At 39.9% G+C, this 55513-nt stretch overlaps 1 protein-coding gene across 4 annotated transcripts; it reads left to right on the top strand.

Annotated features, from left to right (window-relative positions):
• The first annotated feature begins 553 nt into the window (after positions 1 to 553).
• On the top strand, positions 554 to 49788 carry EPSTI1 (epithelial stromal interaction 1). Of its 4 annotated transcripts, none has more exons than XR_015771867.1 (14): positions 554 to 625; positions 718 to 836; positions 10925 to 10983; positions 12929 to 13012; positions 16845 to 16918; positions 17547 to 17630; positions 23196 to 23269; positions 34391 to 34484; positions 37728 to 37811; positions 40528 to 40601; positions 42544 to 42641; positions 47707 to 47739; positions 48053 to 48105; positions 49224 to 49788. XR_015771867.1 is itself a non-coding variant. In XM_088051490.1 (13 exons), exons 2-11 carry the CDS (start codon positions 745 to 747, stop codon positions 42629 to 42631), a joined length of 807 nt encoding a protein of 268 aa, XP_087907616.1. In that variant the 5' UTR covers positions 554 to 625; positions 718 to 744; the 3' UTR covers positions 42632 to 42641; positions 47707 to 47739; positions 49224 to 49788. The 4 variants fall into 4 exon arrangements, 2 of the variants coding, with proteins under 2 accessions (XP_087907616.1, XP_014118826.1); XR_015771866.1 differs by having other exon boundaries at positions 47958 to 48105; XM_088051490.1 differs by lacking the exon at positions 48053 to 48105.
• Positions 49789 to 55513: the final 5725 nt, after the last annotated feature.

The following is a 55513-nucleotide window of genomic DNA, read 5'->3' as shown; positions in this document are numbered from 1 at the left end:
AGCTGCATTCCATTGCAACCAAATTGTTCATATATATATACATGTATACATATATATATACATGTATACATATATACATATATATATATATATTTACAAACACTGATCATTCAGTGTGTTTTTTAACTCAAACCTGCCCCAAGAGATCTATTAGCAAAAACCTGGGTTACCTTCACCTTCAGGGATGGGTAATAATAATAATAATAATAATAATAATAATAATAATAATAATAATAATAATAACTCCTGGGTCACCCCCAGGAGTTATTCCCTCTGTCACAGGGAAGGGCTGGGTTAAAAAAAAAACTCAGAAATATATCAGAAATGTATGTCAGAAATATATCAGAAAAATGTCAGACCTCCCCTTGCTTCTGTTGGCACCTGGTTTATTAGTACAGATCAGCTTTGCTGTCACCTTCTGACTCCCTTTCTGCCTGGGTGCTGTGATTGAGATGATGAAACTTCAGCTTCAGCTGGAGGATCCTCAGAAAGCAGTACATGTATTGGCATGCCTGCCAGTCAAAAGTTCAGGAAGGGGAGGTGCTTACCAGGAATTGAAACTGATTTGTGGTAACTCCAAATGTCTCCCGAGCTGTAGCAGCAATACGGTTTCTATCAAGGGAAGGTACTTGTAAAACCACGTCTGGGGTTGGGGGATGGAAGGAAGGCAGCAGGTACAGGACAGCTACTGCCTCTTATACTCCATCTTCCTCTCAGGGTAACCCCTGGCACGGCAACAGTGAAATGGAGAAAGGTGAAAATGCCCAGAAGCTGACAGCATCTGAAGAGAAACGAAGAGGCCAAGCATCAGCCCACCCACAGCAGCAACATCGGTAGTAAGTAACAAGGACTAAGATGGTTCACCTGTACTGGGTGTCTGCTCTCCAGCTTACTCAAAGTGTACACCTTTAAGAGTGTAAATACTTTATAGAGAACATAAATGTGGCTGAGCACGCAAGCAGCATGTCGTCATCTTCTTGAAGCCTCCTACATGAGACCTGAATTGTTCTGGCAGGCTTCTTGAAGGCATGGCTTACACCCTGTGCTGTGTGGCCAGCTCTGTACCTTGGATACTGGAATATGTGGTGTCTGCTTCTTGGCATCTTTTTTCAAAGTGAAATTTCAAATCTGGTTCTAGCTCCTTGATTTCTGTTTCTCCTAATATTTCATCTTGGAAAGTCTAAAAATACTTACTTTAGCTTAAGAGATGGATATAGGCTGCATTCCAGCACTGCTCGGAATGCAGTCAAGGACACAGAACAGCTTCCAGAAACTTCATGCTGACAAAACTAAAACCAAAGATTCAGCTCTTGATTTTATTTTATGCTTTATTGGAATCTATGCTTAGTCCATCTCTGGATTTCCAGTGGCAATCCTGCAATAGCTTGCATAAACTGTGTCTTGCAGATATAATACAGAATAGAAACTGAAAGCTCAGTGTGTGTGTGTGTTTGTGTATTTTATGCACATGTGTTTAATCTAAATATGCTTAGATGACCATAGCTAAGTGTTTAGTCTTTTTCCCCAAATGTGCTTTTTCTGAGTTCTCAGTAACAGTGCATATAATGCTAAGATTGTCATTATTGTTACGTGCTGACTTTGCTTAGCTTGCTTATTTTTTTTCCGGTTTTCAAAGCGCAGCTGGCAAAACTGCAAACTGTTTCAGTTTCCTTTCCCTTCTTTCTGGGTGAAGAAGGTGGAGCCACCTGTGAAGGAGGTGGCAGGCAGCTTATGGTGAGCAGAGATCAGCAGCTTTCCATTGAAATCCATGAATGCTTGCCTGTTAGGTAGTAATGACACAGGGACTATTAAGAGCTGAGCCCCTTTAAAATCCATCAGTGCTTTAATGTCTGACTTTCAGGAGAGCAAACAGCAATTCCTTAGTTACAGTCTGTTTATTTTCTGCCACTTCTAAATGTGAAAAATGCTGTCTTGCCTACTCTCACAGTGCCAGGTATCCACAGTAGAGCAAGGACAGCCCCAGTTTGTTTATGTAGTTGTGATGTATGCATTTTGTTGCTGTTTAGGTTTTCTTCAGGGGAGGAGGGGGCAGCAGGGCTAGTGGGAGTTTTTCAATTGGCATGACTGCCTTTACCCAGTTTTTGTCTGGCATACAAACCCCTGGTATAGGTTAGGTGAATAATTAATCAATTGGTTTGCCAGAGCTCCCTGCAGAATTTAAGGCCAGGGCACGTATAATTACTGTTCCCTCTTTCATCTTGCACGATTCTTGCAGACATAAAGCTGGTGTGCATCCACTGCAAAGGCTAAGTAGTATTTTTTGCATGTGAAAAGATTCTCTCTGTGAGTTCATAAAGTTCTAACAAAGAATTAGTTCCTAAATCTTAGATGTACAAATTAAAATCTGCATTAGTATTCAGTTAGTGAGAAGAGGGATAGGGGAAAGGCAGGTTGAAACAGAAACCATGTAGTATGTACTCAAAAAATGTAGTGAAAGAGAGTGGGGTTTGCATCTGTCCCTTGAGAAGGGGGATGCTACCAGGCATTTGAATGGGATGAAGCCACTTAAACTGCAATTTCCTTAACTAACACAGATCAAAGGAGAAGACAGCATCTGAAATACTGAAACAGAAGAGCGGAGATCTTTATTCTTAAGAAAAAAAAAATTGTTTCATTCATTTTTACTTTGTTTATTTGCTCAAGTTACATTTCAAGAAAGATTTCAGATTAAAATATCATTTTGGCAGTGATAAAGCTGACTCACCTTTTTAGCCACCAACCCATTTTAATATGACCTTTAAAACTAAAATACTGGGACACCTTCAAAGTGGTCCATGTTTTCAGGCTCTGGGATAACAAGAGCAGTTGGAGAGCTCAAGTCATGGGGTGACATAGGAGAAAAAAAAAGCTCAGACTAGCGTTACTGAAGGATTTCTGGAATATGCATAGCAGAGGGAACATGAGGGGTCCAAATAGGATGCCTCTGTGCCAAGTAGTGTCTCTATTCCAGCTTCTGCTTGCTATTTTTTGGAAACAGACAGGCATATGGTTTTGCTGCCAGCAAAGCAGGAGTTGGAGTCTCTTTTAAAGGCTCTGTGTAAATTGTTTCCATGCAAACTCTCTGTCTCAGGCTGTGAGAGAAATTGGCAGTGGGAAAACATCTCAGGAGCATCTTAGGGGTGGATCAGGGGACCTTTTGTTTAGATTGGATACAAGAAATATGTGTGGGATGTAGCCTGTTGCAGTCCTGTTCAGTGCTCAATATTCAAACTGGATTATTAAAAATGCAAGGTGGAAAGCTGATATTACAGGGTAGTTTTGCTTTGGAAAAACCCTTCTATGATATATCGAGGATGAGACGTGACAATAAAATGGTCCATATTAAGAAAAATATTTGTTCAAATGCAAAATTGAAGTCACATTTTGCAGATCCCCATCCAGTTACACGTAGAATGTGGTTTCAGGCCATGCATGGACAAAAAAGTCACCAGGATGACAAGAACTTGAAACTGCATATAATAAGCTTGCATTTAAATGGCTTCACTTTGTCTGCTAAGTGCCATGAAATTAACTTGAGGAAAGCAAATTCCCAAATTGCCCCCGTTCATACCTATTCAGAAACAAAAGTCTGTACAGAAGAAAGGTGGAGGAAAGTGGGGAAATTAGAGGGTGAACTATAGCTAGTGCCTGAAAAAGAAACTGCTGCCCCCATTCAGCAATCTGCCTTTAGCGCCTTTAAAGCTGCCAGGAATAATACTGGTTCTGGTAAAATCCATTAAAAACTGAAATTCAAAATAATAAAGCCTGAAGATATATTGCTGCACAGCTGGTAACAGTCCCTCATCATTTTGTTTGAAAGGAGAGTGAACTTGGTAGAGTGCTTGACTCGAGAAATTGTATTCTTTGATTGCTGGAGCCAAATCTATGAGAGCTTTCTTTCCTTCCTTTTCCAATCTTAACCCTGAATTTAAAACAAAACAAAACAAAAAACCCCCAAAATATCTATGTTGTTATAAGACCCCTCATCCTTTTGCTGACAGACTATACTTAGCAGTTCTGATTTTCTTTTTTCTTTAATGAAGTTTCTTTAAAATAAAAAAAAAAGTCTACAGCACTGTAGGTACATTTTTAGCAAAATGATTGTTTTGCCCACTGCCCAGGCACTGGTGGGAGTGCAAGACAGGTAATTTGAATTATAGAAAATCTGTTCAGAGTTTAGCTTTCCACTTGCTGCACAGGAGAAATCTCCCAACTCTGTCTTTCAGGCTGATGTACTATTGTTTACAACCCAGTAGAGCAATTCAGAGATGCCTGGCTTTCCTGTGGTCAGTAGCCAGCCTTTCTCCAGGCACAGGATTGGTGGCAGGGTCTATGTAAGACAATAACTATTCTGTTAGTCTGGACTGTGGGGGTTGCTGTTCTGTATAGTGCCTGGGGGAGGGAAGTCCTTCCAAATTCTGTATTAGAAGATTTTTTTGGAAGAGATTGTTTTGCACAAGCCCTGATATGTTCTTTTGATACATAGCTTGATGAGGAGCAGTGGTGAGATGATGAATAAGGAATGTATTGGAGGATGCTGCGTTTGGGCAGGGGCGATGTAAGGACAAATTCTCTGATGCTAAGACAGCAGAGGAGGAAATACATTGTTGAAAAGAAAAGGGAGGAAGCAGAGATGAACATGCCACTAGCTCAAATCTCAGTGTTCGCGTGACATGGCATCTGACCTGTGGAGCTCTCCAGGCATGCTGGCAAGCCTGACATGCAACACTTGCACACCTCTGCAGGGGATAGCTCAGCTCAGCCCTTGGTGTTGCCAAGCCCAGCGCCTGGCCTGCCCACATATGATGAGCCATGCTTCTCACAGCTAGGGATTACCCGGGGCTCCAGCTGGCTCTGGCATGCTCCCTACATCCCTGACACGGTGCTGGACTGAGGGAACAGAGGGTGCTGGACTGCCCTAGGACAGCATGAGCCTGGCCATGTCTGGCTTTTCTAGACTTTGCTGGGTCTGATGCTGATCTACAACACTGCCACAGTGAAATCTGCCCCTTTGGTCTAATCTGACCACAAGCACAGGCTGACTAATAGCACATTACTGTTTTCAGAGGAGGGAAAGCTGTGCTGTGGGCCAAGTGTGGGCTGACAGCATTTGATCCCTCAGGGTGGCAATTTCCTTGGATCATTAGAAGCTGGTTGAGATTGTCCAAAACAGAGTACTGGCTGAAGCACCTGCCCTTCTTTCTGATGTGCCAAGACCACAACAAGCTGCTGAGTCTGAGCCTCATCTAAACTGTTAGAAATTCAGTTCCAAGTTTAAGTTTTAGTCTTTGGACCAAATTTTAACTTCAGGAATTTCTCTACAAGAGTGTGGGTAACAGCAGAACCTCAGGTCTGTTTCTTTCCTGCAGATTTCTGACTCTTGCTTTCTCCTGGGCTGCTCTCTGCTGCTCTTTCCCTTCTCACTCTTCCCCCTTGCAAATTCACTTCTTCAGGATTTAAGTATTTTCTTTAACCAAAAGCCTCACAAGGCCAAAAATATTGTCTGTTCTTAATGAAAGGGACCAGACACAGAAGTGAGTTATCCTGGTTTAATAATCTTCCAGGCATAATTTGAACTGTGGTAATTAAGTTCATTCCTGGCCTGTGGAAAACACAGGATAAAATCCATGGAGGTAGATTTTTGGTGATAAACATTTTCTGCTAATGTATTTCATTTTCTGCCTCTTGTGTTAAGAGCACACACACAGTGAGGATGAATCAGACAGTGTGTAATGCTATGCCCCAGTAAATCACTTTTGCCTCTGAGCTGCAAACTGGTAAGATGCTGCCACTGATAAAGATGGAAAGCCAGAGCTCCAAGCCTGCATGCAAGGTTTGCACACTCTCCTCAAGCTCTGCTTATGGCACTGCTGGGACACAGAGCATATTGCTCAGCTGGGGTCTAGAACTGTGGCTGTCAATTATCATTAGCATCTGGCTGTGTGTGCATTGCAAAATAGCGATACCTACAGGACAGTTGTCTGCTTGCTGGATTTTGGCATCTTGTAGCCCTTTAATTTGGCAGCTTCTGCACTGCTCAGCAGCATATGGCTGCTCCATCAGGCACACGAGCCTTGGTGAAAACAATACTTTGTGGTGGTCTGGATTTGACCGCTCTTAAAGCAATTCCTGATAAAGGAACACAAAGTTCAGGTTATTGCATCTTCAAAGGAAATTCAAGAGTTGACTTTGGCAGTTTGGTCTCTTTTATCTTTTAAATTCAGTCTTAACATACTATCTAATGCAGTATCTCACTCGTATCTTTCCCTAGGTCCCTCCTCAGACTGAATCTACCCATGTCTCCCTCCCAAGCTTTAGTCATTTGTGTTGCTCTCCAACTTCATTCTACTTAGTTTCTGTCTGTTATGCAGAGCACTCTGCCCAGCAGAGCAAGATATTTGGCTTTCAGCTCCGTGATATTCATGTGCCAATGCACCCACGGTATAAAACGCAATGGAACTGGAAATAGTTTGTAACACCCATTCCTTTTGTAACTCTTTAAACTATTTCACACTTCATTTGAAAATCTCTCCTGTGGCAGATGGCTAGAGTGGACTTGAGGAAAAACTGAAGAGCAGAGCTCTGAAAAACTATTACCAGTGAAGAGCAGTCCTCAGATGTTTTTTTCAGTTTTAGAAATAAACCATTTTATACAAACCTGAAAGAAAGTAGAACAAAAGTTGCTATGGTCAATGCCTTGAAAGCACTGAAAAGGTGTCCTTGAGCTAGTTAGAAGAGTAGACTTACACATACGTATCAGAATTTAAGTGTTCAGACGTGGTATTCCTAATGTTACTGATCAGGCAAAGTATAAACGATCATTACAGATTATCTATGACTGAATTGCATGTTTCTCCTGACTGTTATATATCTCTCTCTGTATGTGCTGGTTTTGACTGGAGTAGAGCTTATTTTCTTCATAGTAGTCACTCTGGGGGCTACGGTTTGGATTTGTGACCAAAACAGTGTTGATAACACAGAGATGTTTTTGTTACAGCTGAGCAGGGCTGACACTGAGCCAGGACCTTTTCTGCCTCTCACCCCACCAGAGAGAGGGCTGGGGGTGCACAGGAAGTTGTGAGAGTTGTGGGACAGCTGACCCCCAACTGGCAGAGGTGTACCCCACAACATATGGCATCGTGCTCAGCATACACAGCTGGGGGAAGAGGAAGGGTGAGATGCACAAAGTGATGGTGTTTGTCTTCCCAAGTCAGCACTACATGTGATGGAGCTTTCCTGAGGATGGTGGAACGCCTGCCTGCCCATGGGAAGTGGTGAATCCATTCTGTGCCCTGCTTTGTTTTTGTGTGCAGCTTTTGCTTTACCTGTATTTATCTCAACCCATGAGTTTTCTCACTTTAAACCTTCTAACTCTCCCTCCCATCCCATGAGGGACGGAGTGAGTGAGCAGCCATGTGGTGCCTAGTTACTGACTGGGGTTAAACCACAATGATAGATTGTTACCTAGCTATTTATATACAAGGGTATATATTATGTGTATCTGCTTGAAAAATCATAGGAGGTTACTTTTTTTTAAATTTCAATATAGATACATTTTCTTATTGGGTTATAACTTTCTTACTCTCATTAATATCTGTTCAGTCTGTGTAATGAGTCAATACATTCACATTTTCTGCAGAGAAAATAAAACAAAAAACACTCATCAAGATTAATATGATCCATAAAGGCAGAAGATGATTTTTCTTTTTTGAAGGGCTGTAACTGGGGTAAGATGTTCTTTCTCCCCTTTCCAGTGATTTCTGCACTTGTATTTATAAAACAACCCTACCTCAAAGATACGCTTAAGTCTTGTAACAATTAGAATCATTATTAGGGAAACTGTAAAGTTAAATTCTTCATAATCTTTTCTGTCTGTGGATTTTGAAGCACTTCATATATTGGTATAAAGCACAAAATTCTGCATACCGCTGATAGCTTAAAATCTTCACATTTCCTTAATTTCTCCTCAGGTAAGTAGGATAATTTGCTCCAGACTTATGGCTACTGTGGCAACTTAGAAACTGACTGGAATATTAAATTGACAGTCTGTAGTGGGTTTTATAGGCTTAACTGGATCATAGGTTTTTCCTGAACAAAGAAATGACTTACAATATCCTGCAAACTGAATAAAAACACAAGGTGAAAGCTGGTGGTGGGATTTTGTATTATCTTTTCTCCCTTCAAAAACAGAATCTCAAGAAAATAAGGGATATTAGGTGCGGGTTTTAGAACTGGTAGGGCAGAGTTCCTCAGGCAACAGCTCATCTGGCTCTTCTCCTGTAGGGTTAAAAGGCAAGAAGCCAGTTTGTACCCTGACTTTCACCCCTACCACAGGAAACTTACCATGTACGTGCTCCATGTGGTGTACTCCATCCACCTAAGCCAGTGCTTCACCACCCTCACATGAAGGAATGTCTTCCTACTATCTTACCCAAATCTGCCCTCCTTCAGCATAGGGCCATTTCTGATACCAGTACCCAAATCCACACTCTGACATATCTTTCCAGAGACCAAGGTGAATGCCATAAAGTTAGGTAAACTCAATAATGCTTCCCCACCACCTTTTTTTTTTTTTTCCTCATAATTTCTAATAACTAAAAGCATTAGATAAAAGGCAAAGAAAACCTGGTGTTCTGTTCTCCCCTTCCCTCCCCCATTGGAGACTTGACATCCTCACTTTATTTGCCTTTTTTTCAATAAAATGGAAACCAGCCTGGCTTTTAGATAAGCACTGTTTTAAACACACTGACTCTTAATCTGCTCTCTGGATGGTAAATGTACTGTCACCTCTACCTCTTTTGTAAACTGATTGATCTTTGCTGTATTTCATGCACAGTCCTTCTGAGGTGCTGATGATGAGGCCACTGTCAGGTACCACAAGAATGGGCCCCACCTGGCCTCCTGGGGTCTGAGCCTTTCAGCCAAAAAGCAGAAGCATATAAAGGAAATGATTAATGCCCAAAGGGCTAGATTTGATACCATGATTTCTCATATACGTTCAGACAAGCTGAGGTCTTTTCTAAAAAAAATTGATTATAACTTAAATCAACCTGCAAATGCTGTTTGAAATCATCAAAGTACATGGTATAAAAACTCTTCTGCCCTCTAGTGCTGTGAAGCAGTGTGATATCTTAGCTATACTGATCGGTTTTTGGGAGGGGAAGATATGTAGCATCGCAACCCACAATTTCATCCACTTTTATCACTGCCAAAGGGAAGGGAGGGGAGTTTAAAAGGTACTTAATAATTTTTTGTGTATGAACTTGAGAGAAATATGATCTTAATTTCTGAAGCAAAAACAAAAGCTACTAAAAAAGTCTTGAAACAGATAAATTGTGCAGCAGCTTGTTAAGGGCACTTTGGGATAAATTGGAAATGCTACTACTCAATCAAACAGAGAAAAATCTGAAACAACATCTCTGATAGGGAATGTTATGCCATAAGTGAGATGTGTTGTCAAAGCTCCTTTTAAGTAATATTTGCAGTTGTGTGGTGAATGCCAGCGGGGCATTGCTGTGCTCTTCACTCCTGCCTTTGAGGGTCTGGGATTCAGTGGAGACATGCAGAACAGTCTCACCATCTCGGGGGCACCAGAGTATGCTGGCAGAAAGGGAAAAGATCATATTAAATGGCACTGTTAAAGCTCACGGCTCTATCTTTACTAGTTTAATCTCATAAATTAATCCACATCTTCCTAGAATAAGTCTTCAAAGAGAAAGAGGTAATTGGATATAAATACTCTCTTACTAAATGCTGAATTACACTGATATGGCAGCAGGCAGCTTTGGGCGCTTTGATCTTTTTGCATGATTTTCATTCCCCTTTTAAGCCTTAGTCTTGGGCCTTATTGTTCCATTACTTTTCCACTGCCAACTTCAATCTCTGCTAACTAGTTTGTCCTCTAGCCACTCCCTATGGCCCTTCCTGAAGAGGTTCAGCCTTCACCCCTAATTATTCTTTGCTAGCTGTTCTCCTTGTGCTTTCCCTGCAATGCAGCCAGATGAAATATTTGTGTCCACATGTGCATATAAAACCCAGCCAAGACTCTGATGTGTGGGGCCAACTTCTACTTAGTGCATTTCTGGTAAACCTGCACCCCCATGGCACAGCTTTTGCTGAGTGGGAGCCATGTAAACTCCTACTCACACAATACACCATGGAGATAAAACCCTTTGTCTTCTCCAAGTGGAACTGACATGTTTTCATCACTCTTTTGATCACCTCGAGTCTCTTAATACACTGTGAACCCTGTCTTGTCTCTTTGCTGTCACATTAGATCGATAGCTCCTTGAGACAGCAACTGCATTTTGAATTAACTCTGGCAAAACAGGCCCTTGTCCTGATTCAGTGAGTCACACAGCAAGATGAATATGCTCAAGGAATTCCCGGTGCCTGAAAATGAAAGGCTGACAAGGAAACTGAGGCTCAGGCAGAGAATAAGTCCTCTGGGTCCATCACAAACAGTGTGACTTTGCACACTCCTTGGGCAGCTTCTGGGCAGACTGCTTAAGCCCACAAGGTGCTTGGTGCCCACAAGGTAAGGGGTGGGCCTGCCAGCACCGGTGCTCTTCCCAGTAGACAGTGGTCTTCCACATGGAACATTTTGATTCAAGGAAGAGATTTGATTTGAAATGCATGAGATCTGAGGTCAGCAGTCTAGAGTAAGTCTTGAATAAGAACAGCAAAGGCTATGCTATAAGTTCCTGGAAATATTTTCTTTGGTATCTGCTGCGAATTCTAAATATAACAAGTATTTCTAGAGTACTTACCAAAAATTCCTAAAGGGCTGAATCAGAATAAATACTAGTTTTCATATGAAGTTGTTTGCTACAAGAGGAGAAAACTGACTCTGCTGATGAAGGAACTCTTTCTAGTCCTGATTTTATGTAAACAGGAAAAATAAGAGTGTATTCTTTCATTTTAGTGTTGGCCCATATGTCTTGGTAACTCCAAATGAAACCAGAAGAAAACAGTTGCAACAAAGTAAGTTCAGTTGTGTAATCTTGTAATACATTATTTCTACTTGAATAACTTCAGGGCTTTAGCATTTTATTGCTCTTGCGATTTTTATCCTCATTTTTACAACTGTGTTATATGTACAGCTATGACAGTAATGCCAGTGCTCTGAGCATTTTCCATGATCATGTAGCTTTTCTTAAGATTGACTCATCATCTGGCTTCACTTCACGCAGAATAAATCTTGTTTGGAAGGGTTTTGGTAATTTCAGTGCAAGAGCTGTTCACGATGGCTTCTACAAGATTATACTGGAATTAGCTCTATCCAACTTTTACAGGGTTGAATTAATATTGGGTAACTTTGAACAGTCTCAGGGTTAGGAGGAGGAAGAACAAAAATATAAATAAATTTTTTTTAAGATACTCCCATGTGGAAACAAAAGCAACTGCAGACGCTGTTGGTCCTTGAACATGCATTTAAGGATTGCAGGTGAATCTTTTACTGAATCTGGTAAAAGTCATTGTAGATGGAAAGTATTTGTGGATATATGTTCACTTTTGCTTGGCTTTGAGTCTTGCTGGTGAAAGTAGCTAAGCAGGAACGAACACACTAAGCCTCTACCAGAAAGATCAGGCATATGTTGAAATCTTTTATTGGCAAAGTTACAGCAAGGGTCAGTTGTGAAATAAATTCTATATTCAGAGATGACTGACTGAGCAGAGCAGTCCTACACACCTGAGCATTGATTTATGCAAGACATGAAAGCTGAAGGAATGTGAATCAACATTTCTCAGGTGTTGAGTCCTCAAGGAAACAGTGCAATTAAATCCTTTCTTCTCAAACATTGTGAGTTTGCCTGAAATGCTTTACCAGCAGGCTGGTATGGGCTGGGTTTCCCTTTGGTTGCAAGAAAGAAAATGGACTTAAAATCTTTTTGAAGGAAGAATAGCAGCAGATCATCTTTGACCTGACTGTAATGTTAACAGCAAAGGTGCTGCTGCTGTGATAAAGATCTGTTTTCACTTTGTGGCACCAGTGTGAAAGGTCTGAAGTATGTCAAGCATTTCTGTCTCAGACACTGGCGGAAACAGGACCTCACTGAATGCATTCTCTACTTAAATGCTTGTTTTAAAGGTGAAATAAAAAGCTGTTATTTGTCTTTTGGGTCTCTTTAGAAGCTTACCCAAATACTGGCTTTATCCTCTTAGAGGAGGGCTGGTGTTAGCCAGCCATTAGGATATACAGTCAGTAAGACTGAAATAAGCTCCCTAGAGCAACTCAAGTGCTGGTGTAAAACACAGCACCTCTTTCCATAGGCTTCATTTGCCTTGCTATTGAAAGTAATTGTTTTTTTTCCTCTGCCAGTCAGCAAATAGAGAAGTGAAATCAGCCATCCTAGAGCATATGGCTGCACCCCAGCTCTATTGACTTCCACTGACTACCCTGGGAGCTTGCTGCCCATCTCACATGTGGGTGCCTATGTTGAAGTGTCTCAATTTGAAGCTGATTCATGCATTCTGCCTGTTTTTATTTGGGGAGCATGTGGTTGGGAGGGAAAATTACTTTTCATTTCCCTGCTGGGGAGCATTACACCTCAAGGATTTTTCTCTATGCAGCAATAACATCTTCATCGTAACAACTTCTGCTTTACCTGCAGGAGTAAATACTGTGGCACTTACCTGTAGGTTCCCAGAGGTTAAAAAGCAGTCTGTTATCACCCTCCTAGCTGGTTTCAGCTTTGTTTTTGGGGTTGTGTCCTAGGGTTGCTCACCATTACAGTCTCAAGTTAGGGAAAATGTTTGCCTTATTAGCTGATCATTGCAGTGACTGTGTAACCTCTTGTGGGGGTGTCTGCATCCCTTGAGACCAAGTTCCTGGATGGTCTTCAGGATTACATGCAATTAGCAGTAATGTCTTCTTTTTAGTATTCCTCTAACTTCTGTATATTTATTTCTTTTTATACCTGCCCAGTTGCTAAGAAAGAGCTTGATGACCTGGAGCAATGGAAGAAAGAACACAGGCCAGGGCCTATTATGTTGGTGCCACAGAGACTGGGTAAGACATGTAAATCAGCAATTGAGAAATGCAGAATTTAATTTTCCAAGACATGGGACATTTTTCACTTTTTCTTGCTACTTATTATGAAGAGATTCAGTGTCAATAAAGGCTGACATGAGCCCATTGTATGTGCTCTGTACTTCTTGATCATGGCAAGGAAGATGTTTCTGAACAAAACAGCACAGATTGTCACTCACGAAATCTGTCAAGATCAGAGTAGAAAATCTGTACTAACATTTGGGGAAAACAGGTGGATTAACCCTCCTGCTGTTTACACTGTCTGTGGTTGATGTCTCGGAGGGGGGCACACACTTGTCATTAGTGTGCAGATGGACAGCATGTTGGAGACCCTCCAGTTACCCATAAAGAAACTCCTCTGTTTCACTATGCGTGCTTCTCTGGCTGCTGGCTCTTGAAGAGGCAAAAGTGATCCCTGCAGCTTCAGCATTTGCAGGCTAAATGTGCATGAAGCCCTGTATGACCAATTTTATAAAGACAAAAACAGACAAGTAAATGAAAAACAGGGTAAAAAGCTGCAAGAACTTAAGACACCCTGAACATAACTGATGTGTTTGCCAAGATAACCAAGATGTTTTCTAGATGGGTGAGGGAAAGTGTAGGAGATATCTTGAATTGCAACCACTATAAAGTATTGAATTCAGTGACATTTCAGACTTAGTTAAAAAAAGTTTTAGAAAAGAAGAGCTGCCCTTCCTTACTGTGGCTGTTGTAGGAGAATTTGGGGTACACAGGGCAGGATGTGGTCTGCTTTGACCTGCAAATTAAGTTCTTTCTCTGCCAGGCTACACAAGTTTGTGGTGGTGTACAGTGCATAAAAATAGACAGCAGTGGAATTTGAACTGACTCCAACCCAGAGGTGATTTTTGGGTCAAGGTGATCCTGGTCCCACCTGTTCTGCCCTGCAGCTGACTCACAGTTGTTTGCAGTGGTGGCAATGCCCTGTATTCCTGCCATCATGTGCAGTTGTATGGTCACAGTCTTTGTGAGTTCAGGTGGAACATCTGCCTTTTGCTTGTGAGTAGCTCCTGGAAGACGTCTGTCACAAGAAGACCACAGAGCTTTTTGCTGAAGAAAGTGACATCTGGAAAAAAAAAAGAGTGGTTTGTGTGTGCTGGGTGCGTGACTGAGGGTGTCCCTTAAAGCTTCAGTGACTGAGTGCTGGGAGACTTAACTTCTGGCCCCACATCCATCTTGACAAAGAAGCAACTTAAGGGGAAAAAAAAAAAGTAAGAAAATATGATGTCATTAGTCATTCTCTAGCTGCCACCTAGACTCCTGAGACTGAGACACAGGCACCTGTGTTCAATGCTTCTGAAAAGAACTGAGGTGCAAAGATTATTAGAACATATCATTCACACGGGGACAAATTTGGAGCTAAAACAGCATCTCTAATTTCACCGCTGTAGGTACTCATTAAAGGAAAAAAGTATTGTGTTATTTTCTCAGAGTCATTTTAAGGGATTACACATCTAGTTCAAATCTCTAAATAAAGTTGAAGTTCCTTAAAGTTGAAGTTTTTTAAAGTTGAAGTTTTTTAACACTTGTGCTTTCCATAGGGAAATAAGTATTCTGGGTTTCAACTCTGTAATAAACTTTCAGGCATCATGGAGAGGTGAGAGCAATGAAGGGTGTAAGTTCTGCTCTCCTCTGTGGAGAGGACAAGTGGAGCAACAAATCATGCCTGATAAATGCAACAGTCTCTTTTCTGGCATTATTTATACGATCACAACACCCTTTGGCTTCAGTGAAGTGTTTGACGCGTTATAGCCAAGCCACCTTGAATGAATTAAACCTGGCTGAAAGGCTATAGACAATTTCTAATAATGATTGGAAAAATGTTTGTTCCAAGACAATGTCCACCAGTACCAGCAAAAACACTACAATGCATAAAAGAAATGTTGTCAATAAGAGGCTAAAAGTAGAGAAAGATTAGACATCCAAGAGGTTTCAAAACCTGTTTAGCAGCAGTTTTATTTTCTGGACCTGGGGAAGAGACACTCTACAATGCCAGCTATGTGCTTATTACTACTCTAAGCTTATTGCTTGTATACTGCATGGCCACCCTCTCTTGAGATCTTACCTTAGGGAATTATTTGTGTCCATAGAAATGTTGCCACACTTAGGGAATTGATCTCCCATTCACTGAATGTCACAAAAGCTCCTAAAGATTAGTTACCTTCCATTAGTAAAAGGAGAGAGCTACCTTTGGACAGAGTCATCCCTCCTGAAAAGCCTAGTATAGTTGTCTTACATTTCATAGAATGGTTTGGGTCTGAAGGAAACCTTAATATAATTTAATTTTATCCTCCCTGCCAGGGATAGGGACACCTTCCACTAGACCAGGTTGCTCAAAACGCAATCGAACCTGGCCTTGAGCATTTCCAGAGATGGGACATCCACAGCTTCTCTGGGCAATCTTTGCCAGTACCTCAGCACCTCGTAGTGAAACATTTCTTTATTATATTCAATCTAAATCTCTCCTCTTTCAGTTTAAAGCCATTCCTCCTTGTCTTACTACTGTGTGCTCTTGCATAAATTTTCTCTCCAGCTCTCTTGTAGGCCCCTTCAGGTACTGAAAGGCTGCCAGGAGGTCTCCCCTGAAGCCTTCTCCTCTCCTGGGGGAACAATCCTGGCTCTCTCAGCCTGTCTTCACAGGAGAGGTGTTCCAGCCCTGTGATCATCTTTGGGGCCCTCCTATGGACTCAGTCCAGCAGGTCCACGTCCTTCTTAGATTGAGGACTCCAGAGCTGGATGCAGCACTGCAGGTGGGGTCTCACCAGAGCAGAACAGTAGGGCAGAAGACATTCCCTTGACTGGCTGCCCATGCTGCTTTTGGTACAGCCCAGGATATCAGGATACCTAAGGTAGCACAGATTGGTCCAGCCACTTCTATGGAATTAGGAGTCACATAGAGGGGAATTTCTCATGAGAACAATAAATTGGGAAAATAGAGCCCCCATCCTCAGAATGGAGTGAAGGCTGCTGTTATTTTTTGCAACAACAGAAGGGAATAAGTTATTTCCTTTTCTATGGCAATAAAATACTTTGGAAAATAGAGCAGAATAATAGAATCAAAGTCACTCCCTCCATCCCTTAAGACCGAGTATCACTTTCTTTGTGTGGTTGTGTGGTTTTTTTGTTTCTGGGGGTTTTGTTTCTTTTTATTGAAGGCTGAACATTATGGCTAGAGCTTTAGATATTCACAAAAGAGAGTCCATGGCTTTGGAAAAGGACACCTTCTACCACCTGGATATGAATGTGAGGTCTGTGGAAAAAGGCTTTTACTTCCATTTCAGAAAGGGGATTCTTCCTTCAGCCCCAAGACATTACTTAGAAAATATTAAAATGATAGCATCCCATTAGAGCTGGCAGAGTCTCAAATCCTAAGTTTGATAAAAGAGAAACTTTTGAGCAATAAACTAGCTGACTGTATGTGTGTGACAAACTGAGCAAAGGTGGGATAGCTGGATGTAAAAATGAAAACTTACCTGCAAAGCATGACTGATTTTCTGAAAATTGAATAGTTCCTCAGTAAACTGATCATATATTGTAGGAACATATTTGTTGGTAGAGTGGATGATACAATGGGTGCTCTGTAAATAAGAGGCAAGTGCTTTTGATGGATGAAAAAAATTATCAAAAAGGTCTCCTATCTGTTCTCTCTAATGTCAGGCAGCTACTGTAATTATGAAAAATTTCCTGTATATACATACATCCAATCCGTTATATTGCTGTATTCTGAAATGACCGGCATTTGTACTTAAAATGTGCATACAAAGTGCCATTTATATTTTTTGCTTTTTTTAAGGTGGAAACGAATCAGAGACTCAAGTAAGACAAAACCAGCAAATGATTCTCATGCAATCTAAATACCAGAAAAAGGTCAGTAAGAATAAATGTGTTTGTTTATTTTTAGAACTCAAAAGAAATTTTTTCCTACAGTGTTTTGTATGACTGTAAAATGAACTCACAGCTGCTTGACAGGAGAAAGTCACAAAACTTGAAAGAAGCAGCAGAAAATCAGCAACTAATGTTCTGCACCAAAGAAAATGAGAAATCTTTCCATAAATATGTAGCAATCTGTATCACAGATGATATCTCAAATAACAACCAGAACAGTTGTAAAGCGACTTAAATGCTGTGCTGTATCTTCCGGCATGCTGCTTACGCTTGGACTAATTGATCAATGTACCACCCTGTCCCGTGCTTATGTGGAAATGTTCTTGCTACAAGAGGTATAAATGCTTGTAAGTTATCAGTCAGCTGTGTGAGTCCTTGCATGGATGCCCATTTATCAGTCCTAGATTTCTCAGCCTTCTTAAAGCCAATACTGGAGTAGCTGTTGTGCAGCCTGCATTATTCAGTTTCTTATTCTAGGGGGAAAAAATCCAGAAACTTTCCCCTAACACACTTTAGATTTGAAAGACGTACATTATAGCAATCAAGTTCCCTTATATGTTCCTGGTACACATAAATATGTAAAATAACTTCCCATGTTTATGTCACGCAGCACAAGAGAGAAGAGTATATAAAAGCAAAAAAGGCAGCTGAAGAAGCTGAAATCCTGAAAAAGAAAGCAATTCAGAGAGAAAAGGTAAATCTGGTTACTGCAGATTTGAAGACATATACCAGTTCATGTCTTGATGACTGATTTTGCAGAACTATATGGAGCTGGCTAAATAAATTAAACAGTGGCCCTGGGTGATATTGAGGAATTAGGAAAAGTAGTCCTCCTCTTCCTCCTCCTCCTCTTTGTAGCTGACTGAAGAATGCCTGCCTGGGGTTTTCGGGGGCTTGAGTGTTCCTTTGGCTCATCAGAAACTCCAGCCTTTCAGTTGTATCAATCTGGCAGAGTTAGCAGAAGGGGAGAACACAAAGGTCAGGAGTAACATTGTGTGTAGGTTATATGGTTCACTTTGGCATGAGCTCCCTCTCTAAGATTGGATTGTAGCAGTTGGCACAAAGACCTTATAGAAATCCATAACTGCCTGTGCACATGGGAATACTAGAAAATCTAGCCTGTCAGGTTGGAAAAGATATCCAGATCATGGAAAGGTCAGTGTAGTCTACCTGCTTTGTACTAAGAGCACCCTGAAATTCAACTGCCCCTCCAGCCCTTCTACAGCCTGCAAACACAAGTGTCTTGCTAATAGGTCAGATCACTCTTCCTTCTAATATTCTCCATATGATTGACACTAATAATAGCTCAGTTTCAAAATTTCTTTTTTTATTTTGAATTTGTTTGCTTTCCCTAGTTATTCTCACAAAGCATCTTCTTGTCCTTTGTGCTGCACACCCTTTGTAAAAGTTCATTTGTGTCTCCTTGGTGGCAAGCAAGTAATACTTGCTTGAGAATGCAGTGTGGAATTTAAATGAAAAATTAAAGGGGAGGGAGCATAATACTGATGTGCTCATTAACAAGGAGAGGAAGGGAGATTTCAGGTTTGCAAATTTTGTCTCCGCAACAGTAAAAATTACTTTCTGTGCAGAGGCTGAATGTTGAGAGTTAATTAAAAAGCCATCGATACTGATTGGCATACAAAGGCATGCATAAACAAAAACAACTGTAATTGCCTCTAGGTAAGGGTTAGTCTGTTCCTGGTCTCTCAGTGGTTAGTATTATACCTTGGGCATGAGCCCATACATAACAGCTCACAGGGGCAATAAATATTATTACCTGAAAATAGCTTAACGTTACTATCTCATGTATAGCTCAAGATGCAGTGATGATAGCAGTGGAAGAGAGTGCATTAATTATTTAATATATGTTGTTTGCCCATGGCCATTGGACAAGAAAAATGTTACAAGACTGCTATAATTTCTAGTTATACCTGGAAAATATATTGATGTATCAAGTTTGTTTTCATGCTCTTTAATTTCCTTACCTTCACTTCCACAGATTATAAAATCTTTATAGATGTTGTAGATAGTAAAACTGTAAGTATCCATTTTTTTCTGAAGGAGGATGCAACATCACAGCAAACATCTTTGCCAAACAGACTGTCTAATTTGACTAAATAAACATATACCCACAAAGCAATTGAACAAAACAGAGGTGCATGAAAGGGAACTCTTAGTTTGAATTTGTTTATTCAGATTGTCTTCCAAAACAATGATTGAGCTGATGGAAATTTCTTCGTGGAAGATGATTAGGTATTAAAAATTCAACCTTGCGTTTAAGAAGAGCATGCTGAGAAGCCACCAGAAGTCAATTTGGCTATCTCACCCTGTCTACAGATGAAAGGCTCCTAAGACCTGAGAATGACACTGATCCTATTGGTGCTGTACAACCAGTGCTGGGCTCTGTTTACCAAAGGAAAGGAGCTTTTTATTTGAAGTGATAGATTTGTATTCAACTACACCTGTAGGGCACTGGCTGAGAGCATGTCTTTCTGCAAGTTCACAGGCCGTCTTTCCTTGCTGGCTAGCCCTTCTTTTGCTTAAGGTTATTATTCATTCAATAAAAACCAAATTGTGTGACAGTCTGAGAGGAGATAATAGCTAGCCAGCTTTATCAGCAGGAGCCCTGGAACTTTCACAGCTGTAAGGCTTCTTTGCCAATAGACTGAATGGTGAAGCCCTACAGACTAATGTGCGATGACTAGAACGGGTGCTGACACTCAGCTCAGTTCTTCCTTGATTGTAAGGATAATGTACTGTAAGCCAGTGCTGCTTGTGAACTTAGGATCTGTCGATGTTACTGTTTTAATGCTGGTTTTGCAGAGAAAAGCAGCATCCCCTTTCCCATTATCTTTGTGAACAAGTGAAAACTGTGTCTGCCAAAGCATTACCCAAATACAGAAGGTCTGCTTTACTATCTGTACGAGTCCACCTGCCTGTCTTAATTAACCATGGGCTTATTAGCTGCTGGAAGACCAGCTTGGCATCTACCTTGTCTCTCTCCAGCTTCCAGAGAGAGGAAAGATTCTTCATTCTATGCTCCACAGGGCCACCTTGTGCAAACAAATACTCAGGTCTCCCGCGCACTTCCTGACAGGTAGTTTGTCCTGGGGTTGTTGGGGTTTGTTCATGGGGTAAGCATGGGCTGCCTAAGGTTGGGTATTCAAAGCTAATGATCTGAGTGCTGAGTGAAATAATTTGGAAAAGGCTTTGTAACATGAGCAGGGAATTCCCTTTTTCTGTATTTTTCCCTGATTCTGAGATGCGAGTCTAATCCACAGAAAGTATTGAGACATGAGAGGTAGGTTTTTTTTATTATTTGCTCATTAGTAGTAGATATTTTTTTATTATTTGCTCATTAGTAGTAGATATCTGGAGTTGGTATCTTTTATGCAGCCCTTCACATCACAGTGTTTGACCAGATTGGATCATAATTTCCTTTGTGTCTATTGGGTGAAAGGACTGTCAAAGTTCCCCAAAAAATAAGCAAGCAGCTGATACTGGCCTTCTTATTTTTTAAACTTTTATAATTTGTGTTGTATGTAAAATTGGATGACTCCAGTGCAACAGATATTTCTGTTTCCTGTCACTGAATTTCTATTGCTGTTACCCTGCCTTTAGTCTTCCCTTGTATAGTTTAAGTCTTGACTAAGTATTAGGAGATTCAAACAATATGAAGTAAAAAAGCTCAGAGTAATTCCACTGCATGCAATGTTTTTTTCTCTTACATTATATAGTAAACAGTATCCTGCCATCTTCAGAAACTGTCTTATTTAGGATAAGCTGTAATTTAGTTTTATTTTTATCAAATTATGTGCTCTTTAATTTGACTGTGTTAATCAGCATGAGCGGCCTTTTTTCAGGAATTTGTTAAAACCAGGCACTTTACAGACCTTCTGCTAACATTTTTCAGCATGTTTACCTTCAATATCACAGCTGTTCCACACTTGGCTTTTTGAACATGGTGCCAAATGTGGAGTGCTTTGGCAATGTCTATTGATACATTGTCATTAGTTAGAGAATGCCCCCGTCCTGTTGCCTGTCACTTGTGTGCATCCTTAAGCAGGTGTCCTAGAGTAAACTTCCAGAGTGAAAAATAGCCATGCCAGCCACAAGTGAGTAATTTTAATATGCTGGAGTTTTCTTCAGGTACCATTCTGGTGGTAGAGCAGCTGCAGGATATTCTTTTATTTTTTCATCTAGTGGGAGACAGGGTTGCTACTGAAGGTTTGTATTTATCAAAGTTAATATCACCATTCTCTAGATATCACTAGCTAGGAGCTAGACCACAACAAGCCCCATGAGCTTTGGACTTTTTTGGAACTTTTTGAATTTCTTTTTTTTAACTTTCATGAGCCTTGCAATATGATGGTGGATCCCACATCCAATGCTTTTTCAGAGGTGAAGGCATTAGCTTGCAGTATTGGGCAGTATTGGGGAAAATCCTGGGAGCTATGGCTAGTGCCTCAAGGGTACCAGCATCACCTTTGCCAATAACACAAGCCATAAGATTTCTTTTCTGCCTCTTTCCTTTCTTTTCCTTTAAGCTGTGAAGCTGCACAAATGAGTGGGAGTTTTTTTGCCTAAAACATTAACTGTGTCTAGGTTAAGAGCAAACAATGTATCCCCTGAACACTAAAATCACCCATACTGTCTAGTGATGCTCCTTACTACAGTTTGGTTAAATTGTTGAATTGTGTCAGTATGTGATATGTTCTGTCACTGTCTCTGCATGTCAAATGAGTGAACAACAGGAGATCTTTTTCAGAGATTCGCCTTCCTCCTTTGTTTATTTCTCACTGCCTTTTTCCAAATAACAGCTTCAAAGTCTTTCGCCTTCCAGCAGTTTATATCATCGCACAACATAGTGGCTCTTTTCCTATCTGCAGACATCTGAAAGGATTTTTTTTTCTTAATCCAATGCATGCAAAGGAGGAATTTGCACTTGTTTTGCAAATCTCTTTCAGACAGTCATTCTTTATCCAATTAAAAAATACGCATCCTGAAATTGCTAAAGGCAAAATAATTGAGTAATTGCCAGTAGAATTGTAATTTTTCTGAAATGTTTTTCATTGCAGGACAGGAAGAAGATTATGGAAATGGGAGTTTCAGCTCTATTCTTAACACCCCCTTACCCCCTTACACGTTTCTCCCTCCCTGTTCTCCCTCTCCTTGCAAAGTATCTCTGGTCAGGCAGTGTTCTCTCCCTGATTTGGGGCTCTAGCCACAGGGGCCATTTTCACCTACATTTCCCTCCTCATCTCTGCAAGGTATTGTCTGAAATTTCCAGGGAACTTTGTTCAGAGCAATGTCTGGTTGCTGGGTTACCAAGCAATTGCCTTTTTTCATTTTGAGGGTGGGCAACAAGCAGAGTGACAGTCCGAGGCTGTATTTTGCTCCACATGCGAATTGTTATGATCATTTCCTGGGAGCTCTTACTGGAGCATCCCCCCCACCAACTGCAGTGTGGGAGTTGAAATATAGCAGGCTGAAATCTCAGGTTGCCACTTCTAATTTCTGCTTTTCATACACTGAACTGCCTTTTAACTGCTCTTCCCTCTGGACCTAACTGCATCCTATGGCCAAAACAAAAATTTGGCTGGCCTCCTTTTCATGGGAATTTAGCTTGAACTGCATGTTGGAAATTATGCGCAATTTTGTATTAAAAGACTTAATCATTTGTGTGGTATCCAGATTTACAGAAGAGTTTTATGTATCAAGGATTTGGTTGGCTCTTGCACCAGATATGGTATCTGAGGCAGAAGAATGTTGGTGAAGTACAAATGTCTTCCACTTTCATCAGCCTTAGCATGTATTCAACTATCCAGTACCTAATGCTCCTGCAGGTCAGGTCTGTGGGCTACATGTACTCACATCACTGCACTGTCAGTGCCACAGGACTATCATCTGCTTTGGTGCAGTGGTTTAGGCCTTCTACCTTCTTGCAAGGACCAAGGTTGCATCAGTTGCTCCCCGAGATGTCAGGGCTGTGACATGACAGCTGTGAAGGCTCACTAGGCCTTTTGGGTACATGGGTACTAGGAGCACCAGGTCATTTTCTAATTTAAACAGGTCTCTTGACTAGGAGATGTTTGTTCATGAGTGAATACTTTTAAACTTGAGATTGTGTCACTTCTGTACGTATCTGCTATAGATCTTTTAAAAACCAGAATATTGAAATATTGGAATTGAAATAAATGATGTTTGTTTTTGGCTTTTTGTAAACCTCAAGTATTTTTTCCTGGTTTTAATGCTCTAGGCAGAAAGACTTGAAGTTAAAAAAAGACAAGAAGAAATGCAAAGAAGAGAGATGCTTCTTGAAGATCAAAAGTAGTAAGTATAATCTGAAACCTATTACCTAAAATTCCTTATCTACTTGTCCTTCTGTTTTGTTTGTTTGGGTTTTTAACTATTATTTAATATTATCTTATTTGTTTGATTTTTTTTTTTCCTGGTTTGGGGCTCAGAAAATATTTGGTTTCTGTTGCTATTTTTTTCAGTTTTTGACTTGATTGACTTCAAGACAATGGGCAAAAATTGAACAACAAGAGGTTCCAACTGAACACTTTTTTACCCTGAGAGTGGCTGAACATGAGAACAGGTTACCCGGGCAGGTTGTGGATTGTCCATCCTTGGACATATACAAAAGTTTTGGGCAGCTGTCTCAAGGTGGCTCCGCTTGAGTAGAGGGTAGGACAAGATGACACCCAGAGATCCCTTCCAAACTCAATGATTTTATGATTCTGTGAAATATTCAAACCTCCTCCACACCTTTCTGTGAGAAATTTTGTCCTGTAGACCTCTCTTAGCTTCCTAAAACATACACTTTGAAATGAAAGTTGTGAATTATAAAATTACCTTGTGCTTTCGTTTTCTAACAGAATCGATACATAATCATTCAATCCAAGACTAATTATCAAAACAGAATCTAAATTAAGTCTCCACCCATTTATTTTGTTGATTAATAAAGATGTCTAACCCACATGTAAATAATGAGGACTTCCTCTATTTAGTTTAGCATAGTCCTACTTAAATATGGAGATCTGTTGTAAAGACTTATTTTCCAAGAATCCCTCCTTAATGTCAGATTTAGCTGCGGCCTAAGTCCTGGTATAATTAATTCCATTGGCAGTGAAGTTCCTGCCTTGCCCATTCACTCTACACCCATTTATTTGTTTTTAACTGTTCTAAACTGATTCTATCACATAATTAACACACAATGTTGTTTAGTTACCTTTATCTTTTTTATCTTTGGCTTCTGAAATTACTCACCAGTATTCTTAGCTGGATTGATTGCTTTTTCCTCCTCTGTGACCTTTAAAGAAATCCTTTCTGTCCCATGCTAGTTCCAGTTCCTTCATCATTTGCCCAGACTATGTTCTCTAAGCTACAGACATTTTAGTGCTTTGTCACTGATTCCAGCTTTTCTTGTATTTTTCCTTTTGTTTCTTCCCATTCCCATTTTGTTTCTTTGGCTTTAGGCATAGCTCTTTCCCTTAATATGTTGCCAGTATTTGTCTCTAGATATTGGTGTTTGGCTTGCTGTTTATCCTGGTGTGGATGCCTACACACACACACCCACACCCACACACACACCTTGATTCCTCAGGAATTCTGAAGACCTCACAACTTTAGATCTCTACTTGCTTCTGACAGACTAGACATTTTGATTCTCTTTGAGCCTAAATCAACAACAGACACATCAGATCTTTGCAGTGCCAGGTCCTCAGTTATGGGCCTTGCTTTTCCTCAGGGGGTTGTCAGGGTTCTTGGCGTCCCATTTAATCTGATTTCTTATCTTAAAGCATATTCAGTTATGAATGACACATACCTCCTCCCTTCCTTCATCTTCCCTGTCTTTATTTTTTTTTGCTTAGGGTGAAATGAATTCTGCTGTTGAGTGTTCTTGTCCATTAAAAGTAAATTTGGTTTTGCAAAAGCAGGCCCAAAGCCTCTGAAACACAGGAAAACAGGAAACAGCCACATATGAAAAATTCCTTCACCCAAAGAGTGGCCAAGCATCGGAACAGGCAGCCCAGGGAAGTGGCTGATTCACCATCCCTGGTGGTATTTGAAAACCTGTACGTGTGATGCTTAGGGAAATGGTTGTGTGCTGGACTTGGCAGTGCTGCATTAATGGTTGGACCTGATGATTGTAGAGCACAAATGATTCTATGTGGGCAGTCAGGTAGTCCCCAGGTGGTACAGGAGCTCTGGCTGCCCGGGCACCTGGTGCCGTTCTGTCATCTCTGATGCAACTGAAAGTGAAGAGGGACTCATCACTAGAGTGTCTCAAGCTTCATTGCTTGAGTTCAACTATCAGAACTTTATTTGTATGTGCTATGTATTGAACATACACCAGGAGGGCCCTGTAGATGCTTCCCCTGGAGGAAGCAAGCTGAAAACCTACCTCCAGTGAATGCAATTTTGGTTAAGCAAAGCCCTCCCATGCTTCAATGCTCAGGAAACTTTCCTGTCTGGCCATCCAGGACCCACTCTGTCGGTCGCCCTCATGCCACCTGAGCTGGGACTGAGGCCCCTTTGCAGCCACACCCCCACATTCACACAGTCACACCAGGTTCAAGCCAGGTTTCCTGTTGCATTGTCTCAGATGTCCAGATACTTAAAATAATTTAATCATGGTGCAATAACTAAATAATAAAATAGCAGCTTGAGCTTGTGCATCCAAGGAGGAACTCTGAACAAAGGAACCCATGGGCTTTTATTGCCTCACCAGTCTAAGCACAGGGAAGTCTGGGGGTTGTCAGCTCCTGTTGTTTCTCCCAGTATCCATTCCCCTGGCCATGTGACAGGTCCTCAGGCCCTTGGTTATGCAAAAGGTTGGCAGTTCATGGCCTTTTGCCTGGGGCTCAGGTTCCAGCCCCTCAGAGCTTAACCTGCAGCTGGACAGTGAGCTACCTTCATAGAATATATTTCTCAGCAGACACAGTGACACTAGTGCCTTCCTTGGTCTGAAGGAATTCTCTGGTGAGCACAGGAAGAGGATGGTGTAGCACTGGAGGTTGTTGAGGATGCATTGCTAAGAGACGTTGGCTTTAAGGCGCGCAGCACCCAAGAGTAATGAAAAGTGTCTGTGTGAGATTTCAGATTTTGTGAAGTTACTCCATTGAAGTACTGCTGGTTATTAGTGACACGTTCACATAGAAGTGCTTGGTATTTAGAGATGTGCTTTTGCCTACCATGTGAAAATGAGTGACTCATTACTTCCTTCCTCTAAGACCCTTCGTCTAGAGGCAAAGAGAACAAATATGAGGTTGTGCCCCTTTCCTCACTGTCTCTGCTGGAGTATTTTGATCTCCACTGCCTGCTGGGAATGGGAGAAGGAAGGTCATGTGCTGCATATAAAGCAGTGACCTCTGCAAAGTCATGGCCTATAGAGCCATTTCAAAAGATAAGCTCCCTTGTTAGTCTGTCCTCTGTAAGGTCTGTAGCTGCAACATCACAATTTTCCTGAGGAGATCAATGCCTACCAGCAGTCTCATTAACTGGGAAACCTTTTAAAATTGATCACCACCTCCAGCTGTATCAGCCTCCAAGGGGTACAGCCCAATCAGTACCTCTCCTGCATGAAGTGTCCCTTTTATTTGATAAGGAAAGGCACTTAAGATTCTCATGTCATTAACATGCTGACAATAAAGTATGATGCTGCCCAGAATTTAGTTTTTCTGATTAAATTCCTTTCACTATTAAAAACAAGAACTTCTCACTGAAATCCCTTTTCAAAGGGTCTAACATGAAGTGAGTGCTAAAAAGAAAGATTGTCTGTAACCTTGTGTGCTGTCTACAGAATATAGTTTTCTCCTATCTCTTGAAAGCCTTGTTATCTTTGTGTACAACAGGTCCTTGAAAGTTAGCTGTATCTGTTACCACAGCTGCTTGAATATGTGTTTGTGCCTTGTGAGAATGTAGTCTAGACAGGCATGCAGATTGCCATGAAGAAGTCTGCAAGCCTCACAATTTTGGGATCACTTCCTCCTCTGACCCCAGTGGACTCAGGCTTTGTTCAGTGACTAAAACAGAAAAAACGCACAAGGTGTCTCCTGAAGTTGCTGTGTATTAAAAGCCTTAAGGGCTCACAGGAGCAGACTTTGGGGTGGAGAAGTTGCTGCACAGCAGGATGACTGTAGTTTATGCTAACAGAGGAGAAGCACATGAGGGATTTGTTGGTGACTACTTTGCTGTAGTTCTGCCCCTGCAGATGCCAGATTTAGAAAATGGGAAGTATGTGTTGACTTTTTACCAGAAACTGCTTACACATGAAATGGAGTCCTTCCTTCTAAGTCATGGTACCCTGGATGCATTTTGCATTATAAGCCTGATTGTGTTTCTGTCAGAGAGCATTAGAAGGTAACGGAGACTCGTGTAGTCTGTACTTTGCAATTGCTAATCCATGTGAGGGAAGAACTGAGTGCCCATCTTTCCAAAAGCAAACAAGGAACAGGACTTTTCAGGACATCCCTCTGTAGTTAGCACACCACAGTTGTCATTTAAACAGTAATGAGGATGGATATGTCATGACTGTGTGTTTACAGAGGCTTGCTGTGCAGGCTGTGTGAGTCTGTGTCTGAACTGTAGGGTGTCTTACCAGGCGGTTTTAGCTCAGGTCTCTAGTTAGATGCTTTTATTATATTTGTGTTCAACTTTCCAGAAATTGTAGTGTTGGATGGAGTCCACTGTTTTTCTAATACCCATCTACACTGTTTTTGTAATAGCCACCTACCTATTTATGTAATGGAAAAAGCAGTCTAAAAAATAGGGTTACTTTCTAATAGTACGTGATGACTGTTGAGTCACTTCATCTTTTGCTTTGCTACATATTCATGCCTCTTTATTTTGTGAAGGTTGTATTCCTGTAAAATTTCCTGGCACTACTGCACTCGGGTACATGTGCACACTCAATATATTCTGCTCAGAATTTGGAGCTGGAAACAGAATTTGCCAGAGTGTCTCTGAGTGCATATTCCAAACACAGTGCAGGAGGTTCACCAAACCAAGCTGATATACACTTGCCTGCCAAAGCAGTTTTCTCAAAAGTCATAAAATGCAGGAGAATAAAACCTGAATCAAAACAGAATTTTTATTTATTTATCAATTTTTACAGGATAAATGCTAGTGTCCTTGCCAGTTTTCAGTCCCCTATGATGTGTGGTTCAAACAGCAGGCTGGCAACAAATTTTCCCCACAGAAGTGTAAGTGTAAACCTGACCAGACTTTTAATACAGGTTGCTAAAGAGAATGAAAGAAGGCTCACACAAAAAGCATTTGCAGCCTTGAGAATCCTTTGTTTGCTTCTTTTCACCACAATTGTCTTAGTTTTGTTCATTTGCTCCTGATTATTTTAAGCGTTGTCAATTATTTAGCTAACAGGCAGAAAACTAGGCTTTTATAGACATCCAAAGGGACTCTCTTGAGTGTAATAATGAAAGGAGTTTATTGAACGCCTGTGAGGTTGCTTTCTAATTGTGCGCATTAATCTGCCCATGCAAGCTGGCTGAAAATATAGAAGCAGATTGCACATGCAGATGGAGCACACAGAATGGAATGCAATAGACTTATACAAAACTGCATTTTCCTTAAAACTGGATTTATGCTTATTACTTCAGATAATAAATGAAGCTCACACCTAAAATAACACCCAGGAATACTGGATGCGTTGGTGGGAGGAACGGATAGACGAGCTGTGTTATTTCATCCAGTCAGGGAAACAAAAAAAAGCAGGTGGGTTGAGAAGATAGATTAGTTTTGAGTGTGGGTAGGAAGTGATGAAAATAATTCTGCTGAGAAAGTTGCTTTTTATTTTTCTTTAAACAACCTATCTTTATACTTTATTGAAGCCATATACCTCAAATGAACTAGTGCCACTTTTTTTTGTTCTTATCCTCAAACTCAGGAACAGGTGCTCAAGAACTTGCAGACAAGAAATCCTCCTAGCCAAAGATAACAGTATTTGAAAACTATCATTAGGTTTGTCCAAGTCATCTGTACTATGATCTTGCATTCCTGCCAGTGAAATCTGTGAATACTGTGTTAAGCTTGGTATATGACTACTGGGAGGATTTCTGTGAGGAAAGCAGGTGGACTAAATATCCAGAGAATGGCATTTCTTCATCATAAAGGGCATTGCAAAAGAGCCATCAACATCATACATGAATTTGATGTGTTAATAATTTAATGTAAATTTTTTACCATATAGCTTCCAACAAAAGATGGGTCCCCCAACCTAGACACACTCCAGAAATGAACATTAGTTCATGCTGGCAATTTAGCACATGGCTGACATTTCTTTATTATTCTTACCCAAAAAGTGGACTCTGTCCTGCAGCTCAGGGTAAGAATTGAGGTACAAGAGAACCATGATCCCTGTGGAGTTGAAGGCATGCTTGTTGCTGACAGACTAAGATGTTTTTACTACCTTGCCCCTCACCATGGTCCAGCTGTGGGAAACAGGGAAGTTGCGTGTAACCTTCTGAATTTATTTAAACAGAGTAATCTGACTGTGGCACATCTCTGCAAGGAGGAGGGGATGTGAGAGGAAGCATGTGTAATTGTGCACTAGCAAAAGCCACGTATCTTTGGTGGGATTATTTCCACAAATGGTATTATTGGCCCCCCAGCTTCATTCCCACTTTACCAAATTATTTTCAGTAGTGAAATTCCCACCTACACCTCTCCTTGGAGTCCAACTGTCCGTCTTCCAACCAAGAATGTGTTGGAGAGCTTCTTCTATTTTAACATCTGGTTTTGTTATGCCAGTGGCCCCAGTATCAGCCAGCCTACCTTGTGGGTCACAGCAAATGCCTGACCAAGATACACATGGCAATGCACAAGGCAGAGCTCTCACTGAGGAAGGAACAAGGGCATCAGTGAAAACACACCCACCATGGACCTTACTGAAATGAAAAGAAGCTTTTTTTCTGGGTAGGCATTTGTAGGGTTATGCAACTGATCTTAATTTCTGCAATAGTTGAGGAATAGTTGTTATGCTTAGCCAATTAAGTATGCTGGAGTGGGAAGAAGTTGCTGGTACTGCAAAAAGATGTCTTGAATGAAATCTGGTGTTGAGTTCTTTGTTGTTTGATTGTTTTTCTTTTCTGAGAGGGAGAGTCCTGGTATTTTTAAAAATTGTCATGAAACTTCTGGGTAGATCTGTGAAACTAAGATTATATATGCATCATACATGGTTCTTAGTTTTCCAGCAGAATTGGAAGAAAATGGTGAAATGTCACTTTGGCGTTGCTTACAGGCAATTAATTTGGAAGCTCATGAGTCCGTGTTACTCAGCACTAAATGCTTCTTCTCTAGTCTTAGTGACTACTCAAGTTGTCTCCCCTTTGCAATGACTATGATGATTTACCTGCTTTGGGGTTCTTTATTTTGATTTTTTTATTACTAATTTTGAATGACTCTTAGCAGATTTGTGCTTGTTCATTAGAGCAGAATTGTAATGGTGGAGATCCTGCAGCTTGAGAAAACAAGAAGTTCATGAGCTATCTTGCTTTCAAAAGTACTCAGAATTGGCTATTATATTTTACAAATTGTCAAGGGAAATAAATAGATTTATGATATACACAAAAGTATCTTGCTGCTTTTTTTTTTTTTTCCCAAATGTACTGGCATAAAAGCCAGTGTATTTTTTGATATACGGGTATTTCAATATCCATCAATTAAAGCAAAAGAATTAATTGCCACTGGTTCCATTGGGAAGAACTAATGAAGATTACAAGACGTCTTTTTAATTAATGCATTTTTAATGTTGGTCTTTAAAGAAGACCTAAAGCTGAGAACTTCATGTGTAGGCAGAAAAATTATTTTCTCTCTGTCTTTGTTCTGAGAGGAATACAGTCTCAAATGAAAGGCTTAGCAAGTGCTGCTGTGCAACTCCTGGATGCAGGAAAATGCAGGGTCCTGATTCCATATCCTCATTCATGCCCCTAAGGATGCATCCCTTTCAAGACTTTTGTTTCCTTGTAGATGTGACAGTACTTAAAAGCAGATGACACACAAAATTGAAGACCTTACTCTGCAGAGGATTTCAGACCTTGGATCTTGCAATGAGATCGTTGTGGGTCTTCAGATCTTTTGCAGTTGCATTCTGGAGTCAGCTGTGGAGCTGCCTGCTTCTCAGCTGTCAGGACTGGTGGACTTGTTGGAGCATGTGAACTCCACAGGCCGGAGGAACCTTGGCTCACTCTGGCCTTTATAACCATCCCCTCATCTCACTCTAGAGGGAATGTGGACAGCATTTAGTCCCAAAGAATAAGAAATGCATGTGGGCTCACAAGTAGCTTGTGAGTGCAGGCTGCCTGAATTACACCATTCACAGTGGAACACCTAGCAAATTCGTGGTTCTGCACTTTACACATACTTGTTGAGCTTCAAATAAATGGTTATGCATAGCAGCTTTTAAAAAAGGACTCTGCCTGAAGAGTAGCTGTAGAATGTAAAGCCATAGATCTGAGGATGCAGACAGCATCTGCAACATGGACTGATTTCCACTGTCATGCACCAACCCCTTCTAGCACATAACTTGATGATCCTGGTAGCAGTTAGTATTTTCCCATGACAGCTGTTAATAGTTATTCAGACCCCAAATCCAGTATTGTGCTTCATTCCCCCACTTCTGCATCTGTACTGATAAATTAAACACTGTCAAACACTGTCAATTCTGAGGCCTGGGAGTACCGGCTTCCATTGCTAGAAAACTTTTTTATCTCCCAAAATGGTATGGCAGCATCTAAAATGCCTGTTGGGAGCTGTGGTTCATATTCATTCCTGGACAGAAGCCAGGAGTTATTTGTGAAAGTGCTGTTTGGGACAGGTCTAAACTATTCCAGAATAGCTACCGCACTATAGATGGCTGACTTCCCATGCTAAGAGTAGTGCTTGGTGCTATTGAGCACGGTATAGGAGGAAGCTGTTTTAATTAGCAAAGCAAAAGGTTTTTTCCCAATGGTGTAATGGGAGACAGGGCTACCAAGACAAAATACCCTCATAAGATCACTCCAGATTAACTGGAGTATCAGTGGTCCTCTTCAGACTGATGCTTAGGGGTAGTCAGAGCTCAGGCTAGCAGCCTACTAGTAGGGTGCCTTCTTGGTTGGTCTAAATCTTGTAATCTCCTTTTGCCTAGCTTTGTTTGAAGGGTATCAGGATTCTGCTGTATTCAAATAAATTTCTTCATCTCATGCTCTCCTCAATGTTACTAAGTTTAGAGGAGTATATTTTAGCATTTTTGATTAGCCCTTGAAGTTTTAGCAAGTGAATGAGATGTGGTTCCAACTGACTGTGTATTGATATGCTGATTTCCTTCTGGAGATACTACTTTCCTTTCCAGAACATTAATTGAACAGTAATCTCCCTGAATTCTCTTTCCGTGCAGCCTGGTTTAAGCAATGCTCTGCATTGTTATAACTGCAGGTTTAGTATTATGAAAAATACCATTCAAACATTGTCTGGCAGCCCTGAGTACATTGCTGGGTTTCCATAGAAATGGCACATAACAGATTAATATATATAAGACCTGACTTGTCTTTCATCAGAAAACTCAGAAATCTGAGTCCCTTTCTTGTGACAGGAACACTTCATTAATGTATTACTTAATTTGGTGAAGTCAGGTATTTCTCTATTCAAAGGCAGTGCACAGTCGTGCTGAGTAGCTTTATTTGCTTCCACTCTTCATCTTTTCTGATACTAAAACTGAGTAAGCTTTTCACCTAGCAGTGTGCTGACCTGGGAAATTCAATAGTCTCTACCACATTTTTATGCAAATAATGAGAAATGCCACATACTCCATGCCATTGTCTTATTGTCAATAAGGAATTAGAGTGTCTAGGTATAGTACCAAGTTGCCACATGTTTTTTTACAGACCTTCAACCCTCTCAAATATACTCCAGATTTTCTGTAGGAGTTCTTAGTCTTCCTGATGTAGAAAATTTATTATTTGATCAGTTTTAGCTTAGGTAAGGAAACACAGAATCTTCAATTTAAATCTTCACCTTCCCAAAATTATTCTGTGCCATCTTACCACTTAATAACTCATCTTTCTTGGAAAAAATTTGAGTGCTTAACACTTGTATAAGAGGACTATTAATTTGTTCAACCTTTATATACAGGTGCTTTGTAGATCAGGGAAATCAGTATTTCATCTGGTTCTTTCTTTATTGTGCATTGTCTGAGGTCTGTTAACTACCTAGGTGATGGAGGAAAGGGAGTGAACTGGAAATGGTGAAACTCTAAAAGCTTGACTTGCTAGAACTTGAGCAAGTACTTCATACCTGAAGTGGTAACATGGTTTTGTATTGCGTAGAGTAGCAGAGAAGAACCTGTGGCTTCTTGCTCTTTTTCCCAGCCTCTCTATATATCACTCCTCACTGACCAGCAGGATATTTTACCGATAAAGTATTTACTCACAGTTTTAGATCATGGAGTGAAATATAAAAACACACTTGGTAGTCTGTTTCAGCTGCTAATCAGAATCACTCTTCAGCAGCCAAAGCTTTTTTTCTAAGTTTAAGTTTGGCAGTGGCATCTTTTCCCACACAGAGCTAGCTGGTTGCCCTGTGAGAAGAGTAAATCTTTGCATTCAATATCTCTTGAAGCACTCTTTCTGCTCTCACTTCAATGCTTTCATGTTTTCCAAAGCTGTACACAGAAGTAAAATTGCCTCTTTCCTCTAACTCTGTTCCTTTGAGTGCGAAAAGACTTCAATATACGTGCCTGGGAGTGCAGGTTAAGAAACTGGTTCCTCACCACAGCACACAAACTCCCATTCTTTGTTTTTGTTTGTGACCTAATTTAATTGTACTTGGTCAAAACTGTGAGCAAATTGATGCTACTTTGAAATTCTGGGTTTGTTAGGCATGCAGCTGGAAAAAGAAAATTGTCCTTGCCAGAATAAGAAGTGAAAATGTTGTGCATTAACTAAAGACAATCATTTTTTTCAATTGTACAAAATGCTTGAAAGCCTTTCTGCTTGATAAAGTAATCTGTTGTAAGGCTGCATTGCATTAACTGTGAAGGAAAATTCCCGAAAATAATCTTTTAAAGTACTTATCTGACATTTATAGATCTCATAGAAGGATTTGCAACAATTCAGTGAAGCTGAGTTGCATCCTCATGAAGTCCAGTGGTATGCGAGTCTGTCTTATAGGAGCTTTACAATGAGGAAAGCATAGCCACTGCACACCCCAAGTATGCAAATGACCATAACTGTTTGCTTAAAAAATCATCCCAGCAAATGTCTTATCCACTGTATGGGTTCTGTATCCTCTGACCCATTTGCCTGTTTCCATAACCTTTTTTTTTTCTACCTGTGATGTTTTTCAGCAGACACATGATAAAATGTCTAGGCTCAATTCCAAGGGTGGAATAAAAAGCTGTGTTTATCTTTATGGAAGCACTAACAATTCTATTTGGATTGAATTTCTTCACAGCAAAACCAATGAATTACTGAACAGATTGGACGTGGGTTTGCCAAAGAGTGATTCCTGTCAGATTGCTAATCCTGGCCCAGAATCTATAGCATGGGTAAGCAAAACCATAGCGTGTGCTGTATTTTCTATCAACTTTCCAGGTGCTGTCAATAGCGTAATGTTGGAATATCCTAATTGAGCTTAATTGCCAAGACGTAACTCAGTGAGTACCAAGGAGTCTTTCTGGGTAAATGAGACTGCATACCTTGTCTCTTCCACACTGGCAGGGTATTATACATAGTAGAGGACTGCTCATGGATCTCTTTCTGATAAATGAGAACCAGGTTTATATTCTGGTTAGGTGAGAATCTTAAGTATGCCTTGTACCCATCCACTGGTGGTAAGCTTTTATGAAATCTCAGTTCATGTGAGCAGATGCTTTACTGCATTAAAAATCTAGTCAAAAGAGAAGCTTGTTTCTCGCTGCATCCTAAAAGTGATTCCATACACTGCTTGGGGTCTTTGTCCCAGTTTGAACTAGTCTGGTAAGTATCAGTGTAATTAGGAAATAGATAAAGTATTGCTTCAATTTCAGTTTTCTAATTGACTCTAAGAGGCTTTTTCACATACAATTAGTCTCTTCATGTCTAAACCAAGCTTTCCTACAAATGTAAAAAGTTTCAGTGAGGAGTATTAACCCTGAGAGAGAAGTATTTCTCCTGTAGAGAGGTTTGTAATTGGGGAAGGACAGAGAACAGGGAGCTAGGTGGACAGAAATTTACATTGGGAACAACCCAGCAGAAGTTTGGAACTATCTGGTCTGGGCAGCCCTCTGTTGTATACAGCCTTGAGCACCAGCTGCTGGGTAATAGGAAAAGAAGATTTGCCTCCACATTTCCTCAGATGCCTTATAAATGGGAAAAAAATACTCCCTTTATAGAAATTTGCTGCCAACAGGGTATATGACATGTCTGTCTTGTCTCTAGTATATCTCTTTCTGGTTTTCATTGCATGAAAAGGGAAGGTGATATTGAAAATAGGTTCCATTCTTCTTTAATTCTGCAGGATATTTTGTATCTCTGAAAACCTGAAAGACATTTTAGCAAATGTGGGCAGATTTATAGCTAGAAAGTGCCAATTTCTGCCCAGCACTGCTGGACAGGTCGTCAGTTGCAGGAGAGTGGCTTTCAGACTGTATTTTGTGGATAAACAACCAATATGAAGGGATATGAAAAGGGAGAAAAGATGTCTTGAAGCTACTTCTACCTCCCTCTTGAAGCATCCAGCACTCCAAACAGTGGGGAGTTTGCTCTATGGTAGGGAAGGCCTAGCCCTGCAGCCTTTGTATGGTGTGAGCATTGAACTGTGAAGACAAGTGAGCTCATGTCCCCACAACTGACTTGGATTTCAGCATTTTGGTATGCTGTATTCATATCCATACAGAAGTGGGTGGATGGCTGAAGGAACACTGATCTCTTTCAGTTTTACAGGTCTTACTTTTAGCCTTGGCCTTCTGCTTCACCTCCCTATGCGTGGGTTTCTCATTCCATGTTTTGACAGGTCTCTCAAAACCTTGTGCCAAATTACGTCCCACAGTTCGCCTTTCACTCCACTAGTGTCCAAGCAGATAAAATACATCATTTATCTGTATTGCTCTTTAGTACCAGCTGACATTATACTTGTCCTTTGTGTGGCCGCATTTCTGTAGCTTTGTGAATCAAATAATCACTTGTTTGTAATACAGCAATGAAGTTAGCAAAGTCTTCCCAGCCTGGATAAGGTCCTGTCTATAGGCATAGACACGTCCTCTGAGCCAGGAATCCAAAGCACATAACCAGTGAGTTCTTATCTAAATAAACTTGGCATAGCACCAAAATGCAAAACCAGTAGGAAAACTAGGACTCTAATTTGGATGTTACCTTGAATGTGTCCTTTGCCCGGAGTAATTAAAAGATTCAGGAACAATGTATTTGAAGTAATGAAGAGTTAAGCTTAGGATGTGCCTAACATGCATGCTAAAGGGGGGAATATACATACATGTATGTGATTTTTTAAAATTTGAAAATCTTGTTTTGAAAATGATCTGAGACAATGTGATGCAGACCAAAGTTTTTTTCCCCTCACATAATTTCTTGGATAGTGATATTAATTTAGCACATCTAGCTCAACTATCCTTGCCAAATGTTGCTTCACCTCCATGAACAAATTTGACTTATTTTGATTGACTCTGTCATTGATGTCTTTTTGGCCCTGCTTATTTAATCAAGCTCATAATTAAATTTAATCCTGTCTTTCAAAGTGTGACCAATCCTGTGTAGATTTTTATTGTCTTCCAACTTGATTAACATACTCTCCACACAATTCTCAGAGCCATTAAGGAGAGTAATGAATAATATCAGAACCAGAATGAGTCTCCCTGGACACGTGTAGCAACTTCTCCTAGCTCAAAATTGAGCTATTAATAATTGCTTTCTCTATTCAGTCTTTTTAGCAAATTATGTGCCTGTTGTTCTAATGGTGTCATTCTGCACACATATATCAAGTTTTGGGAATGTTCTGTAGACCTGTAACAAATTCCTCACTAAAGTCAAACCTGCACAATTCTTAAATTATTCTGGCTCATTTTTTAGTGTGCTACACTATGTCCCTGCTCAAAGACCTTACAGTAGAAGTTCCAGTGTATAATATCCTAAGGATCCTCAAAGAGCCTAATTGTAGATTGACCTGTTGCAAACAATTGCAACTTCTGAAAGATCAGGGCTAGTTATAGTAGTATTGTAGTGTATTGTAAAGTTATTTTAAGGGGTAGTTAGTGTATTTAAAACCTATTGCACAGTTAGTACATTATTCATGATGTATAGTTCACATTTTTAACTTTCTTGATGCCTCACAAATAATGGCAGGTTTTATCTCTCCTGTTGCCCTACCTCCACAAAAAATCCTGTCTTCCCCTCTGTTACAAGGCCTCCATTCTGCTTTTTTATCTTGGTAATATTTTCTTTTCTTTCTTCTCAGAATACCCGATCTCACTATCATATATCCTAACTGTGTTTTCTGTGTTTTGTGTGTTTTCTGCTCAGGGTATCTTTATGGTTGTCACTGGGACACAGAATAGCACTTGCCATGACTACCTGTGTGTGATGCACAGGTGGATATTCAAACAAACAGAGTGACTGAGAGGCTTTAGGCCACTTCTTGCTTAAATTCTAGTCTTGAGACTAATCTGTTTCTTAAGTAACTGGAATAATTTGACCATTTGTGTTTGTTAGTTACCCATATAACAATTTGAGAATAAGGTTTGGGAGTTTGGCCCCTCTCTCACCACACCAATGTATTTTTATTTTCTGCTGAACAATAGAAAAGAAGCCTTGCTTACAAGCAAGCTCTTGGAGAGGAAGAAAACAGAAGATTAGAGGAAATGAAGCAAGAACAACAGAGGAAGGTAATTATACATTAACAGTTTGCATATTGTATCATTTTTGCATGCTGTGAAACCAATTAAATACATTGATTACTTCTAGCCTATGCACAGAGCTTCTCTTTAGCAAAAGTGATTCAGTCACTGTTTTCAAATATTGTGAGAGAGATGAGTCAAGCTGTAAAATTTGAACAGGGACAGGACAATTATCTTCTGAGTTCAAGGCTGTTTGCTTCTGGAAAATGAGCTCCTTTTCACCTCTCCACTTGAATAATTGTGCAGAGGGCTTTTTGACCATGGCAACCAACTTCATAGGCTAAGGAAACCAGTTTACTCTTGCAGGCAGAAGCCATCTGACTGAGAAATTAAGAGTGATCTCTCTGAATTGTCTGTTTCTAGAGAACTGAGAGCCACAGGCTCTGCTTTTTCAAAAGGGGATGTGGAAATGCTCAGATTTGCTGTTAATTATAGTATGCCTCTCTGTGCCCTTGCTGACTACCTAGCTAAAGAGTTTTGTATTGTCTAAAAGGCAGGCATGTCATAACTGCAACTTTGGACTCCGTATTCTGCACATGCATCATGCATTGCCTGAAATGTGTAGTCCCTCTGGTATAGATTTGGGTACCATACCCACATAAAGTTACTCTACCAAGGATGATGGCACTGTGCAAAGTTACCGGTCTTGGCTCCAGGTCTGACTGTGAAAGTACAGGGAGAACAGCACTTGAAAATCTAGCAAATCATTTGAAAACATGTGAGCATGTGCTGAGCCACTTGCTGTGCCTCTGCTGTTACTAACATCCAAATTAATATTAAGATACTTCCTCAGCTGGAGAATTTTAGCAAAATAATTTCCATGCACTGAGTTTCTTCTAGGGCTGGAGAAGTTACTCATCCCCTCTCATGGATATCTTTCTTTGCATGTTGAGGTTGTGTCCTCATTTCATAGTATTCTAACAGCTATGATACTGGAAAAAAAGGTGGGGCAAAATGGAGCCTCTTAATTGCTATCCCACCAGGTATATGCTTTTTCCCAGAGCCTATAGAGAGGAAAAATGTTGAAAGCCAGACTGGATAGGTGTAAGGCTGGTTTCTGTTGTAGTCTGTACATGGATTCTTCCAAAGAGAAAACCATTACAGATGTAAATTAGCATGCCCCTAATTCATGGGTTTGGTTTAAGGGACTTGAGAAGAGCTGTAGACTCTTTAGTGATTTCCATGGGTTGCTAAGGAGGTGCTGGCTGCTTCTAAGGCTGCTCTTGTTTGCTGTGTGGTTCCAAGGTCTCCTTGCCTTCACAGTTGCTGCTACCTATTGTGCAGAGTAATGCACTACTTACAAACCTACTGTAAATAATATGTATTTTAAGGGCTCCAATAATTGTCTCTCAGATATATGTTGGCTCGTTTCTACTTCAATAATATTTATTAAAGTAATTGTGAATTCTGTCTTGTGTGTACCTCCTAGCACAGTGTAGCTATAAAATGTGTAGGTATTGTCAGTTCCCTTTTTTCTTCTTCAGAACAGGTTTTAGTGTGTATTGCTTGATTTAGAAATTTTCAGTACACTTTGAACACCGCATCATATACACACAATATATTTCAGAACATTACTCCAAGAAAGGAAGTCGGCATATTGGAAAGTCAGATACTGACTTTTAATTTTCAGGTTGAATAGTTATTTAAAATAGTGAAAATTGAGGTTGGCTCTTTTATTTCTTAATCCTGTTTCTTCTTTTAGGGCTAGACAAATATTGATACACAACACATTCTCAGTTATTGATTTTCTCCATACATTTATTGCATAGTTTTTACTTAATGTTCCACTTAAATTGATTTAAAAAAAAAAATCTTGTATTTCCATTCAGTTATTGAAACTTTTATCTAACCACATCATTTTATTTTAGTTTCAATTCCTACTGCTGTGCAGTTGCTATGGAAAATATGAAAAATGTGTCTGTTCCTATGCCTTCCCCCTTGCCCTGCAAGCCAAATCTACTTTGCAGAAAGATCTGCGACTTGGGCGCATTGCAGGCAGAAGGAGCTGGACAAACAAGCACATGTACAGAGCAGAGTCATACCGACTGTGTTTTCCTCACAGTTCTGGCTGAAATTGCATGAGCAAACTCTCCTCTGAAAATAATTCCCTTTGACACTGTTTATATACCTTAATACTACATAAGGCTGGTAGTCTGCTGTAGTGCTGGGAGCTTGTATATGTTTCCACCACACCATTTTCAACAAGTGCCATTTTCCCTCCTCACCCTGGGGAGCCCCAGGGAGCTGAAGGTGACACATCACATCACATACCCCAGATCTCATCTTCTGCTTGCACTCTGCAGAGGTAGGAGGCCAGGGACAGGTCTCCCTCCTACCATGTGAGCATGACAGCTGTGTCTGCTCCTGTTATCCCCCTCGGACACATCGGGAAATTCAAATCTGTGTTTTGGGACAAGGGGAAGCCAACCGGTGTCTGGCACACCCCCTTAAATGTAAGACTGTAAATGTCTGAATCCTATAACTTCACACTTCTTAAGTCACAAACAAAAATCATCCATGTGCTGAACAGAAAAACCAGTTCAGTTTACTTATGCTGCCACATAAGTAAAATGCTGCTGAGAGAAGTTCTGGTTCTAACTGAGGTTAACATCATGTGGAATTGATAGGGTTTGCAGCATAAGTATGTTAATTAAAAGTAAGTTTGTTTGTTTATTTGTTCATTTTTCACTTTTATCTTCACCAGGCTGAATTAATGGAATTTAAACAAAAGCAGGAAGATGAAACAAGGACAAAAGCACTTAAAAAGGAACAGAGGAGGTATGATGCAAAAAATGAAGAATACACTCGAATTGAGTTCCCACCTGGAAAGGGTCTCAGAATTGCAGGCACTCATGCTTTAGAGGGCTATTGCAGTGAGGATCCCTGACCTCATCTCTGGTATCTCTGGTTTAGCTTTCCTTTCAAATGAACCACTAATGTCCATCATTACAACTGCTCACTGTATGCAGTATGACCCAGAGTGCCTTTCTCACTTTATTTATCCTATCAGCATAGGATACAGCATAGGGTAGAAATGATTAGTAGTTTCATGGATGACTACTAGTACACTAGCTTCAGCTGGGACACACTTTACCTGTGTATGAACCTAGGTATCTATATATTTTTATGTCTATATCTTTTTTTTTTATTTTAGAATGGTCTACTTTGTCCATGCTTCATCTTGTGGTTGACTGTCTCTGAGGTTAGCAGACAGCTAAATGTGGGATTTGATATCAATTCAGATGGAACCTGTAGTGCAGCAAGGCCTTCTGCAGCTGCATTTCTTTGCACCCCAGGCTGTGCCTCACTGCTGTGGCCTCTCTGTGCTCAACAGTTCTCATCTTCCACTTCTGTTACTTAACCGACTTTTCATTACCCTGAAGCACAGCTTTATTCTCAGCTTTGTTTTCTGCTGGTAAAAAGAAACAATGCTCAGGCTCAAATGTAAAACCACCGTTTGTTTCTTTTTTTTTTTTTTTAATCATTATGTAAATATAAAAAAAATACTTCTGTAGGCAACCACTCTTCAGACTGCTTTCATTTCTTTTTTTCTCTCCAGCAAAGACATTGAAATAATTACCCATAGAAGTTAATGAAGGATTTTTGATTCAATCCATCTCATATCCCTAGACAGAAGTAACCCAGTATTTTGCTTCTTATCTCATTCTTACCGACATCCTTGTAAAACAACAGTCATGTCTAAGCATGTGTGTCAGTCCTGTGCAGTAATCAAGGGGAAAGAGTTTTCCAAAGAATCATAGAATGGTTTGGGTTGGAAGGGACCTTAAAGGTCATCTAGTTCCAACATCCCTGCCATCTGTAGGGACTTCCACTAGACCAGGTTGCTTAAAGCCCCATCCAACCTGGCCTGGAACACTGCCAGGGATGGGGCATCCACAGCTTCTCTGGGCAACCTGTGCCAGTGCCTCACCACCCTCATATTTCCTAATATCCAATCTAAATCTACCCCTTCTCAGACTAAAGTCATTCTCCCTTGCCCCTTACCACGTGCTCTTGTAAAAAGTCCCTCTCTGTCTCTCTTGTAGCCCGCTTTAGATACTGAAAGGCTGCTGTGGGGTCACACTGCAGGCTCCTCTTCTCCATGCTGAACCATCCCACTGTGAAAATTTTTTAAAAAAATTGAAGAAAATTCTATCTGTATTTGTCCATGCTTTCCAGATTGATAGAGCAGTGCAAGAAAATGCTAGAATTTCAGAGCTAGATGGTAGAAAAAGTTGTCAGCTGCATAAATTGTCTCTATTAGTAACAAGCTTAAGTGGGTTATTACATTTTTATTAGGAAATCAGTACTTCTAGAAACTTTCCTTGTGCACTGAAGACTGAAAGATCACCTAAGGTGAATTGTCAAGATATGTAACCTCCCTAAAAAGGTGGGTGGTGGTACACAGGTCATCTTTCTATGGAGAATTATGGTGTATTATGCACAGCAGTGTAGACAGCTGTGTGCCTTAGCGCACAGAGGTGTGCCTTTTAATGCCAATAGGCTGATCCCAGGATAAGGATGCATCTGGTGAATTGAAAATTAAATCCACCTGATCTCATGCCTGTCCATGATTATTCAGCACAGGCTTGAAAAATATAGAAGATATAGGGCACTGAACAGATGGGAAGGGAAAGCCACTCACAGAATGTTAAATTTCAATAGTTTGTGAACTTCTCAGGTGCCTTCAGTCATTATTCATTTTTTATTGTACTTTAAGGGTAAATAATGCTTTCCTGGACCGACTCCAAAACAAAACACAGTCTAATAATATCTACCACCCTGGAAATACTGGACTACCTCAATAATGGCATCTTGGTAAGTTATTTGGTACAGAATGGGGCAATGAGATTGTTTAAATGTTGAATTTTTCTCCAGACACTATTGTGTGTCTGTGTGTGTTTAGCCTGCCTGAAAGAACTTACAGCCCTGGCTGGATGTCCTCAGTACCATTCAAGAAGAAATTCTGTCTAAAATATAAGTTGTTCGAATGGGAGAAGAAAGGAAGAGCTGCTCCTCCAGCAGAACCCAGTGGCCTTGTGTGTGAGGCACTCACTGCAAGGGGCCACATCCAAGGCACTCCCTTAAATTCAGAACTGGAATAGTGAAATCATTTGGGATTTTTTTAAAGTCTTTAAATGAAAGATGCTTGGATATGCTGTAAATATTTTAATATGATATTGAAGTTGGAAGGAAAAAATCCCAAATTTCTATATCTATCTGTCTATCTATCTATCTATCTATCTATATCTTTCCTTGTATAGCTGTTCATTTTTTACCTATATAAAATTATGACAAAGAAGACTCAACTACATTTGATTTAAAATCAGTATTTGTAATTATTCTTTGAAGAAAATATATCTTGACCATAATTTATTAAACATCCATTCATTTTTTCAACTATCATAATGAGATATTAATATGACTGTTGTTTACAATTGCACTTTTCAATGTAAAAAAAAAAATAAATTATATGAGTTCCCCATCATGAATTTTCCCTTAGATTGAAATTCTATTTATGAAAGGACCCTAGTACAGAAATGGAAGAGTTAGGAAGACTAAGAAGCAAAATGATGAGAGTCTAGGAGAATTTAATGTGTGTTACAATGTAGATAAAGGTGTTTAGCTGATAAAATGTAAAAGCTTGAATTGGATTAGTTGGTGAAGGTGTGTATGTTGGCCAGTGAATACCAGAAAGAGTTCAGTTCAAGCATTTCCAAAGTCAAGGCATGGTTTAAAAGCAGATATTCTTGATACTGGAATTTTCCATGTACTGGAAGTGGGAAAAGGATGTTTTCATTACTACAAGCTTTGGGCAAGCCCTGGGCTCAAGAACCTTGTCCTAGTTCTTGGTCTTGGTAAGAGGAGACAGAACAGGCCAGCTCAACCTCCCATAAGGTCTGTGAGCAGGCATTAGCAACTTTACTCATCTGAAACACGTCAGGCAGCCCAGAAACTGATGGAAGCCAAGTTGCAGATGTCCAGGCTAGCTACAGAGTGTCAGTGAGAGAGCAGAGTGTATGGCAGGCCTGAGCCACCTCCTGAAGGACAGCATGTCTGCAGATAACAGAATTAGAAGCTGCAGGCAGGACACAGCCACCTGATACACAGTGAAAGTGCAAAAGGTAAAGCCTGCTGCATGGTGCCTGGTTAACAAAGGCAGCAAGGGCACTTTGTGTCTTTTATCCCCATTTGTGTACTGTTTCCTGATAAACTCCAAAGGAAATGTGTAACACAGCCCAGATCCCCAATATCTTACTCGAGCATCTCCGTCAGAGCACCTGCCTTCACCCCTGGAAACCTTGCCATTGTCTGCAGAGGGGGCAGGGGTTTGCCTTTAGCCAGATGCACGTGCCCTCTTTCACAGTGTGGGTGTTGGTTCCAGGAAACGAGTGTGCTCAGCCCAGGCACAGTTTTAACAACAGATGACTCAGTGGTGTATGCAGCCAACCCATGTGAGGGGGGAGTTTTACATATATATTCAAAGAATGCATCAACTCAAATGCAATAAAACCCCATGTATAGAAGTGATAAATCTACTGCTCTGTTATTTACTTAATGACTCCCAGGGAGCCTGCCTTCTGTTGGGTAATGCTAGATCTATTTTGCCTTTATGTTATAACGTGAGATTTGAAGACTAAACAGAGCAGGAAAAGATTAAATTATGAAAGAATATGTCATAATGGATAGGAATTTAAAAATGAGTATTGGTAACAAGTGCAAGAAAGAAAAATAATCTCTTAAAAGATAGGCTGGAGGCAGCAATCTTAGTGCCTTTGATTATACCAAAATTCTCCTTTCCTTTGGGATTTTAAACAAAGAGGACTGAACTCAAGGCAGGGCTTACAAGTCATGTAGTCTGCAGCCTGGCATTTTACACTACAAGGGAGCTAACTGAAACAGGTCAGACTATATACTAAGATTAAAAGAAGTAAAAAAGGTCCACAAAGTAAAGACCTGAAGGTAATTTTTGAGCCTATTCCATCTGTGCAGTGGCACCAAAGAGAAAATATTTGTTTTCTTTCACACTTGTTTGTTTTTTTCCTGTTTGAACTCTTTACAGTCTCAACAACTTCACACTTAACAGAAACTGAATGTTGTGCTCTATTGTCGAGGTACCTACTCTATTTTTCACTGTTAGTTCTATTAGCCTGGTTTCCTGAAGAAATGAAGTTTGTACAGTCACGCTGTCTGTCTGCATGTAATAAGGTTTTCCAGCTGCTGGCCAATCTTAGCCAAATTTAAAAGGGATTATAAGTCTCAGAGATAATTAAATTTCTGTGTGTTTTGTGAAAAGCAGTGACTAACATAGGAGACAGCCTAAAACAGTGCCTGCTCTGAGGGGTGGTGCATTCTCTGTATTATTTGACTGCAGCCCTCTGGCAGATCAGCGTGGGCAGAGCTCCAGAGCAGCTGCAGCTCTGCCCTGATTTCCTGGGGGCTAGGGGATTCAGGACATGGGTATCACAGAAGGCATGGAGAAAAGGGGAGGAGGCTGAATATACTGTGTATGTCTGGGCAGAGGGCAGGAGAGCAGTTCCATTGTCCAATTGTCCTCTAAGCAATAGGAAATGAGTTTTCATTAATTCAAATGCCCTCCAGACATTTTCTGTTTTATTAGGAATATTTATAAGCTGTTATATCAAGAAGGATCTTCATGAATGTAATTTTTTCTGCCATTTTGATTATAAATGTCAGGACACTCTCTGGGTGGCTATGTAGTTTCCTTTTTTGATGGGTAAACAACATAAAGATGTTCCACTTCTGTCTGTGAGCTACTGCACCCTTGAGAAAGCTCCGAGTCTTGCTGTATGCTATCAAAAAAGTTTTAATGCCCTTTGCACTGCCTTTGACATAAGGATAAGCCTTTTAGGATAGGAGGATAACCATTGTCCCTTGAATATCAAAGTTTAATAAATAAGATCATGTCATGGAATCACAAAATGATTTAGGTTGGAAGGGACCTTCAAGATCATCTGGTTCCAACCCACCTGCCACAGGCCCAGGGACACCTTCCATTAGACCAGGTTGCTCAAAGCTCCAGCCAGCTTGGCCTTGAGCACTTCCAGGGATGGGGCATCCACAGCTTCTCTGGAGAACCTGCTCCAGTGCTTCACCACCCTCACTGTAAAGAATTTCTTCTTAATTTACTCATTACTCAGCAAGGACTTAGAACTGAGACAGCATTTGTTCACTGTTATGACACAAATGATGAGTAAAACACTTTTGTTGTTACAAAAGAATGACTTTAAAACAGCTGCACATTTTGTTTTTCACTGCCTTGTGAGATTTGCCCATGTCCAGGGATGTAGGGATTTTCAGAGACCATAAGCAATGCATGGCAAGCCTGTAACAGAGACCTTGTTAATTTTTTACATGAAAACAGGGCACTGTCAAGTACCCTTTTGTTTATTCTGTAAACAGGGAGAGGTCACATCATAAACATATGGAATTCATAAGTCTACTCTTGTTTAATGAAATACTAGTTGTCTTGCTGAGCCATAGCAAACCCAGGATCTAGAAGGCAAGGTGACATATTACATCTTCCTTTCTTATGTGTCCATTATATCCAGTGTGATGCATAAGAATGAGAAATGCTCCCTTGAATGCTGACTCTGCTCTTTCAGTGGATGCATAATTTTAGATATTCGCTGTAGAAAGCAGCTACGCCCTGAATACACAGGTGTAGTGGGACAGGAAACCCCATTCTCTTTCTTTCCCATGTGCAGAACAGGAACTCAGTAAGATGCTGGATAAATTTCTTTTGAGGAAATATGATTTACAGATAAAACTGTTTTAAATAAACATGATTTGTGGGTTTGCACTTTGTTCAGAATGACCCATGGGAAAGTTTCTTTGGAGTCTCAACCAGCACTTGATTTATGCTATTTGTGACCAGTTGAAGGGGGAACAAGTCATGAAGTTTACTGTTGCACAGCAAAAAGAGCCACAGCTCAAAGGCCCCTGAAGTCACAAGGCCAGCATGCATGCCACAGGTTTCTGTAAACAATCCATCTTTAATATACTTACAGAAGGATCAAGTTGCATAAAAATGCTGATTTCTCAAAACAAAGAAAAAGCTTTCGCTTAACATGGGAATATTGAGAAAATAATATTTGTATAAGAAGGTTCTAGAATGCAATCCACAGTGGTTACATTTGCTTAAATGAATAACGTGATTTGCTAACTTAGCTTTAACTTGGTTAGTCTGTGTACAATCTGAGTTGAAAAGATTATTAATTTGTTTCCTAAAACTGGTTGTTTTCTTATTTGCTGGGATTTTCTTTTTACTGAGAACAACATGCTTATCCTTCCTGGCAGAAAATATAGAACCTACTTAGCAGAAGTATCAGCATCAATAAAGGGACTTCACATGAGTATGTCCAGGCAGGCTATAGCTCAGTTTAGCAATTTACAGCCTCTGGCAAGGCTGTCAAACATCATATGCAGATGTGTTCCACCTGCCTTTATCTTGAGCTCAATCATTCTTTGCTCTGAGAGTCTCATCCTAAATAAGAATAGTAGCAATCTGGGCAGGAACAGAAGAAACTTCTCACTCTTTCAAATTGTGTGAGGTTAAGGATTGAAGTATCTGAAGATATTTTAAATACTTTTAGATTTTTTTTTTTCCCTAGCAGAAGCAAGATATGTTTATCTCTTGAGTCAATACATCCTGCTATTTATTTAGAGTTCCAATCAAATATGTTTCTTCCTAGGACTGGAATCTTGCAGAAGGGCTTGCTTGTTATTTTAAGTGGAGTTTCAAAAGGGCTTCAAATAATTAAGAAAGCTCCACACAACTAGAAAACCATAATTCCCTGCATAAATATGTGATTGTATTGCACATTATACTGTACTAATGCATTTCTTTTCTTTTATCCAGGAGTCAAACTACTTGGAATAAAAGAGGAGCAAGGTAAGAATAATAAATTTGTTTGTTCTTTTTTGGACCAGTATTAATTTAGCTTTAAATTTGACATTTCATTATGATAACTTACATAGTTTAATTTTGAAACAATATGAAAAGGGATCTTAAAATATATGCATTCCAGCTCTGTGTTTGGGGGCCATGCAATGGTACATACCTAATCTGAAACGTGACTTTTGTAAAGAATCACAGAACATGTATTGCAGGTAAGAAGAATAGATGATGGCAATGAAGGCATCTTCTGGGAGTGCCTTGATATTCAGGCTAAAACTTCACTGCAGCCATGTTCTCTGCATTATAGACTGTGCCTGGACAAACCTGAACAGCTGAGGAGTGTGGCTGGAAGTGCAGGAGGTGACCCATATTTTGGTGTTCTTAAGTGAAAGGGGATACTGTCGTGGGCTGTGTTCTTCCAACTATTTCTCATGAACAGAAAGGGAGAGTGTTCATATCTGTGGAGGCTATCAGGAAAACACCACTATTGAATCAGAGAAATCAGGCCCTCTGTTTTAAAATGTGCTTTTCTTAAGGCCCACTGCAGCTGTGTTCCTTTCTGAAAGGGATCCCCTACTCTGATTCTCAGTTCTGATACAAGTATGTCTGCAGAGCCTTTACTTCTAGGCCTGGAGACTTTTGAAGCAAGTTTAGGTACTGACAAAGATTATTTGTTCCTTAGGAGATGGCTTCACATAACTATTTTTATTTTTTTTTTTTTTTGAGAGCTGGCATTTTATTAAAATGAATTTAAAATAATCAAGTTTTTAAAAGCCTCTTGCTTCCAACACTTCTCCCATAAATCTAGATATTCTTATGTGACTTTTTTCATCAGTTGCTACTCCAACAGTTATGTTAATATTTTTGCAGCAGGGCTTTTTTCTGAAGACAGTATCTAAATAATATTGTTGACTCCCCATGTGTTGTCTGTTCAGTTTTATGAGAAGTAAAATTATTACTAAAAAATTTCCTCAAATTCACTAAGGAAAGGACAATGTGTAGATAAAGGCAATTCCCTGGAGGGGCAGAAATGGCTATTTTTTGCAGTCCACAGTTCTACTAGGTTTTATAACCTGTGGACAGCTGAAGGAGTTCAACACATCAGATCCTTTGTTGTTTTTCACCATATTTACAATACCAATAATGTATTTACTTATGAAGTGTTCACGAAATATGGATGGGTGTATTTTTAAGCCTTGCATAACTGTTGTTCTGAAAACACATTTCAGCCTGCTATGTTAATATATTGTTCAAAGAGTTATTAATACGTCTGCAGATAATTAGGATATTTTGTGAATTAAATTTACAAAAAGATAGAAATCCCTTCATGAAGGCTTTACATAATTAAAAGCTAAAACCTGTTGGAAGAAAAGGAAGACTTTATTTTCCAGTGGACTTAATCCCTGAGAAGCTGACTTTGAATTTTGTTTTTGCTGTAAAAGATAAACTTTAATTCTGTTTTTTCCCTCTTGTTACAGGGTATTGCAGAAATATTCACTTTTATCTGGCCTAGGCCAAGTGACCTCATAAAAGCTCCAAGAAACTGCTCTTTATTGCATTTCTTTTCTTACTCTGACTTCAGCTGCACACTCTTCATGAGCAATCTGCAGAGACTGGTTTTCAGATGTCATTATTCATGCATACATATTTGAAACAGCTGATTATGAAAGTCCTTTTTAATTTTTTATAAGAATATGTGTATTTTTTTTTCGTAAATTGTTTTGCCTCTTGGAAAATGTAATTATCCTGGTCTTCCTGATCTCTAGAAAAGAAGACATAAGTGACTGCAGAAACTGTAGTAATATATGTGTTTACTTGCTACTCTATATGCAGAAAAAAACATTTCAGAGACAATCTAAAAAAGCAGGTAGAGAGTTTTCTTTTGGGAAGGGAAGGAGAAATATTGCTGGGGTTTTGTTTGTTTTCTGTTTGTTTTTGTGGAAGTTTCGTGAAGTTATTTTACTGTTGTACTCAACAGCAGACACTCAAGAAGAAAAATATGCATTGTAGACAGTATCTTTTAAATAAGTTCTTAGAAAAATACAACACATGAAAGAAATAAATACAGTTTGAAATAACACTGAGATGTATTTGATCTCTCCACATGTTTTGTGATATGATCTTTTCTTTGCCTGTTTTACCATGGTAACTTCTGTTACAGGAGTGGGGAACACTACTCCAACATTAGCTTTAGTTTCCTGCATTTCTTTGTCCCTCTAGCCCAGTGGAATTTAATTTGTGTCTCCCTGTCCCTGAGACAGATGACAACGTTTTAATGCTTTGTAAAAGTCACCTGCAAGATACTTCTAATGTAAAAGAAGGGTTCACTGTACGTGTTACATAAACCACACAGAGAAGAAAAAGTATCTGTGGCATTTTTAAGTGTGTCTTAGGCCAAGTTAAAGGTCTCCTGAGCAATTTTGTTCAGCATGCAGGCATACCATGATATAGCCCTTGTAATATGGGAACTTCATAATGAGTCACCTGAAGGTTTCTTTTGAACCATGGATGTTGCAATGTTTGCTTTCCCTTGTGGGAGACACTCTTTAGTTTTCTTTGGCTCAAAGGGTTGCTCAAATCTCTCATACTGCTAGCTAGCTGATGTTCATAGGAAATTCTGGAGATCTTGGCAATATTTTCTAGTTTAGCCTTTTTTTAGGTAATAATTCCTGGGAAAATTCCTTGGGAACAGTTTTCCATAGCTACACAGTGGTACTGTATTTCAAGTGGAATTTGGCTTTTCCATTGGACTTCTTTGAAAATTAAATTTACCTCTCCTTCCAAGAAATCCCTCACCCAGCCTCCTGTGGTAGATGATTGGGCTGGGGCTAAATGTTTGATGTCTGCATAGTGGTCAATGTATACATGCATATATACATATATAAATATATATATATATATATTTATAAAAGGAAATGTCTTTGCTGTAGTCAGCCCCCCTGGTATTGTACTCTAATGGGAATCACACTTGAAGGAGGTCTTTTAGAAGCTGTGAATCCAAAAGCTGAGTGGGAGGGGAAGTCACTATTGTCCCCAAAAAGCTGAAATTCAGTCTGTGTTGCTATTTTTCTGTATCCAAAGAAAAAACCTTTTTATTAACCTGCTACTTTCCCATTCAGGAGCAGTGATGGCAGGTCACCTTGAGTAACCTCTTCCATTAAGCTTTTCTGCTTTCTTTTGGCTGTCTTCAAAGATGAAATTTGATCACAGTCTTCAAAGTGCTTCCTCTTATCCAGCATTTCAATCTCTTATTTGAAATGCCGTCCACAAATTATTTTAGACATAAACTATTCCAGCCCTTTTAATGGAGGAATATCTGAATTTTCCCTCCCCTATCTTTCTGAACAGAACAAACAAATCTATATGAACAGTGGCCCAGGAAGTGTCTTTGACAGCCATGCCCTGCAATGGAGATGACAAGAAGTTACATCCATCCACAAATTGATGTTAGCAGAATGTCTGGAAAAAGCAGTCGGAAAGCTTCCAGTATCTCAGAATTACCGCCTCCATACACACATCCCCAAACTGTGAACTTGAGACCAAAGGACTGTTACAACATCTCTTTAAAGGCATTATAATGAGATAAAGTGGTGGTAGACTGGGAAAACATCTTCAGGTTGGTTGAGAGTTAGGAACTGATAGTTTGGCATCTATTAGATGCGAACTTTTGATAAAGTTTTATCAAACTCAAATAGTTCCTCTAGTTACACCAACCAAACTAATTATCCTTGTGCTGTGGCATAAAACCAGATTTTATTACTGCATAACAGTAAATGGAGGGTTTGGATTTTTTGCTTTTTTTGTTTTTAAATTGTTGTCATGATATAATTTGTGCTGATGATCTCCTTTTAATGTCAGAAAAATCTTGCAGCAGGGAGTTGTATGGGTCTGGAAATTTCAAGAGGAAATCCCCTTGCTTTTTCATTGAGTCAAATTAATTTTAACAAACTGACTGAACCATTATAATCAGCTATTCTGAATTCCAGTATAACTTAACAGCAAAAGTCTTATGTTTAGATTTAAGGTCTGCCTAATTCAGAAACTACCTTCCTAGAAAGAAATGAAGTATTCACTTAAGGACTTACAGGACTGATTCTCTGTTATGTACCCAAAAGTTGTTCCAATGGTTTATCTATCCCTACTTTTAAAAATATCTTCCTGACTCCTAGTACAAACTTAGCAAGTTTCATAAAACTGTTAATGAATTTTTTTAAGGCTTTACTTAGTAAATTACAGAGTTTTCTGCTCCTGAGACTCTTCTTTTCCTTAATGTGCATAATTTGGACTGCTTCATTCAATCTACAGGCTTTGTTCAGCTTTTATTTTAAAAAATATCCCAGATTTACAGAAAGCCTTTGATGCAGTTGGATTTGGAGTAGCTGTGTCTTCTTTTTGGTATGTGCCCCACTACTCAGACACTAAGGCAGAATATTATTAGCTACTAGAAAGGGAGTTAATCCATAGCTTACATTTTATGGTACTCATCCGTGTTCAGTTCACGCCTCTGCATCAAGAAATCCAAATCCTTGTCTCCTGTCTTGGAGAACATTTTAACCACTGGGCTCTTTAGAGTAGTTCTCAGCACTCAGGCTGTGGTGACTGTTCTTTATGCAAAAGAATAGAAATTTGTATGAAATGAGAAGGCGACATGGCTTTATTTATTCCATGAGCTGGATGTTACTGCTGTGGCCCATGCCATGACTCTGCTCCCTATCATAGTCTTTGGAGCTCTGAGCAGCCTGGTCCAATGGAGGGTGTCCCTGCCCATGCTAGGAGGTTTACAACTGATGATCTTTAGGGTCCCTTCCAACCCAAACCATTCTATGATTCTAATGGTTTGCTCACATTGACTCCTTCACACTTCCAGATTTTTTTTTTGCTCCTGCAGTACAAACTGTCTAGCAGAAATCCATTCCACTCCCTCTGTAAGTATTCCTCCTCATTGGCTTCAGTCATTACCCTTTTCTTGTAATCAATGGGTTCTTCCTTAATACTCTTGGCTACTTCAACAGACTCTTTTTCTGCTATATCCTCTGGAATTAAAAATGGAAACAATACTATTGCTATTTGCTGCTTCAATGTAACATTTATTCCTTTGCAATAATTTCTCTTTTCCTTCTGATGGACCAATATGTTTTCTGGACTCCTCTCTATGTCCCCTATTTATCCTTTTCCATCTTGGCATGGGGCTGCGTTGGGAACAGCATTGCTAGTGGGCCAAGGGATGTGATAGTTCCCTTCTAGTCAGCTCAGTGAGATACATCAGGAGTGTTGGGTCCAGTCCTTGGCTCCCCAGTATCAGAAAGACATGGACATACTGGAGTGAGTCCAGCAAAGGGCCATGAAGCTGGTGAAGGGACAGGAGCATCTTTGATATGAGAACTGACCGAAAACAGCTGTGACTGTTCAGCCTGCAGAATATAAAGCTCAGAGAGATCTCATACTTGTGAGTAAATATTGGGAATGGAGGGGAGTGAAGTACATGAATTCAACAGGACAGTGGGCACAAGTTAAAATACAGAAAATTCTATTTAAACACACAAGCTTTTTTTTTTTTTTTTTTTTAATAGCTTACCAGGCAGTGTCACAGGTTGCCTAGAGAGGCTCTTGGGTTCACATCCCTGGACTGTCCTGAGCAACCTGCTGTCAGTGACCCTGCTCTGAGCAGGACAAGATGCTGTAGCAGCCATGAGCAGGCACTCAGTGGATGCTGGCAATGTTAGGAGAGGTGGGAGATTCCACTGTGACTGTCACTGGGTAGAAATGGAAGCTTGAAATGAGAGAATTCACCTGAGCTTCCTCAGTCTCTCATTAAAGACTTTCCAAATTTCAAACCATTCTAGGGATTTCATCTGAACTCTCTCTGATCTGCTCTCATTAAAAAGAGTGGGTTTATTTCTTGCCAACATTAATTCATATTTTTTATTTCACTTTGAGCCCCCATTCCCTGTTCCTAGCTGTTTGATCTTTGCACTTAGCTCTTTAATTAAAAGAAGGCAAGCAAGCTTTTCCTGCTGCCTGGACCTCTCTCTAGGAGCTATCTTTATCTCTCATTCAGTTAGTGCCAACCACATTTTTTACCACCAATTTCTCTTGCCTTCCCTCCCAATCCATGAACTCCCTTGAACTACATTTGGGTAAGAAAACCCTAACAGAAATGTTATTTTTGAAAGATGATTCCCATTTAGTATTTTCTTTTAAAGTCTCTCTAGCAAATTCTTGATTTTCTTATCTAGACTTTGAAGTTTGAGAAGTTCTTTATTTTTATATGAGAAAGCCGTATGACCTTGTATAACTCTGCTCTTTCAACAAATGCACAAATGAACAAATTTTGTCAGACTAGAAATCCCACCATAAATGCAACTCCTACGTTTAACTTTTATCTTTCATTAAGCTATGTTTTCTGGTATTAATTTTGCTGTTCACACTTAATTCTTTATTGAGCACATCCTCTTTTGCTTTCCTAAGATTTTGCCCTGGGTAAGCATTAAATTGACAGACCTAAAGTTAGTTTTTCAGCACATTATCCTTTGGAAACATTGAAAAATTTATTCCCTGTCTTCTCTGTTCAATCTTTTGGACAGTCACCATATCTCAGAGGATTTACCCAGTATCCTGCTTTGAAAATAGCATTTTTACAAGCTCATCAGTTGATACATCTATAGAAGTGGTCCAAGTTTTCTGCTTTGTTGATATTTAGTAACTCACTGCTTTACTAAAGGAATAAAAAATATGTATTTCCCTTTTCCCATCTGAAATAGTCATCTGTCTGTTTCCCAGAAATAAATATGTATGTTTATTACTATCAGAAGTGAGGATTTTGCATTTGTGCTTCTTCCCTAGCACAGTGATGGCTATGGAGCTAATCTGTGGGGGTGGAAGAGTTTTTGTGCTGGTGTTCCTTTGATCTCTGCCTGGAGTGGAGTGTTTTCACAAGCCTTGGTACATGACAGGTGGCCACAGAATATAAGCCTTTAGTAGCCACCTTCCATATTTACTCCCCCAAGGAAAAAGTTAAGTCTTAGATGACAAAGGCCAAAAATAAAGTTATAAAAAGAAGAAAGGAACAAATGCAGTCTTGGCATAGTTCTGATGACAAAGGTCTTATCCAACTAACTTCAAAGGTGTGAGTAATACCATGGCTCAGCAGCCAAGAGCAGAACAGCCACATTGAACCTTTACAATCAATTTCTTAGCTGGTTGATCAATAAAAACCTAGGGAAAAAAAGCATTTCTCACCTTAAGAATCTACAATTTCCTTAATGTAAACTATCCTATACTATTTCTTGCTCTGCTTTTGTGGAGAGACTCCACTGCTATTGACACTCTCTGTCTTCCCTTTTTTTTTTTTTTTTTTTCAGGTGCAGAAAACTTGTTGGCATGCTTGATTTTGATTTACATGACTGAAATGCTTCCCCCATTTTCATGGAGAGCCTGGTAAACAGATGTTGTGCTGTTTTAGCACATCTTTAAGGTCAGCAATCACTAGCACAGCAGAGACCAGAGCCTTCAATCCTAGAAATTGGCCTGCTTGTCATAATTCACATACCTGATCCAGCCACATTTAAATAAAACAAAGACACTTGTTACAATGTACTAATCTGAACTAACTGGAGGTTAACGTAAGTGCAAACTTTGCAAAGGCAAAAGCTGTAGTACACAAGGAAGTTTCTCAGGTAAATTTCATCCAGTGCTTCCAAGTTCTTTTTAACCTGAATAAAATGGAAAACAAATAAACAGGAAAAAAAACCCAGAAGAAAACAAAACA

The sequence above is a fragment of the Pseudopodoces humilis genome, chromosome 2, assembly GCF_049639895.1.
Source record: "Pseudopodoces humilis isolate 2021_Gansu_Grassland_sample_001 chromosome 2, ASM4963989v1, whole genome shotgun sequence".
NCBI lineage: Eukaryota > Metazoa > Chordata > Aves > Passeriformes > Paridae > Pseudopodoces > Pseudopodoces humilis.
The sequence above is the reverse complement of the archived record's forward strand: the minus strand, read 5'-3'. Positions and strand labels throughout refer to the sequence as shown.

Bases quoted from the DNA above. Each gene is read 5' to 3' on its own strand.
- EPSTI1 (XM_088051490.1), top strand. From the start codon at position 745: ATGGAGAAAGGTGAAAATGCCCAGAAGCTGACAGCATCTGAAGAGAAA. The intron at 17,631-23,195 runs GTAAATCTGGTT...TTAATGCTCTAG, and splicing joins AAGCAATTCAGAGAGAAAAG to GCAGAAAGACTTGAAGTTAA. The intron at 23,270-34,390 runs GTAAGTATAATC...ATTTCTTCACAG, and splicing joins CTTCTTGAAGATCAAAAGTA to CAAAACCAATGAATTACTGA.